Genomic DNA, 60,991 nt, shown 5'->3' on the forward strand with positions numbered 1-60,991 from the left:
GTGAAGACTGAACATCCCCTCGTATAATGAGCTATAGTGCACAGAATTGAAGAATAATTTGAGTTTTCTATATCTCAAATAATTGAAACGTGACAAGAACGAATTAGATGTACATTCGATAGGATGGAAATAATGAATCCCTCATATAGTACACTGTATAGTGTTACCAGATTCTGTTTGATACATAGCTCAGGCAATTATCATATGCTATTTTAATAATGTTTGGAACATGTCCAGTTAACTTCTTTTTTTAAATAAATGTTTTATTGTAACATAGGAACTTTAAAACAATACAAACAGAATTACTATTTACAAAAGGGTTTTGCTCTCAGTAACAAAGTTTACATAGCATATACTGTATATACAGCATCAGTTTTAGGCAATCAAACAGTTAGTGTTTTTTTCAGTGTTAGCTTAGAGTTAACCTAGTCCAAAATAAATATTTGGTGTGGAAAATAATATTTCATTATTCCCTTTGCTGCCAATAGACTATATAATATATCCTGCAGTGTCTACAATATGTCAAAATATGCAGAAGTATGTTTTGGTTTTTTTTGATAAACACAATTCTCCAACATTCTTTGTAGCATTGTCAGTTTTTTCAGGTGTAAAACTATTTCTTGTTCAATAGATTTCACTTTAAAGAATTTTACTGCAGATATCCTGCCTTATTTATTCACAGAGAATATACTGCACGTGCACAACGAAAAAGTAAAAATATCACATTTTAGACGCTCTGTGATTCTTAGACTACGCTTATAGTGTCGGTGACGTCAGGCTGCGGTCGCTGGAAAAAATCTTCCAGCGATCGCGACCAAGGTGTCACTCCGTCGCGTCGCGCTTACTATAAGCGCACGCGACAGCGGCAATGCATTTGTTTTGACACAATGTCGCTGTTGCCATCGCTGGCCCTATAAGCGCAGCCTAAGGCTGCGTTCAGACAGGCTGCGATGCGTCGTGCACATGCACATTCGCCACTCTTTCGCTTTGGTGTGTGGGATTTTCAAACTGAAAACAACCCCCGGCGGCGAAGTACAGCGTTGTCACCGCTGCACTTGAAAGAGACAACTGAAGTTGTGATTTCAAGCGGCAGCCGCGTCACGTGTACTGCGCCAGCCAATCACACACACACACTTTGTTTCTTTTTTTAAAATGAAATGGCTGACGTGGTCCCACCTCCAATCGCGTCATTCTGCCTGCTGGGGATGAGCACACATCGCCCAGCAGACAGAGGCTCGCGGATGCGCTGACGCGCAGTAGTGTAGCAGCCTGTCTGAACTTAGCCTTAGTATATGAAGTAAATGCTGCACACCTTAAAAAATAGTTAGAATGATACAATTACCGGTGCTCCCGTGCTTGAACGAAAGCCTGTTTCCAGTCCTAGATCAGTAGAAGAAGGAACACAGGGCCCAACGGATTTCTGCAAATCTAAACTCATTTATTGAGCCAACACAACGTTTCGACCTCAAAGGTCTTTATCAAGTGACATAGTGGCATGCCACTATGTCACTTGATAAAGACCTTTGAGGTCGAAACGTTGTGTTGGCTCAATAAATGAGTTTAGATTTGCAGAAATCCGTTGGGCCCTGTGTTCCTTCTACTACTGAACTCAGCCTTAGCCAGTGAAAAAAATGTAGGTTTTAATGGCAAATTGTGCACACCAGGGGTCGCCAACACCAGTCCTCAAGGGCCACCAGCAGGTTAGGTATTCAGGATATCCCTGCTTCAGGTGTTCAGGGTTATCCTGAACACTAGACCTTTTGGTGGACCTTGAGGACTGGAGTTGGTCACCCCCGATCTACACTGTTACACTGTTACATTTTCATGCTGGCCACGTTATATGTGCAGCATTGAACTCCTCCCTCATGGCTCCTATGGACACTTCCCAAACCCCAAATTGATTCATTCGGAGAAAAACAGGGGAAAAGTAGCACGATACTTTAATGATGCTAAGGGCCATCTGTGACCCTTAACCAACACACTGTGAAGTTGCTTCACTGTGCTGCAGAAGATTTCAGACCTAACAATTTGAATGATCTTTTCCCCAGCACTGGGAAGGGTCTTCACTGTATATTGAACCGGGACCATATCCTCCATGGTTAGTGGCATAGTAGAATTTGTTATGAGGATATATATCTGTAACGGTTGCAGGCCCCCACCCAATCTCATATTGGCCCAAGTGGGTGTAATCTGCTCCCAATTACATGTATGTGTGTTGTGGTGCACCTGCTGGTAACAGGACTCCTGAGTCTCCCGCTGGTTGGTAATGGGGAATATCACCATGGCAGGCGTCTGAGGTAGTGTTGTGAGTCCTACTCACATTCGGTACAGCGCCTCCACCCCATCAGGATCCCTACGGCAGCAGGGGAAGTATCTGATGGGGAACTCCTTCTTGGTGCATCCTTTTGCTGAATAACTCCACACTCACACAGAAGGGATCTTTTGAACCAGGGCATCTTTAATGTCATCTCCTCTGGCAGACTGCCCCTCATCGCGGCCGACACTTAGCCGCTCATTTCGTTGAGGTACTCCATGCAGAAGGTTCCTCCTCTCTTAATTGAGTTGTTCTCCACCTCTCCCCTAAGGGAGACCACCACCTGTGCCAGGTCCCTGGACACAGTGTGTAATCAGCTTGCACGTGACTCTGACAGACAGACTTGAACTGCTGCAGACACTCTTGTAGACTAATTCAGAACCTTGGACTACTTAGACTCACTAACTTTAGGCAGTTCTATGTCTTATATAGACTCCAGAAAGAGACCCACCTCTGTGTCACTAACAGTGGGCACAAAGCATGTTGTCACTTCCTCTGCTACATATGACACCACCAGGGTTTGAGGGCAAACCTCCATGATGGTTACTGGCAACCCTGCCTACTTACCAGGATTACTGCCAGCATGAGAGAGATATGTACACCAATTTTAAACATGGCTACAATCTCCCCCTGGTGGAACCCAACGCCCCCGGCTGGGATCTAAATTTGCGGAACCTTCCTTCAGGTAGCACTGCAACACATAACAACATAACAATATATTAGCATAGAAATACATTATTACAACACACACATTGTTTATCAGAAACATAATCACATATCAGCTACATTCTGACCTGCAAGACTGCACTGCTCCTAAGGAGAATCTAGTTTAATAGTAGTGCCTAGGGTCTGGTTTCTGCACCTCCCTCCCATTGGCATCCTTCACTGTAATGCTGTAAGATCTGGGCGGCCCATTCTCTGGCCTATACTCCATCTTATGCATGAAGATGTTGCGCCCAACACTCCATACCCTCATGAGATAAGATATCCTCTCCTCAGTCTTGTATGGTGCGTGACCACCTGATTTGGACATAATATAATCTTCCACAGTCTCCCTCAACCACGTATCCCTGCTATCTTCAATCTTTTGCATGAGAGGCTCAGGCACATACGGATATTCCAGACCATGAGTTCTTTTATACCTAGCAACTATTGCTCTCAGTCCTACTAACATGGATGAATTTCTTATTGCCTGCCCTGCCTGGCAGCACCCACGATAATGGTTCCTCAGAAGCTTTTCCTTAGCTCTTCTAGGTGCTCCTCATCTGAGTACTCACCCTCATCCCACCAGTGGTCCACTATGTCACTCCTTATCAATATGAATCGCGTACGATCCAACCAGGCCTCGTACCCCTCAAACGTAGGAGCCCACCATCTGGTCTCTTTCTCCACTGCCTGCTCTTTTACTGCCACTGTTAACTCACATTCCTCCTGTTCTCCCCCAGAAGACACTCCTGATGTCCCTGTGGACCTAGAATTGGACCCAAGGCGTTTAGGCCTACATTTTACATTAGCATTGCAATCCATCGAATTCGTTTTGGACAACACCCCGGAGGCAATCATCTCCCTCCCCAATCCCTCATCAGAAGTGAAAAAATCCCCCCAGTCCAGATTTGACCCAGTCTATTCCTCGGAGGTATCCCGGGACTCCCCAGACAACCCTTGGCTCGATAGGGACCCAGATGACGAGGTGACAGGGGCAGGGCTTTGGGCCATGGGCGAGGGCAGAATAAAAGGGGCCTTGTGCTGGCGATGCGGCATCACAATCCGCAACTTAACAATACCTCGACCGGTACCAGCGGGTTGCAGTTCCGGCTCTCCCGTCTCCTGGTTCCCAGGCTTCCGCAGGGCCTGCCAGCTCTTGCTCTTCTCTCCTCGAGATGATCTTGTACAGCACGGCGGTCGCGAGGGCACGGCCATCTTCCAACCGGTTTTGCTGTGTCCGCCGAAAGTGACATCATCGATCTCGTGGGACTCGGTGCCGCCATCTTGGGTTGGGTTCCCCACCGGAACCTCTTCCTCCCGAACGACATCCGCCGCCGGAAGTGATGGTTCTTCTCGCTGCTCCGCTTGGGCCTTGGCTAGGGCTTCCTTCGCCATTATCGCCATCAGAGCCTGTGAAGGATAAGGGGATGTCTCACCGCTCCTTCAGCTTGTGATGGTGTCTTCTCCGCCTTCCACGCTGGGAGTCGCCACAGCCGTGGGACTCATCCGCTCCGGTCGCACCAGCGCAGGTGACCGTGGACTCACCAGTGATGTAGCGGAGCAGAGTCTGGAAAGTGCCAACTCTTTTCCAGCACCGCTGTAGTGGTCCGCCGGTAGGCGCATCACCACCGATGTCGTGCTTGCTTGCTCCTCATCCGATGAAGCAGACTCCGACGCTGGTAGTCGTACTTCCACAGGGGACCGCCAGCGAGGTTCCGGGTTCACGCTGTGGTTGCAGGACCCAGTTTCTTGATGCTCCGTAGCGATCATCAGCAACGATCCCCATTCTCCGGGATCAGCCTTCTCCGTTTTTACCTTGGGCGAGGCTCCAGCCGTCAGCTTGGCTGTCTCTCCTCCCGCCTCCGCGGCATACCCAGGCACAAAGGGTTGCACGGCCCACAGATAAGATATGCCACATTGGGGTCATCTTGCTGTGGTACTGGCTTCTCCGCCTGGCAACGTCACTGCATGCACAGGCATCGCAAAGTTTCTGTGTCACCTGCTTTTATTACCAGAAAGCCTCCTGGCAATGAATAGGGGTGTGCTGAAATGTCCATCTCGTTCTTTATTGTACTGGTTACAGGGGACACTTTGCACAGTGGTCTCGCCTGTTCACCAGCTCCTCGTAACTGAAGGGCAGGAAGCGCACATCCAGCTCCTCCCTCAGCCAACTCGGTTTGTAATTGACAGATACAGGGACCCCTCCCCCTGGTGGATATTAAGGGGGGGTCCCACAGGTTCACTTGATGACCCATGATTGGCGCTGAGCCTGTCACTGTCAAGGAGGTTGCAGCCACAGCTCTCGCGCCACTTTCCCCAGCAGGGTGGGGTTCTTTATTTGGCGCCAATCCCGGCCAACTCCTTGCAATCTTAGCATTTGCAGAATTTTCTTCAATCTGCCCACGCGGTCTCCCAGGGAAGCGGGAACCGCCATCTTGGTTTGCACGGCCATTCACTATAGCAACTCAGGTAGATACTTGTCTGTTGATCACCGTCTGGCAATCAGGTTCTCCATCCACTCCGCACATAACAACAATGTCCTCAACACTGTCCTCCAGGGTAGCACAAAAACGGCGCAGCCACTGCTTTAGCGCCACTCCATAACAAACTGGCCAAAGTCACTTCGGTAGTCTGTTCTTCTGTGGTATACACACCACGTGCGCCCTCTCCATCCGGCTCTGGCCGCCATCTTAGATTCTCCGCACCGTGCGGAACTTCACCTCTTGCGTCGCCATTTTTACTTGACACTTGCGATCGCACATGGTGCTTCGCTCTGCGGGGTGTGACGGGAGCTTTGTGACAGGCTATGAATAATACACCACCAAGAATATAACTGGGTTGAACTGGACGAGACTTAGATATGATAAAATATAATGTATTCCTTGAAAAAGGTGAACACACGAGATATACAAATAACAGACAAAATATGGACACTTACTTAAAGGTTAGGACAAGAAAAGCCATCAGGATACAGAATAGGCCATTTATTCCATAATTCAGTTTCAAATGAAGACATCACAGCAATACATGAAGATCATGAAGACACATGAAGACACATGAAGACATTTGAGTAAGGGCTGACACTGGGTTAAATACCATTTCAAACCCATCTCTTAACCCTAGATGACGAGGTGGCTAGAAAAAATCTCTTTGAAGCAGATTTTGTCTTCCATTGTAAGTGTGAAGTATTACACTTAAAAACACTCAGTTCCTTGGTTCCTGCCCCCAGTATAAAGAATTAGGGCAGTTACTTTTTGATCACTGGCCTATGCTAATTCTTGCAGGATGCTCTCCCTGCCCTATTAGCATAGCAGATGGGGGTCTGCAATGTCAGAGCAGATCCAAAATCCCATATACACTGTAAATAACTTCATAACTTCAGTTCAGTGATACTTACTGGCACGCGAGACATATGAATACATTCCGTCACGCATGACGCTCCCAATGAGACTAAATATTACCGTGTAGTACTAAAAATAAGAGAGATATTAATATCTGGCTCTGAGTACCGGCTAAACATCATGTGTCTGTAATCCTTATGTGCGAATCAGTCCCACGAATACACATATGTAGCTTTTAGCACGTTCAGCCGAGGACATCTCATAATATTCTTATATTTAATAAGGTCACTCATTCTGTAGCCCCACTCCTAAATCAGGGGCGTTTGGCCAGTCTACCAAATGGGGTGTCTGGCAGGATACTATGGTTTGTAAGTGTGAGTTATAACACTCCCAAACCACTCCAGCTTCCTGCAAACATTTGGTCGCATTCCTTAGTAGGCAGGCATCTTTGAGGGTAACTTAAACAAAGGGCTATAATCACTATTCAACTATTAACCATTGCCCTCCCGGATGGATCCCAATGTTTGTGTGGTGCAGTCACTGGAACAGAAACAATACATTTTTACAGGGGAATAAACAGTTGGATGGCTGAAGCAAGGCAAAACCACATTACTGGACCCCAGTCCAGTTAACCCCTTGCTTCCCAGGTGAGAGTAGAGGGTGGCCAAATGGGGTGTAACCCCTTTAATCCCGGGCCAAATCCCCTCTCTCTTCACACCTCCCCTGCTCAATGGATGCCTGGTGCCCCAGCTGCCTTCCCTGGGACTGGGACACCACTGGCGTCCTTGAAACACTCAATAAGTCCTGAGGGATTGGCCTGGCAAAATTGTCCTCCGGCATTGTCCAGTACATTGTCCTGGCCACAGTGGATAGTAAAGTCCAGATCCTGCTGAGCAGGGCTCCACCGTGGCCGCCGGGCATTCTCCTTTGCCTCCCTCTGCCCCCCACCCAGTGCCTTGTGAACCAAGTCCATGGTGAAGGGGCCCCTTTGCAGACCAGGCTGCACACTGCCCAGAGACTGGCATGTCTCTGCACCAGCAAGAGACCAGCTATCAAGCACAGACCGTCGCTTTCCTGTCAACCAAGTCTGGGAAAGAGCTATGTCACTATCCTGTAGGGACCCTACCTGCCCTGGCCCTGTGCCCCCCTGTAGCTGCTCCGCTATACCCTTGACTCTCCTCCCTGGCTGCTTATCTACCCACAGCCCCTCCTCTGGGAACCCTGGGGAATATGTCAGGGGGGTTCACTCCTGGCCGGTCAGAACAAGGGACCTCCTGCCTACCTAGCCCATCCCTAGCTTCTGCCAGCTGCCTGACACCCCACTGACCTCCTATATCCCCCTGCTCCACAGTGTCTCCCTGCCTAGCTTCCCCTAGACCCAGCACCTCAGCCCCTGCTGATGACTCCTGCTGCTTACCTCCCTTCAGCCCACCTGCACTCCTCTCCCCCCTGGGCAATCCTAACCCAGACCCCGGAACTACCTGAGTGCACCTACCTCCCTGACCTTGTCTACCCCTTACCAGGGATGAGCTCAGAAGCACCTCTCCAGATGCAACCGCCTTAGCTCTTGGCTGGCAGGTATCCCTGGGGTGGCACAAGCTGGCCACTGCCCATGATACCCCTAGCCCATAGCTAGGCTGCAACAGGGGTTTGCTGATCTGAGAAACCCCCTGAGGCTCTGCCAGGGTAATGGGGAACTCTAGCTGCCATACCTGCTGCTTTCCCTCCCCGGCTACCACTAGCCTGTCTTTTCCCACTCAGATCTGATGCTGGCTACCTACCTGCAGCCTCCCCTCACTCCGCTTCTCCCTAGCTAATCCTAACCTGGATCCTAGGGACACCTGAGTGAGGCCATCTCCCTGACACTGCCTCCCCATTACCGGGGATGAGCTCAGGGTTGCTGGTGCAGATGCACCCACCTTAGCTCCTGGCTGGCAGGTAATCTGGGGGTGGTCTAACTTTGCCACAACTCCTGATACCTCCAGCCCATAGCAAGGCTGCAACAGTGGGGCTCTTAACTGAGCGTCCCCTTGCTGCTCCGCCAGGGTAATGGGGAAGCCTGGCTGCCCTACAAGCTGCCCTTCCTTCCCCTCCCCTGGTACCTCTATCTCCTGCCACCCCCCGGTCACCCCTATAGTGAAACAACAGGGTACAGTCATAGGAAAAAAAAAAATCAGGGTCAGTCTGCGACTTGGTCTGGCTTACCTCGCTGGTCCCAGCAGAGACCGCCGCCTTCATTGGTCCTGATTGCAGGGGGACTGGAGTGGCCGCCGCCGGCATCATCTGGGCCGGGCAGCAACGGGCCGCTGCCACAACAGCGCCCGGGCTAGGTACAGGTAAAACAGTGCAGGACAAGGGTCCCAGGTCTTTGTGGAGTAACACGGCTCTCGCCAAACCAGGTAAAATAACCCCCTCCCGCAATCCCTGTCCCTCCCCCCACTCAGAAAGGGCTCCAGCACTTTGCCGAATCGCAGCTCTTCCGCCGCCGTCGCCGCCATGGGCGAGCCCCGGGTAGCTGCCGCAGCAGTACAAGGCTTTGGTGCAGGGTCGCCGGCGTGGATTGTGGGGCTCCTGTCATCGCTGGGAATCGCTGACTCCACCAAACAATGTGAAACACTCACCACCCACACACCCCAACCCTCCCCCCAAATAAAATTGCCGCCGGCAGGATGCCGGAGGGGCGGCTTCTTCTCCGCCGCCGCCGGTTCTCCGCCGGGATCAGGTAGATGGCCGCCGCTGTTGCCGATGCAGCCCGGCCAGGTTCTCCAGGGGATGTCCCGCGAAGGGTTGTTGCCCTGGCTGGGCGGGAGCCATCAGAGGATGCCGCTAACTGGGTCATCTTTTCCGCAGCTCGTGAGCGCTGGCCCTGAGGGGCTTCTTTGCCAGGTGGATGGCCGCCGCTCTACGCCGCTGTTGCCAATGCAGCCGGGTCAGGTTCTCCAGGGGACGTCCCGCAAAGGGTTGTCACCCTGGCTGGGCGGGAGCCATCAGAGGATGCCGCTAACTGGGTCATATTTTCCGCAGCTCATGAGCACTGGCCCTGAGGGGCTTCTTCGCCCGACCGCGCATGGTCCGGGCACCGGGCATTATTGGGGCCCGTTTGTTGGCAGTGCCGCAGCGCCTGCCGGAGCTTCTCCGCCCCCGGTGGACTAACCCCAGCAAGGGGCAACGGAGTCCAGAGCGGAGTTGCTCGAGTGCCGGGCTCATTCCGGAGCTTCTCCGCCGCCGGTGGACTAACCCCAGCAAGGGGCAACGGAGTCCAGAGCGCAGTTGATCGAGCGCCGGGCTCTTTCCGGAGCTTCTCTGCCGCTGTTGGACTACCCCTCGCAAGGGGCAATGGAGTACAGAGCGGAGTTGCTGGGGTGCCGGGTTCTGGGAGGGGGTAAGCGGGTCGGTGCGGCACCAACGCCGTGAACTGGGTCCACTTCGCCGGGAACCACGTCTTGCCCAACGCACACACCAGTGCTAGCTCTTTCAGGGAAAATGAACGGGCCACCGCAACAGCCGTTACCTCTCCTGGTGCAAGACTTCCGTGGTCTCCGAGACCACCCGCTCCCTCCACAAGTCTCTGCCGTCCCAGAGCTGGGTCCATTCCCTCCTCTTCGGGCGGTTTGATGGTTACAGCGGCTGCAGCTGTGGATCTTTGCTCAGCCTGCCGGGTTCCATGCTCACCGATCGCTGTCTCTCTCTCAGCCTTGCCGGCTGCTGGTCCCTGCGCCGACTTGATGCACTCCTCCGGTCTTGGTGCCTGGCGCACTTTGGTTCTGGAGGCAATGCTTCTCACAAGTAGGGGAACAGTGAGGAGGTGCCATATCTTGTGTTATATGTTGTACACTGTGTGTTCAATATCTTTAGTCCCAGGAACTCGCAATTACTCTTGAGTTCCCACTATATCACAGAATCCCGCAGTACTCTGTAATACAGGTCCAGTTCAATCCCGCCGCTGCCACCAGTTTTATTAATAGCCTGTGACGGGAGCTTTGTGACAGGCTATGAATAATACACCACCAAGAATATAACTGGGTTGAACTGGACGAGACTTAGATATGATAAAATATAATTTATTCCTTGAAAAAGGTGAACACACGAGATATACAAATAACAGACAAAATATGGACACTTACTTAAAGGTTAGGACAAGAAAAGCCATCAGGATACAGGATGGGCCATTTCTTCCATAATTCAGTTTCAGATGAAGACATCACAGCAATACATGAAGATCATGAAGACATTTGAGTAAGGGCTGACACTGGGTTAAATACCATTTCAACCCATCTCTTAACCCTAGATACCGAGGTGGCTAGAAAAAATCTCTTTGAAGCAGATTTTGGCTTCCATTGTATGTGTGAAGTATCACACTTAAAAACACTCAGTTCCTTGGTTCCTGCCCCCAGTATAAACAATTAGGGCAGTTACCTTTTGATCACTGGCCTATGCTAATTCTTGCAGGATGCTCTCCCTGCCCTATTAGCATAGCAGATGGGGGTCTGCATTTTCAGAGCAGATCCAAAATCCCATATACACTGTAAATAACTTCATAACTTCAGTTCAGTGATACTTACTGGCACGTGAGACATACACTGGCGACACACTTTATTCGAGCTCGGCTAGTCCCACGAATTCGGGTATACCCGGGTGTATTGAGGTTTGTGACTGTTTTCTGCCCGAGTGCATTGAGGTATTTTCCAAGCAGGGATTGAAGCATTTTATTCCCGCTGGCTGCAATACTGCACAGTATATATATATATACTGCATTACAATTCATGAATTTATGCCATCTGGTAGACACGCGAAGCATTGCAGCCTATTAAATCCTAATCATTATCATTTAACAGATCAGCCGCCCGTCAGCCAGGCATGAACCCAGGCTGGGAAGGCAAACGCAACGGGGCTTGTCAGAGGTGAGGAGCGGCGCATTCCAGGTATCTGCCAGGTACATACTGGGTATTTGCTCGAATAAAGTGTGTCGGTGCAGTATGAATACATTCCGTCACGCATGACGCTCCCAATGAGACTAAATATTACCGTGTAGTACTAAAATTAAGAGAGATATTAATATCTGGCTCTGAGTACCGGCTAAACATCATGTGTCTGTAATCCTTATGTGCGAATCAGTCCCACGAATACACATATGTAGCTTTTAGCACGTTCAGCCGAGGACATCTCATAATATTCTTATATTTAATAAGGTCACTCATTCTGTAGCCCCACTCCTAAATCAGGGGCGTTTGGCCAGTCTACCAAATGGGGTGTCTGGCAGGATACTATGGTTTGTAAGTGTGAGTTATAACACTCCCAAACCACTCCAGCTTCCTGCAAACATTTGGTCGCATTCCTTAGTAGGCAGGCATCTTTGAGGGTAACTTAAACAAAGCGCTATAATCACTATTCACTATTAACCCTTGCCCTCCCGGATGGATCCCAGTGTTTGTGTGGTGCAGTAACTGGAACAGAAACAATACATTTTTACAGGGGAATAAACAGTTGGATGGCTGAAGCAAGGCAAAACCACATTACTGGACCCCAGTCCAGTTAACCCCTTGCTTCCCAGGTGAGAGTAGAGGGTGGCCAAATGGGGTGTAACCCCTTTAATCCCGGGCCAAATCCCCTCTCTTGACATGGGGCAGCTGCCATTTCGATGCAATAAAGAATGCCAGTGCACCACCTACATGTATCTAATATATGTTTGACTCATGTGTACTACCTCAGGCTAGGCTCACTCTCTCTGTGTATGCTGTGTCCACCTTCCTCCAGTATGTGCTCTGTGGCAAGTGTTCTGGCTCCTGGCTACATTACTCTGGCTTCTCCCATGCAGTACAAGGGCGTCAACCTCTCTTGGCTACCTCTAGCGCAGATCCTCTCCAGAATTCCTGACCCGAGTTATCCAGGCTATCCCTTCAGGCATCCTACGACTAGCCGCCTCAAACTGACTAGGACAACTATAGCCCTGTCTCCAGACCCACTTTACTCCTTAGGGCCCTAAGGTGTGCTTTGCAAGTCGCCACGACCTTCCTGACTACCCCTAGGCTCCCGTCCCATCCACAGCACTGATTGGCAGCATACACTCTCCCTGTTTCCTAGTGTGCCCAGCAAAAGCCTGCCCTGTTGATAGGTCTCTCAGCAGCGCCTCCAAAAATGTAATGGTTGCAGGCCCCCACCCAATCTCATATTAGCCCCTGTGGGTGTAATCTGCTCCCAATTACATGTGTGTGTGTTGTGGTGCACCTGCTGGTAACAGGACTCCTGAGTCTCCCGCTGGTTGGTAATGGGGAATATCACCCTGACAGGCGTCTTAGGTAGTGTTGTGAGTCCTACTCACATTCGGTACAGCGCCTCCACCCCATCAGGATCCCTACGGCAGCAGGGGGAAGTATCTGATGGGGAACTTCATCTTGGTGCATCCTTTTGCTGAATAACTCCACACTCACACAGAGGGGATCTTTTGAACCAGGGCATCTTTAATGTCATCTCCTCTGGCAGACTGCCCCTCATCGCGGCCGACACTTAGCCGCTCATTTCGTTGAGGTACTCCATGCAGAAGGTTCCTCCTCTCTTAATTGAGTTGTTCTTCACCTCTCCCCTAAAGGAGACCACCACCTCTGCCAGGTCCCTGGACACAGTGTGTAATCAGCTTGCACGTGACTCTGACAGACATACTTGAACTGCTGCAGACACTCTTGTAGACTAATTCAGAATCTTGGACTACTTAGACTCACTAACTTTAGTCAGTTCTGTGTCTTATATAGACTCCAGAAAGAGACCTACCTCTGTGTCACTAACAGTGGACACAAAGCATGTTGTCACTTCCTCTGCTACATATGACACTTCACCAGGGTTTGAGGGCAAACCTCCATGATAGTTACTGACAACCCTGCCTACTTACCAGGATTACTGCCAGCATGAGAGAGATATGTACACCAATTTTACACATGGCTACATATCCATATTTACTTACCAATTTATGGCACTCTACGTAGCACCATTTAGTAAAACTAAACTAAAATCTGAATGTTCATTTAATAATGTTCCTGTGCTTTCACTGATCCCCATTACTATGCAAATGTGTCATCATTTATATAGCAAACACTTCTCTTTTGTTGTGAGCTAGGCTTCTGTGAACCAGAGTATGAACAGTATTATGTAAATTTTGATTCCATGAAGGACATTCTGTTCCCTGTGCTAGGCAAACTACCTTATCTTCTTCCTTGTTTCTTTCAAACAATAATCAGAGGTTTGGGTTTTACTCATGTTTCCTGCAGTGACTTGCAACTCTGTGCCCAGTCTGGCGATTCTTAATCTTTCTATTGCCAGAGGGGACTTTAGCACATTCCAAAGCGATGCTTGTAAAAGCAAAAATTTTATTATTCCACGAAAAGCCAAGAATATACATACAGCCTTTATGCAACATTACAAACTACGGCTGTTGAGTGTTTCACTCCAGTGATGATCATTTTCCTTGCCTCTATTTCTAAGGCTGGGGCCATGGTACAGCAGACCGTGCGGACGCTAAGCAAACAGACTGCCTTAAGGCAGTGTTCGCGTCCATGTGGCATGCGGGCGCGCGCGCGCGGGAGGGGGTGCACGTTGCACAAGAATTCAGTTCAAACTAATTTCTTGGCACGACGGGCCGGTCACGTGAGCGGTTTGCCCAATGAGGGCGAACCAGTTCTGTGACGCCTCTCAGCATGCCCCCAGGCACACACCCCCACAGCCCGTCCACCATGGCCAGGTAAGCGCCCGCTCACTGACCAGCCCCCCACGGGCGAAGGCACCTTGGCCCCAGCCTAACCCTGTGCCTGACTTCTTGCTGACGAATACTACACAAGCCTCCGGATACTATACCATACTCCTCCCTCTTTTTTTATGCTACGCATCTAGTACCTCACCAACTCCTGCCGCTTTCATCTTCAGAACATTGCAAAAACACCCTTCTTCCTCACCATGCTATGTGCTAAAATTCTACTTCATGCACTTTTAATATCCTGCTGGACTTTTGTAACCAGCTCCTAGCCGGTCTCCATCTCTTCTGACTGTCTCACCTCCAGTCCATCCTATATGCTTCCGCTAGTGAAATGACAAAAGAAAAAAAGTGCGCAGCTAATGACTGATAATTAGGTATAAATATACTATAGTGAATATATTGTGCAATAAACCAATAAAATAACCATATAGGACACTGATGGTACGTCTGCAGCCTTTCTTCTCTGCGGAGTCATTGATCAAGACTGCCTTACACCACTCTGAGACTCTGTATCTCCGTTGTCCCCTGTGCCAGCCAATTCCCGCTCTGTCAGCCTGTGTCCCCCTGCGAGCCGAGCGGTGCTGCATGCTGTGATAGCTGTGAGTCCTGTACTGGTAGTGGAACCAGTGACGTCATCAGCAGGCATCCCCACGCGACACATCGGCGTGCTGTCGGCATGATACAGGGAAGTTACTGACCGGGACTGCAGTTTACTATTCTGGGACTGGTGTGTATTGATTTACACTGTGGACTAATCAATTTACAGCTACAAGACGGAGAGAGTGCGATCTATTGATCCAGAGGGCTCCCCTGCCACGCTTGATGACTGCGGGTCTGCTGTTCTTCCCTTCACGTCGGGTGATGAGCGACGACTTCAGCTGTCTTGCTGTGTGGTAACCCCACTAACCCCTTGTCTGATTTTATCAATTTTGATGTACGCAGAACTTATTTTTCCTTAATAAAGCACTTTATTATACTGTATTTCACTATGTGCGTTGTGCGCCCTGTTCTTGTTTTGTTTCTCTATGCTTCCGCTAGGTTCATCTACAGTACCTCACCTACCGTTTTATGTCTACTGCGTCGCTGTGTAAATCCCTACACAGGCTTCCCATACCCAGCAGAATCAAATGTAAGGTTTTTGTTCTCCCCTACAAAGCTCGCCATGACACAGCACCTCTCTTTCCAATCTAATCCTCAAGAACTCTCCCACATGCAGTCTCAGTTTGGTTCATTACAGTACCTACGGCTCTCCTCCTTCCCCATTACTTCCTCTCACTCCAAGACTTCTCCAGGGCTGCACCCCAATTGTGCAACTCCCCCCTAATCATCAGAGTCTTCCCCACTATTCACACTTTCAGAAGTTCCCTCAAAACCCACCTACCCAACACCCTCCTGACAAGTCTACAGGAAATACCATGCTTAGTGGCCTTATAATCCCACCAAGCACCCTTCTGACAAGTCTACGGGTAAAAGCTTCTCGGAGCGGGGTCCTAATGACCTATTGTTTCATTATGTTTAAGTTGTATGGACATTATGTTTTGTTCTTGTCCTTACCTTCTCATTGCACTGCGCTGCGTCATATGTTAGCGCCTTATAAATAAAAGGTAATAATAGTCACCTTTTCCAGATTCAAATTAGCAGTTTGCATGAAATTCACTCAAAATTCTCTCACTTTGTAGATGCTATAAGGAAAACGTAATGTGGGAGTCAATGCAACTTTTTGCAAAAATAATTAAATGTGCAGTTCAAAAACATTTTCAATCTTTGCTAAGTTTTTGGCCAAATTGTTTTTTAAAAAAAAAACAGAAAAGTATGTTTTTTGTTGTTGTTTTTTTTTTTTTAAAGGATTTTGATAATTTTTTGCAAACATTTTTTTGGGAGGGGGTTTTCACAAAACTATGATAAGGGGAATGGGTGCTTTATGAGCGTTAACTACCTTTCGAGTCGACGGCAGTTACACGCCGTATTGAGCTCCCTTTGCCAGGAATTTTTTTTACACATCTTTAGTCGGGATGACATCACCAATACACAAAGTGAACAGCCACTCTGACCTAGCTTTCAAGGGATCAGTAAACAAGGGCAGATGTATTAATGTGACATCATATGCAAAGTAAGAATTTCCTTTTGCCTTTACCGTGCCCAATAGTCAAGCGAATAAAACTTGTGATTGTGGTGGCAAAAAATCCCCAATGCTTATTCCCTTTTTGTGACTCCCCCCCCCCTTTTTTTCCCCCGTTCTGCTGTTATTAAAAACTCTGCCGGCAAAAGGGTTTACATCCTCCTGCCTGATTTTTAATCGCCACGCTATGTGAAAACGTGTGTACTGTGGCCTCTGTCCCACACTTAGAATGAATTATTTATTGAAGATTTACATTTTCATGATATATATATATATATATATACTGTATATATTTTTCCTGGTGCAAATATTTTCTGACGTGCCGAATATCGCATGTGTTTTGCATGCTTCCCCTCCCTCCCCTGGAGCTCTTGAGCGTAAATGTCTACAGCATCTTTTATCCCCAGCGATTTTAACGTGCGAGCGTTAAACAGCGTAAGTTTCTCGGAAGGATAAACGTAACCCTTTCGCTGCTGAGACGCCTGCAACGCATTGCTCTGGGGGTTAAACCTGTCTGCTATGCAAAAGGTGCCCAGTGGATTAGCTAGCAAATAAAAGTTATGGTAAATGCTGCTAGTACTGTCAGTGACTAATATATGACATTTTCTGCAGTGGATTATGAAAGGGGTCCAGTAGTTAGTGCACACCTGGGTGTTCCAGGAAGTTTTAATGTTTAATGTGTTTCATGTGCCTCTAATTGATTAGGAAAGATTACAATGCAATTTCTCCAGCAAGGGAAAATTATTTGGGGGTAAAAAACAGGGGCCGCACAGTCTTGTGGTTATATCAACAGCGTTATATCAATCAAGCCCCCAATCGCCGCAATCGATCTCCTGCAGCTAGCGCACACATTGCTGGGGCTGCAGACGCGCGCGCCCGCGCCACAACCGTGAGCTCGGCCTTATAGGGAACAATGAAATGTAAAATGCCTGTAGTTCTGGTCTTCAATCAGTCCAGGGCTGCTATGTACAATTAAAACAATTCTAGAAAAAAATATATATATCATCATCATCACCTACAGCCCTTGCCGTTCCACTGCTCGATGAAGGCCTCCCCAATGATCTTCCAGGCACTGAGGTTGCAAGCCACTCTTCTCCATGTTGCTCCAACACATTTTCTAATTTCATCTCCCATCTTATTTTTGGTCGTAGTCTTAATCTTTTAATTCCCAGACGAGTACCATCTTTGTCCAACAATATGTCCGACCCACTGGCATTTTCATTTCTTCACCCTTGTTGTTATGTCACAGACATTTTTTTTGTCTGGTTTCGAACCCCTGATTTCATTTTCCTGTCTCTTCGGATAATACACAGCATACATCTCTCCATGCCTTGAGTTGTCTGAATCTTCTGAATTATATTCACATTTAGGGTCCAAATTTCACATCCATACATGATCACAGCCAGAATACACTGGCGGAAAACATTCCTCTTGGGGTGCGGTGGAAGGTTCCCTGGAAATATTGTGTTATTTCATCCAAATGCGCTCCATCCCATCTTCATTGTCCCGTTGATTTCATTCAAAAGGTTCCCATCCATTGTTACTTGCTGGCTAAGGTAGAGTGTCTGCAACTTCTAGTTCTATTTAATTTATTTTGATCTGTGCAGTTGACACATTTGTTGAACATCACTTTGGTCTTGCTGAGATTCATATGTAGCTATATATATATATATATATATATATATATTTGTACAAGTATGGAGCAACAGGAAGAGCTAGAAGAAGACTTACTGGAAGCGGTTGTATGGAGCAATAACCGGTTGAATGGAGCAATAAGAGGAATTATAGAGAGCGGTTATTTGGAGCAATGTGAGGAGTTTTGGGGAGAGGTTGTATGAAGCAATAGGAAGAGTTAGGAGGATGAAAATGGAGCATTTGACACTGAGAGTCCAAAGGAGCAGGAGGGCGGCAGCAAGGAGAAGGCCAACACATTTAAGTGTCTTCCCATTAGGTCCGTGAGCTCGGCAAAAGCATATGGGGGCGGAAATTTTTGCCCGGGTTTAACGGGAAATCTGCCACTCGTTATAGGTAGTGGTTATATGGAGCAATAGGAGGTGTTATAGGGAGCGGTTATATCGAGTGATAGCAGGAGTTATAGGGAGCAGTTACAGGTAGTCTTCACTATCCATCGGTTCACTTTACAACGAATGGCATATCCAACGCTTTACAATGCAACCCTAAGGCCCGTTTTTCGATGCTGGAAACGCCACTGATTAACATGGGACTCACATACAACGGTTTCACTATCCAACGCTACTTCCAGAACGGTTTTTGCTGGCTGAGGACTGCCTGTATATGGAGCAATAGGAGGTGTTATTGTTAGTGCTTATATGGAGCAATAAGACGAGTTATAGGGAGCGGTTATAAGAAGCAATAGGTGGAGTTATAGGGAGCGTTTATATGGAGCAAAAGGAGGAGTTATAGGGAGCAGTTATATGGAGCAATAGGAGATATAGGGAGGGGTTATATGGGGCAATAGGAGGAGTTATAGGGAGAGGTTATATGGAGCAATAGGAGGAGTTATAGGGAGCGGGTATATGGAGCAATAAGATGAGTTATATGGTGCGTTTATATGGAGCAATAGGAGTTATAGGGAGCGGTTATATGGAGCAATAGGTGGAGTTATAGGGAGCAGTTATATGGAGCAATAGGAGGAGTTATAGGGAGGGGTTATATGGAGCAATAGGAGGAGTTATAGGGAGCAATAGGAGGAATTATAGGGAGGGGTTATATGGAGCAATAGGAGTTATAGGGAGAGGTTATATGGAGCAATAGGAGTTATATGGTGCGTTTATATGGAGCAATAGGAGGAGTTATAGGGAGCGGTTATATGGAGCAATAGGAGGAGTTATAAGGAGCGGTTATATGGAGCAATAGGAGTTATAGGGAGCGGTTATTTGGAGCAATAGGAGGAGTTATAGGGAGCAGTTATATGGAGCAATAAGAGGATTGATTTAAAAAAAAAAGGTTGATTTCTAATTTTCTATCTTATATTTCCCCATGTTTTCCCCATCAGAATGAAAGCACCACTTCCTGTACTCCCTCTTGCCTGAGGGAGGTGATCCTCCCAGCAAAATTCTCAGATACTGTCGGTTATGGGTTAAAAGCACCACCAGGTGATGTCAAACAGGTGCTGCGTGTGCTACTGTAACCCAACACTGGGTACTTATTTTTTTTAAATATTTTTCTTTCCTCCTCTGTCTGGCTCTAAAGTTCAACCTCCACTTCCGTGTGGGGCAGAGCACAGAGGGAGTGAGGAAGGGGGAGGGAGTGAGGAAGGGGGAGGGAGTGAGGAAGGGGGAGGGAGCCAGCTACGTCGGAAAAACCTGTAACCAGGTGACACCGGGGCAGCAGCGACGCCTTCGTGTACTATGTATATAAAAGAAGTCAGGAATACATTGCCAGCCTCCACTTTCCAACCCTGCTGAGAGCAATGCCTACAGTCCCTCCCATACCGTTCAGGCTCAACAATGGAACAGCTTCAGCGGCTGTGAGTAAAATCCGCTTTACAAAATAGGGGTTTTCTTTGTAACCCTATAACTGTGACATAATGAAGATTTGGGAACCCTGGTCAAAACAAACAGGGGAAAAAAATGATATATATATTTAATAGGACTCTGAAACCCTTTGCAACATTTCTCTGGCTGCAAAGTAGGTTGGAGGGCTATATGACAGTTTAACCTCTCGCCCTCGGTTTGAGAGCTACTGTATGGGATAATCCTCCATTAATGTCTGCCAAGTAAAGGAGAGCACTGGGAACATGGCACTTTAACCGTTTGAATGCCTGCACCGCAATGCGTTGCTTGGCAAAGAAAGAGGCAGGGTTAACAGGTGGCCAGTGCAGCAGAGTTCACCGTTGCAGCCTCTCAATGTGTGACATCCCTGGGACACTCATCTCAAAAGCAGCTTGGAGGGTGGCAGAATGAAGGCAGGGAATGGGGAGGAGGGGGGGGGGGCAGGACATTAACAATCCTTCAACAGATTTGGTTAACACCACAAGGGACATGATTTCACCCTGCAATATGCGAGCCCCATTCAGTTCCCTAGTGGATCAGTAAACTTCTGTAGTCTCTGTTGCTGGAGGGGTTAATTATAACACTGCATATGCATGCAATCTGCCACTCTTCCCAACCTCTTTCCCCTATGTCCTTACTGTCACCTATACTTATGTTTCTCTGTCCCTTATGCTGTGACTGGTCTATTTCTTCTGTCTTCTATACTACTTCCCTGTGACTCGCTTTTTTTTTTGTGTCTGTCACTTCCTCTGACCCTTTTAATGCTGCTTACGGGGGTAAAACCCAGGGACGCTGAAAATAATGGCTATAAGGATTTTGTAGGATTTTGTTTGTTGTGTGGTGGAGTTTTCTCCTACCGTGCACCCCAAAACTGGAACAACCTACCAGAGACTCTCACATCCTCCACCAGTTTAAGTTCTTTCAAATCTAAGGCTGTCTCACACTTTAATCTGGTCTGTAACTGTTTCATACGCCCATAATATATATTTTCTTTAACTGTGCACGCAGGGTCTTGTATACCCTGCTCATTATGTAACTGTATTTGTAACCATGTATTATTTGTTTTACTTTGTGCCCAGGACATACTTGAAAACGAGAGGTAACTCTCAATGTATTACTTCCTGGTAAAATATTTTATAAATAAATAAATGGGCTTATTTCTCCACGTCATGAGGTTCTGACACACAGCCAAGCCTCAACTGCTGATCTTTCCCATGTCCCACCACTAAGCAAATGTTCAGCAAGGTTTTACCATTCCAGTGCTGAAAGGATTAACATTTGAGCAGAGGGATTTATGGGAGAGGTTTGGGGCTGTTTCTTCGTTTAACACCAACATGGAATGTTCAGGATATTTATAAGTGAAACAGATGTGCACTGTAACATTCAAGAAGGAAGGGTTATTAACGCCATGCTATGTTCATGTAACCATGTATTTTTTTATAACTCAGTGCCCAGGAGAGAATTGAAAACGAGCGGTAACTCTCAATGTATTACTTCCTGGTAAAACATTTTTTATAAATAAATAAAAATGAATTCTTAAGGCCGTGTTCAAGGTGGCTGCTACGCGACGCGCGCACACGTCCGTCGCAATTTCAGGTTGTTCGGTGGCAGTGTTCAAACTGAAAACCACCAGCGGCAAAGTGCAGCGTTGACGCTGCTACATTTTGCCGCTGCAACCAAAAATGATATTTGGGGCTGCAGTCGCGTCACGCAAGCTGGCTCAGCGAACCAGCTCTGTGAAACGTTCGCCCCGCCCCCCACTGCGACCCGACTCATGCAGTCTGAACACAGATCGCTGGGCTGCAGGAGCACGTGTGGGAGGGGCACACGGACGCAAGCGTCCTCCGGCTCACGCCATGCGCGGGCACACACGCTCGGCGCTTTTGTAAATACATTTTTTATACTTTCCCGCTTGCTCAAATAGCCCGGAATTGCGCCTCCTCCCCCCCCGTGCGTGCGCGTCCGCAAGTTGCAGGACACCCGACGCTCATGCTCTAAGCATGAGCGCGCTCAGCGCCTACAGGGACTCAGCCAAAGACTAAACTAACAGTGATCTGTCTCAAAGCGTTAAATCTAGGTTATTGGTGCCTGTGTTTATTTAACCTACTAAAAAAAAAAAAACAGACCAGTATACACATTTGTATATCATGATTTCAATTTTTCCCCAGCAAATCTTTTGTACAGCGCTGTCATTTTAGTTTCAGTTGGCTTCACTGCCCTTGTTTCTGCTCTTATCTTTTCCTCATCCTGCCACCTTTCCTGGTTGGTACTCTTGACAGTAAAACATGTTGAGTACGTAATCGCTGGAGTGCAACAAACAAGTTTAACTATCACCCTTCCCTTCTCACAGTCCTCCCCACCTCTGCAAATCATTGAGAAGTATGTAAATAAAATGTCTTTAAAAAAAAATGAGATGACATTTCCTCATTGCTCATAGCTGTCAGTAGCTGACTTTAGTGAGACTGTTTCTTTAACGTGTCCAGCCTGCATTTGTCACCCCCACTCCTTCCCCAAACCCTCCTCTGTACACACACACATGCCTGGCTGATTGTGCTGCAGCTTCCTGTTACATAGAGACACACAGCAGAGATGTCAGAGGGGAGGCGGCACTGTGCGCCTCAGCCGCTGAACTTAAGGAAAAGCTTTCTCTTATGTGCCTGCAACCTACTCATCCACAAGGAACTGGTAAGGCCAGGCAGGTAGTGTTGCCTTTCTGTGGGAAATCAGAGCTATCTGTCAGGTCCCGGTCCCTCTCCCCGTCCTGCCCGCGCGCCCCGCTGTGAGAACTTGCACGAGTTTCCTTCTCTAGGGGAGATGCGCAGGCGCGCGCGCTGCAGATGTCACCGGACCCGCGCATGCCACGCGTTGCGCCCACTGCTGCGATATGATGTTTGATGGCCCCCCCCAATATGAACACACCTCCGGCGGGACACATGGTCACGCATTACGTCACTTTCGCACTGTGAGGCGTTGTCTTTCTCTGGGGTCAGCTTTGTTATTGTCAAGAACCCCCCCAAACAAACCAAGCTGATGAAGCCCTGATCTCTGTAGCGCTGGAATCGTCTCTGCGTCATCTTCACCAGCGCTTAACATAAACAGCGCGTTATGCATCTCCTCTGATATTTATTGCTCTGATAATTAACTTTATTACACTACCATTGACACGGCAGTGACAGGGTTTTGTTGCTGTAGGTTTTCTGTTGCTTGATATTTCGGTGAATGTTTATGTGGCCCATTAATATTAACACCCTTTCTACCAGAGGAACCAGCAAGCACATAGCTGCATAAAGGCTCATAATGCAGGGAAAATAAGTATCTCGTGTTTGTAATGTATTTCAAAACTCAGAGTATTGCTCTTCTTTTTATTTTTATTTATTTACCAAGGCATAGTTATATTTACCCTGCTATAAAAACTGTCAGTGTCAGAGAGGTTTGCTACGCATTATCAGTGAAGTAGTTCTGACCAATTGTGGTAACCTAACCGCTGCTGAGCGTTTGTGATGTATCACGTGTTTGCATGTGCAGCAAGAGCTGGAGTTAAATATCAGTTCTTGTCAGATGATCTTCTGTTCCTGTTAACTTCCGTTTAACCTTCTATATTGAGACTAAATAATGTTTGTGACAAGCAGAAGGAAACCCACATTTATATGAACTAGAAGCCATAAATCTAACGGGGACTAATGTTTCACAGTGAAAAAGCAATGTCGTCACTACATGTTGCCTAATTCTAAGTAGCTATGATCTTCCTGTGCATCATTGTAGAATTACTGAGCACTATTTTTAATTTTTAGTTTCCCTTTCACTAAAATTGTGTGTGTGTATATCTATATCTATCAATATCTATATCATTCACGTTTCAACAACCATCACCCATATAGAAGTCTACAAATTATATTCCAATATAGTATACAAAATAGCATGTGTGCGGTGTAAGACGTTGTATGAAGAAGTAATAACACTTGACAATCCCATTGAAGAACAGACCCAAATCCTGTTTTTAAAGGCTTTGAATTTGAGACATAAGAATTGCCAGGGAGATGGTTATTTTTAAAATCGGTTTCCAACCCTTTAAAAAACAGGTGGAAATGTAGATTTTCCACTGAAGTATGTCTGGTATAATTTACCATTACTGTATGTATCAGGGAACATATCAAAATGAATGTCTTAAAAGTTGGCAACTCTTGGTTAAATTGCTGGGAATACACTCCTGAATCTGTATTTTTGTTGTAAAGTGCAACTATTGAACAGGTACAATGATGTGGAGAGCCAAACTGTTTGACCCAGAAGAAATAAAGATTGGCAACAGAACATTGTTTGCTGTAGTTAATATTATTGGTAAAAGTTTGATGGAGTTAATCATTAATTCTGTGTCCACAGGATCTGGAGATCAGCACAGCAGGGAACTGAAGAGAGAAGTATGGAGGGCCTTCCTTATGAGTCAAACTGCACTTTAGATCTTCCAGGATGGAGAGAGTTTCCAGTCAGCAAGATCAAAGTGAATGAAGTCCCACAGAGTGACTGGACAATGAGGAATGGAGATGCATTAGATATAGGCTACCACAGTCTAAGCTATGGACCTGCCAGAGTCAGGACTCAGAAAGGCACAAGAGGGGACCGCTCACCTGAAAAAAACAGCTTGCCCGATCCTGCTGACCAGGGCGAGATGCAGCTGAAAGTGGACTTTTTCCGTAAGCTAGGTTACTCTTCAGAAGAAATCCATGGGGTCCTGCAGAGTCTTGGGGTCGATGCGGATACCAACACTGTACTTGGAGAGCTGGTAAAACATGGGGCGAACCCGGAAAAGGAGGCTCTCCCCGAAGATACATCAGAATCCCTATTAGTTCCCCGAGGGGGTTTGACAACCAGGGCTGCGCCATCTATAACGCCAACCGATGAGAATGATGGCAGTAACTTGAGGCCAATTGTCATTGATGGCAGCAATGTGGCAATGAGGTGCGTTGGATTTAATTATTTGTGTGTTTTATGAATAATCCCTTTTAGTGAAATGAAATGCAGGCTGATTTGTGCCGTGGGAGCTGGAAATAGTGTATTCATAAAAACACTTATAGGTACAAGGATATTATAATCATTATTTCCAAATGTTTCAACCACATTCAGTGCCAAAGAGCAACAATGTATCAGAATCAAAGGAACTGAACATGTGAATTAAAATCAGCAATATATAATATTACATATATTCTCTGTCACTGCCCTTTTCATTGTCCTTTCATTATCCCACTTTCTAAAAGTCATCATCCCCATCTCTATCCCCAATGTTCCTCCTCACTGTGACTGCCCTGGTCTCCTGTCACTGGCTCTTTGTCTCCTATGTTACTTCTCGCTGGTTATCCAAAAGCTCTATGCCTCCATGTAATAAAGTGAATAGGAACCCCAATTGACATGGCTACTGGGTGCTTGTTTCCATATTTTTCCTCCGCATCCTTATCTCCAGCTTTGCCACTGTATGAATTGGGACAATGGGGCGAGTGAAGCAGGTTTAGAGATGTGTAGAAGACTTGCCCACAAACTCTTGGGTTCTATGTATCTTTGCTGCACTCCTTCTCAAAGTGTCACTCTCTGTATTTAAATCCTTATACTACTGTCTCCTATTCTCCTTCTCAATGACTGTCCCTTCTCTCTGTCAGTGTTTGTGTCCCCTTGGTCTCTTCCCAGTTACGCACAGGATAAAGAAGAAAAGTTAAAACCATAGAAATTAGTCAGGCACCTTCCAGAAGCTTAGAGAGAGAGATGGATACTAGTTGTTCCCTTTAATACAATATGTAAATGTTGTGTTAATCCACAACTTCCTTTCTTAAGCAACATGGGTGAAAATGTGCAGCTTGTTCTAAGTGGGCAGGATGGGTGTGTATGTGCTCCTTAAATTTCCCAGATTTTTCTCACGTGTGAGATATAATGGACTTCCATCTAGGACATACTGTGTATGAATCAGAACTTCACCTTTTATGACCAACCACACCCATGTAATGCTTTTATTATATTGGTTACTTTTTCATGCTAAGGGGTATTAAAGAGGCACCTAACAACCCCTTCCCCCCCCCCGACAAGGCACAACGTATCAACGTCATTGGGTTTTCTAACAAATATTTTATTGACCTTCAAATTAAACCATTTTTCTTTCCAACTGTTATGCTCTTGTAGAAATATTGCAGTCTTCAAGCCAGCAGTGAAAATAGCAATATATTTATTTCTCAAGGGGAATAAAGGAGGAAAAAAATGAACAACTGTTCCACAAACAGTACAAAGATCCTATAATCCTTCCAAAGAATTTAATTACACGGGGATCAATCATATATCACCTGAATTTAACCTACTGAACTTATGACTCTGGGTCACTTTGATATTGGCTTCTACGCTGTTACACAGGTCATCATGCTATAGAAACCTACCCTATTTCTATTGCTCATACAAGGACCAGTACAGCATGGAACTTCATGCTCATTAAAAAAGTAGATAGATCCCTTCACTGCCAAGGGTGCTGGAAATCCAAAGGAGGCAATGTTAAAATATTTGCCAAGAACAACATTTCCATCTTTTGACTTTTAACATCAAAGTATCATGGTACTTTCTGTTCCGTGTGTGTCAGCTTGTGATTTCAAAAGTGTTTGTTAAATCTTAGCCGGCCCTTAGGATGTGACCTGTATGTCATGAGGACTAACACTCTAGGGGCTACATCATAGCAATAATGCCTGTTTTTCTAGGGTTGATCATGTTTAGCGGTGAACTAAACGGGAGTGGAGCACCCTCCACTTCTAATAACGTAATCAGGGGCCTCTCAGTGACCATGTGATCAATAACCCAAGCGATTACGTAGTCGCGAGCCCCGGAAGAACCGGGGCACTGTAGAGGTGTTATATTATGCTCTTATCTTGAAGGGTATATATAATGTTTGTGTATCTCTGACTCATTTAAAAACCTTTTTTGTTAATCTGTATGTAAGAAAGTTTGCTAATAAGTTTGCTCATACATTTTCATCTGATGCAACCACCAGCAGAAAATGGTGCAGTGCATTTAAGCAAACACTCCTCCTGTGCTTTGATATACACTCGCCATGAGTGATCTGTAGGATATGTTGCTTAATGCATTCTTGGAGGTGTAGTGGATGCAAAACATACAGACTCTGAAGCCACGACTGAATCATTTCCTGCTGCGTAGCTAGAAGTCTTTCAAAACAGTTTTATTTCGCTTGGGCATATCTCAGAAATTAATTCTGAATTTAACAACTTCCTGGTTCAAAGTGCTGTGAAGTCATTTTAAACTGGAGTGAACCATCCAAAGAATTTATTTTTTAGCTGGAAGTGTCTTCCCACATCAGTGGTTTGGTTAATTAGTCTGTGAAATGTAGGTGGAGCAACTTGTGTTTTTAATGGCACTAGATGTAGGTAGGCGCTGTCAGGCACACAGCTCTCCAACACATTCATTCCTGACTATTCCTAACCAATACAGCCGTTTCCATCTTGTTTGGCTCATAATGGGACGCTGGCTAAAACAAAAATGGATGTTATTTTCCCATCGTTAACGTGGTATGCTAAATATATGCGAAAACAACATCTGAACTACATCTCATCAGCATGGGCTTAAGGCAGGGGTGAGTAACTCCAGTCCTCAAGGACCACCAACAGGTGTTAAGGATATCCCTGCTTCAGCACAGGTGACTCAGTCTTTGACTTACCCACCTGTGCTGAAACGGATATCCTGACCACCTAACCTCTTGAGAACTGGAGTTGCCCACCCCTGGGATAACATCATGTTATTGTAGCATAATGTTGTGTTCCAATAATAAGATAAGGATCTCTTAGCGTTACTCCAAAACAGACCCTTACAAAGGTATTTAGTTGAGAAAGAAGAGAGGGAAATAATGCCGTGAAATAATGCTATATTATCTATATCATGCCTAACTGTGGTGTTATACTCACTCCAGACTCTAGAGTGAGTATATCTTAAATAACATAACGTTGAGTCCCAGCGTTACCCGTAACAAACTTTAGTGTATATTCAATGTCCTCATTTACATATCATTTACATACTTTTCACTAACGTCTATGGCAGTTAACGCTCTGCTGTTTGCGAGAGAGAACATGGATTAATGTTATGTTATTGTTCTCTAAAGATACACCGTTGGTGTTAATGTGACAATAAGTTAGGTTACCGCAACATTAAGTGACTTTACAAAGCGTTGTGGATCTGAGCCAAAGAGAGAGATTCCTTGTTAGGGGCCTATGCAGAGAGCAGCGCTTTTTAAAATTGGAGAGGGGAATAAAAAGTAGGTTTAATGCAGAGTTTTATTCTCCATATACAGAAATGGCGAAATCCGCTATTTTTAGCATTACTGCATGTGGAGAATTGTAAATAAGGAGATGTGCGCAGCTGAAAGGTGAAAAAAAAAATCGCGCATTTTTTTTTTCCCCTATAGCCGGCTTTTTGCCAACTTTAGTTGGCGGAGAAAATTGACGAAAATCGCGCCCAAAACAGCCGCTAGATGGCGAGCGCGCCTTTCTGAATTAGGATACTTTTCAGACTGGCGAGATGTAGTTTCTCGCCAGCCGCACGGCGAGATTTTGAAATAGAAAAAACAAATGGCGCGTTTTCCCTAGCTCGCCATTTTCAGCTGTTTTTAGCGTGATTTTCTCTGGAAAATGGCGCGATTTCAAATAGCGCTGCTCTCTGCATGAGGCCCTTAAGTCTGTTGGCAGCTAATATGTGTCCATGAAGATCATATTAATGTCTCTTTATGTTCCTGTGATCCAAGTGCCTACATATTTGGTTGTAAAACTTGACAGGACTTGGGGTTTAAGTACCGTACTGCAGTTTGATGTGTGGTTTACTGTACCTTCTTTCTTTAGGAAGGTCCCAAGGGGCATGGGGCATTAGCAATAAGCATTGTTCTAGTTTATTGGAGTGTGTCTCTGCTACATTAATTATACTGTAACTCTCTGAATGTGCTTTTCCCATTTGGTTTAAATGAACCTCCTTATTTGTGCTATAAATGAATGACTGTTTTACTTCATATATGGTAGTAACATAGGAACATATTACTATTGATGTGGAAGGGACAGGAAAAATGGACACACTGCTCTCATCACCGATCATTACACTTGGTGAGCTTGCATATAACATTGTGTGTCAGTGAGGCTGCACAACAAGGTACAAAGTTTAATCGGTGTCAGGTGGCCAGAAGGGGAAATTCCACTCTGCAATTTCCTGTATGTTTAATCTGCGGCATTGTTCCTAACTGATTCATTTACCTGGGGTCCTGCCTGCCCCAACAGCTTTCTGTCAACTTTATGCAAATGTTTTTTTTCTTTTTTATGTAAATAGGCCTGCTCTTCCTCCTACTGGGAATTTTCTCAGAGGTTCGACTCAGTTTAGCAACTTTTAGCACCGCTGGCCTTTGGCAAAACATTGGACGTTTCAGAATTAACCAGGAAGTGTTCTGTATTAAAAGAAAGGTATCTTTTGTAAAGGGCGGAAAAAAAACTGCTTCAGCTACAATGATGGATTATTGACATGTTAGAAGCAGCCCGAGAGATGCAGTTTCATAACCTTTGCTGCTAAAGAGGCCTGAAAAGCAAATGCAAAGTGTTACATGGTAGATTGGGTTCACTCTGCTTCCCATATAATATATGTTGCTAAATTAGACTGGATTCCTAAAAAGTGGAATTCCTTCTAGAACGTATTGTTTCAGATTAGTTACCGTTGTCTTTTTCTTAAATTATTACTATTAAGACTAGTATTTTTACTTGTATCACACTGCCAGGGTGCTCAGAATGCTGTACATAGTGTGCAGGCACCTGCCCTGAAGAGCTTACAATCTAATGTTGGTACCTGAGGCACAGGGAGGTAAAGTGACTTATTTAAGGTCCCACGAAGATCTGACAATGGGATTCAAACCCTGTCTCCCCATTTAAAAGGCAGCAACATTACCACTAAGCTACTGCTTCTGCCATTCTTGGTGCCTCAATTAAGAGGCAGATTCTGGATCAAGAGAACCCTATACAACATTTATTTATTTATAAAAATGTTTTACCAGGAAGTAATACATTGAGAGTTACCTCTCGTTTTCAAGTATGTCCTTGGCATAGAGTTACTGTATGACCAATACATAGTTACAATGAGTGAACAGGGTTATAAATTATATACAAGACATTGTATGCACAGTTAACGATAATATATATGATACTAATATGTAACAGTTACAGATCAGATGAACATGTGAGACCGCTTTAGTTTTGTAAGAACTTAGACTGCTAGCGTCTGTGAGAGTCTCCGGTAGACTGTTCCAGTTGTGGGGTGCACGGTAAGAGAAGGAGCGGCCGGATACTTTGTTGAACCTGGTGTTAAGCAACGTCTCCATGCTAGGGCAGCCTTTCAACTCCAATGAAATTCAGAGGCTTCTCATTGAGAAGCAGATCCACTGCATATTGAGATGGTATTTTTAAAGCCTGAATATGCTGACGCTGTCCGTGGAGCTGACTGAGCAATTCACATGAATCACCTTTATTTCACAACCTTTATGTGGATTGACAGCCTCAGATGATCAGAAGAAAGGTGTCACCCTTCCTGCTTGTGAATTCCACTTCAGCCTTTTTTTTTTTTTTAAATTAAAAGATTGGCTAAAGTGGAAATATAAGGAGGAGCAATACCCAGTGCGTCTGGATCCCATATAAGGAGTGTAGGTACCAAGTATATAAGGTTATGCAAGAGGGCTGACGAACGTTGCTGACCTAAAAATTATCTTCGTTTCCTGTCTTACCCAAGAGCATAACACCCATTTCAAAATCCTCCTGTGCCATTTGTGAGACACTCCACTAGTTTTCTATATCGGCGTAAAAAGTATTCTTGTGGAATTCATAAAAATGTCCACAGTTGTTATTTTTTTTTAAATTGTTTTTTAAACACCTGTTTATTAATCAATCCTGATAACGAACTTTGGGGGGGGGGAGCATTCTTTCCACCACTTGGGTATCAATATTGCCCTAGAACATACATTATCAGTGGAGTATGTGATCATAGTGATAGGTTCTCTGTGGTTGCTATTTCCTCTCCCAAAACCCCCTGCTTATCTTCCATTAGGGTAGCACTCTGCTGTGTACAGATGTGATGGCTGGTGGTTTATCTTCTGATTAATTTGTCAGTAAGATTTTCTTATGTTGGCAACTAATGTGTGTTGGATGATGACACTTCTGACCTTTAAGACCTTGACATCATGAAAGTGACAAGTGATGAGTGTAAAAGCCTGACTTTAAAAGGGTGACCCCGCCAGAGTTTATCCGAACAACTAATTAGAGGGCGAGTCCAATTTTTTAATCACGTCCGTACCAGAGAGACTTGTCGCACAAGGTAATGCACCTTTCTGGCACTGACCGGGTTAAGAGGATGATCCTATTAAAGTATTGTGTGAGAGCGTGATATTATATAGGGAGGTATGCGGTTAAACAGACTACTTGGTAATTATGAAAAGTTACCGTGTTCAGCACGCAACCAGGAAACTGCCTTCCAAAAATAAACTTGAAATATAAAATAACAAGTTGAAGGTCAAATGCAACATGAGATGGGTATATTTTATTTTCCCTGTTCAGTGTGACCTCTGATCAGTCATTCGGCTTCCCCTTTTATTATACCCAGAGGAGGAACTAGTTATTTTTGCGGCCGTGGCAACCCCCCAACTCCCCTATTTTTGTTATAGAACCAAGGCAAAACAATACAGTTTTTAACTGTATTTGTGAACATTTTGTATGCATCTCCTCCCCCTCACCAATCTGTCTCTCCTCCAACCATTCTGTCACTAACCCCCTCCTCCCCCCCATTCTCTTACTCTCACCTCCTCCCCCTGTTCTATATCACTCCCCCCCCTTTTCCTCCCCATTTTCTCTCTGCCCCTACCCCATGCCCCCATTCTCTCTCTGCCCCATTCTCCTTCAGCCCCACACCTCCCAGTCTCTCTCAGCCCTCCTACCATGCCCTCTGCCCCCTCTCACTCCCCATCATGCCCCTATTCTCTCAAGCACCCCCAACCCACAACTCAGATAAAAGTCCCTACCTGGGGGGGGGGGGGTCCGTCCTGGTGGCAAACACCAGAAGTTCTAACATACTTCAGGTCAGACCGCTGGGGCGCCCTCTCCTACTCCCTGCTCCGCCATCGTTGCCACCATCTTGCTCCCCCCTCCGCTCTCCTCATCTGCCCGCCTTGGGCAGCTGCCTCGCTCGCCCCCCCTAGTTCCGCCTCTCGCTTTACCTATCCGCAAAAGGACACATTGAGGTATACAGTATGTGTCCATACATATTGGGCCATAATGGATTGGGCACCCCTGTCTTTGGTCCATACAAATTGGGCCATTAAGACCCCGCAGAGGTTGGCGATAAAGACGACTGAAACTTGTATGCAGGATGTTCCACACAAAAATTAACAATGCGCTGCATGATTTTAAAAATGGCTCGTATGAGACATAAGATTTGGTTTTCAGGAGAACTTAATTCTGCGATTTTATGAATTTATTAGGAATGGGGCTGTCATATAATAACTAGGAGAGAGGGAGAAATGCTTCAGCTGCAGTATGGTCCTCTTGTCCACCGTGTGTGTGTGTGTGTGTGTCAGGGGGTATCCAGAGCTGGGTCGCGCGGTTTCAGCCGCAGAGACCCTCTGGCTCTCGACATACTTACCGCGAAAGGTGCTGCCTGTTACTTCCTGGTATTTAAATCTCTTGGGCCAATGGGAAGCTGTGATGGATAAACACCATTTTTTTTTCACCTGTATGGGATGCTACTGACGGCACCTTCCCCAGTAATTAGCTCATGAATGGGGGTACCCTGGTTCCGAAATTAACAGGGTTTAGCTTCAGACCCCCCTTGCTGGTGGAACTGCTCCTTTTTAAACTGAATAATTTATTGTAGATATAAATAAAATTTCCTTTGCTTGGGTTTCTGGCACCTTTTCCCTACTAAAATGTGTGTGTGTGTGTGTGTGTGTGTGTGTATACGTCTACACACAGAACCCTACGCAAATGTGGGTGAAAAAGGCAACAAAAAACCTCTACCGTTGGCATATAGCCAATAAAGAATATCACTTGTGAGCACATTCACATGTCTTAGACAGGTCTGCAACCCTGCCTTTCACCGTTATATAACCTAGCATACAGTGCTTCCACTGCAGCAAGGGATTCTGGGAAAGGACATGCAAATGAGCACACAATGACATGCAAATGAGTACACAACGCAACATATATATGAGATATAATGCACACATTCAATTTAGATAACAGTTTATCTTACTGTGTTGTATAAAATCCTATGTGAGTCATTCCCAAAATAATGGCTAAGGAGTGGCTTACAGTTCAGGAAACTGAGCTCTTTAATCCTTTTTACTGATACTAGCAACGCTGCGCAGGGATTACCCAACTACCCTGCAGCAAACATCTGTCCTGGGTCATACTCCTTTCATCTTCCTGCTCTCCCCCCCCCCCCCCCCCCATCCCTGATTTTAACATCTTTCTATGACACACTAAATACATTATGAAGATTGTGCAGGTTTATCATAGCAGAATTCTTTTATCTATTTTGTAAAATTGTGTGTGTGTGTGTCAATTTTTCTACATATCACACAGACAGATTTACGCTGCAGCGTTTTTATTTTAGCTAAGGAGACAAAATAATGGTGACGTAGATCTGGTAATATAGCGATGGTATTAATTGTATAATTGGCCTATGTGCGTCTATACTGTATGTAACTCATTGTACTGATTCTCACGAGCAGACGCATTTAGGGAAAATAGCAAAGTACCTGGATACGCTGACGCAGAGACACGCAAGATAAAAACTATTCTAGCTTGAATTTAAAGCAGCAATACCACTTTCCAACTTTTTTGTTTATTATTTGTATTTTTAAAGCATGTGACAATGTATAATTCTACATTCTTACCTAAGCTGGCAATTGTTTGGTGCTCCTGTTATAAATCTGTAAAAATACTGACTGTGTGCCTAAAGTAATGGGCGCTTCAGTCAGTGTAACTGAGCAGCTACAATGTATCCTTGTATTACTACGGTAACATTATCTATTACAGTTTGCAGCTCAAACTGCTGGCAACATTTGCAACAAATGATCCCAAACAGGAAAGTGCTATACAAATCAAAGGATGCTTTAAAACTAATTAAAAATGGCATTAAGAATCGAATAATAATAAAAAAAATAATAGTCACTATTATCTGATACTATAGAACTGATTTATTTAAAAAAAAAACCCCATAAGATTTCACGTTTTGCTGCTTTAACACAAGAATTGCCTTGATACACAGACCCTTCAGTAAAAAGTAGTTACAGTATCCTTAATAGCTTTGTATAACTTCAACACATGTTAACCACTCTCTATTCCGCACGGTGGCCTTAATATAATCCCAATTGCAGCGCTGCATATTCTGTCGGTCAGATCCTTCTTGCAATAACTGTCCCTTATCTTTGTCATGGTCTCTGTTACTTCCCAGAATAAAGAGAAAGGGAGCCCCGGGGACCTGAATACATTTCAGGAGACTCCCAGAAAACGGAAAGTCGGCAACTATAACGTCCCAGTGCCGACTAGGATGTAGCTTTTATGACTTCTGCCAAATGTCATTCATACTGTAGGACAAATGTTACACAGTTCTTCATATGTTCAAAATGCTAAGCGCATATTAACAGGGCTAACTATAGCTGCCAGTGTAAGTAAAACATAACTTTTAATATCACATGATAAAACTGAGAATAAAAAAAGGGAACGTCTGTGCTTCTGAACACGTTTCATAGCTACATAATCTTCAGAGGAGGTTTGCTGTTTGTATATAGTTATTCTGATTATTTTTTGTTGTGATATTAAAAGTTACATTTTACCTACACTGATTGATTGCTATCAGTTCTGTTCGTATGTGCAGAATGTATGTTGGTTAGAGACTCTCTAATAGCTCACCTGGATTGAGCTTCTATTACCTAAACCGTATATCGTTGTTGGAGAGGTAAAACTCATTACTCCTAACTAAATACACTTCCTGACTTGGAATGTCTTTATTTCTATTGAAAAATGTATTAACTACACCTAATCTTCAGAACTTGTCATATCAAATTACCTTCCTTTTTAAATACAGAATTTTTCCTGTAAAAAAAAAAGAACATGTATTCGCCTTTTTCATCAGTACTCAAAGAATGTAGTTCATGATTTATCTCTACAACGACGATATATACTTTATACATTGCTCTACCCTGTACAACATGTACAAGACATTGACGACCAATGTGCCCTGTTCTTTTGCAGTCACGGAAATAAAGAAGTGTTCTCTTGCCGTGGGATTCTGCTGGCCATCAACTGTTTCCTGGAAAGAGGGCACACGGACATCACCGTTTTTGTACCTTCCTGGAGAAAAGAGCAGCACAGGCCTGAGGTGCCCATTACAGGTACAACCAAACAGTCAACTTCACAGAAGTCTACTGTGAAGACAAAAGAAGTAGTTGAGCCATGTTGGACAGAAAGGAGGCAGCCCTGAGCAGATAGAACCACTTTCAGAGAGACCTGCAACACGTTTCAAAGCAAGCAAAGGTCCTCTAGAAGCAGTTAATAATCCCCAAACGGCAGGACATTTTACCTGCCAAGTAATGCCTCATTTACATATTTTCAACTTATATTTTGACCAGTCATAAAATCTCTAATTGTTCCAAAGTTTTAGCCGCTGAAGCACATTTAGGGGGTAATTCTACATACGCTGAAGAAGCCATTTGGGTTGTTTTTGGATGAAAAGCTCCATTTAAAGTCAATGGGGAATTTTGGGCTTGAAACAACAACCTGGCGCCCACTTTGGCAGATATAGAATAAGCCCGTAGTCAAACTTTAGAACCAATGAGAGAACAGCAGGTAATCTTTACACAAAAAAAATATCTGGACTACAATGAAACAGGAAATAAATTAAATCATATCTGAGACAATCTCATTACATAATTAACCATTGTTATCTTTAGTTGCACAGGGCTTTGCACTAACTTGTACTAACATCTTCCAAGACACTGAATATGGTCAGACTTGCCCTGCATGTTGTAAATGATGAGGTGCCACAGATAAGGGCTTCTGCGTGAATATCTTCCATGCATCTTAACCTCCAATGTGTTAGTGAAACCATGTTTTTGTCCCAGTGACCTCATCTGCAAGTATTGCACACAAAAACAAAGCTTATGAAGTCCTTTAAGAGCCTGCTCCCACATCCCTACAGTACTTCTCCCAGCGAGGAGCTTAATAGGGCAGTTCTACTGGCATGTGCATTTTTTCAAACTTTCTTTGCAATACTGTAAATTGGGTTGCCTTTTTTGCCCCTGCTCAGGGATTGTGTACTTTATTCCTTAAAAAAATAAGCCCAAAAGCTACATTAATTATGACTGCTGAGCCCCTCATTTAGTGACATTAATAGACCTCAAATAACTTTTTTTTTTGAGAAGATTAAGATAACACATTTGAAAAATTGCATTGGGAAAACAGCTCATTCTGGTGGGGGGGAGAATGTGATGTGGAGGGGGGGGAGAATGTGATGTGGAGGGGGGGGGAGAATGTGATGTACAGGGGGAGGAGGGGGGTAAATGTGATGTGCAGGGAGAGAGGGGGGGAGAATGATGTGCGGGGAGAGAGAGGGGGGGGGGAAATGTGATGTGTCATATGAACACCCTTCTGCAGGCTTTGGGCCTTTTTGTAAAATACCTTAAAATAAGATTTTAAAAAAAGCTATGAAAATAAAATAAGGTTGGCAATCTGCTTTAATGGGCATCACAGAGCTCACTTTCAAAATAATTCATAATGGGGAAGCGGCAACTTACGTAGTTACATAATAGAATGAGAAAAAAAAAAATCCCCACATGTAGCCCTCTTTCCCCCTTACTAAAGAGACTACCGGTACTGCCGTTACCTGTTGGCTCAAAGAAGGCCGGAGTCTCCACCACTGGGAGCCTGGGGTGATTAGATATCCACCTCGGTGCAGCGCCTCCACCTGAAAGGGATCCTGACGCAGTAGGATAAGCCCCGCCCAGGAACAATACCAATAATACATACACACGTCTGTAAATATAATAACAACCTTTACTATACACCATCAACAGTACCCTGTATAACAACCCCCAACTCCGTACCACCAATGAGTGTCCCCAAAGTACATTAGGTGCGACCCACCCAAAAGTATAGGGAGTAGCGCTACCCCGTGAGTTGTTGGTGCACTTTGGGAGGTACCTGCCGAGTACTCCAGTACTCGTTGCGACCGACTTAACGATAGAGATCCGCTAATCCAGCAACGTCACCGTCCGCCTCTGCGTTGGGTGGTCTCCAGTAGGTGGGTCCCACCTTTAAGAGTCTCTGTACGTAGTTGCACAGGCCGCAATCCCCACACAGTGTCTTCCTCTGTGTCCCTGATGCCACTCAGTAAATGGGGAAGCATCCCTATCTAGGGCCTTCCCTGAAGAAACCACAAGCTCACTTGAGTGGGTCCTATCTGGACCTAAGGGGGTACTCTGGCCTAGTCTAAATGCCACTGACACTCAGACCCTACCTTCCCCTTCTCTATCCTGGCTCCGACTGCCGTGGTCCCTCTGAGCGCGCCAAATGTATCAATCTGATCGCAGGGGATTCCGGCCGTGCGATTGGCTGCTGCAGCCCATGTGTCTAGTAGCCCCAGGGGCTGTTGGGGATGGTAGTTCCCCTGCGGAGTACTTCTGAAATGGCCGCCGCTGTGGAACTGCTCTGCGCATGCGCGAGGTGTGCCAAGATGGCCACGGCAACCCACGCATGCACTGCGCATGGAGTCGCAAGATTGCCACCGCCTGTGCCGAGGAGCTCCGGCGATGCACTCGCCTCCCTTACAGCCCGCAGCTACCGGAGGTAAGGCGGAGCCGAGGGAAGCCCAGCGGGGGACCTGGCTTCAGATGTCCAAGTTCAAAACTATGCTAAATTTAGACAGATACTTTATCCTATATTTGTAATTGCAGTATATTGAACAAGTTTCTTACATGATCAGAAAATAAATCAATCACATTTTTCTTTCTCCAGACCAGCACATTCTCATAGAGCTGGAAAAGAAGAAAATCCTCGTTTTCACCCCATCCCGCCGAGTCGGAGGAAAGCGTTTGGTGTGCTACGACGACAGGTTCATTGTGAAGTTGGCCTGTGCCTGTGACGGAGTCATAGTGTCAAATGACACCTACCGAGACCTACAGAGCGAGCGTCTGGAGTGGAAGAAGTTCATAGAGGAACGACTACTTATGTATTCATTTGCTAATGATATGTACGTATTTTGGGTTAGATGGGTGGATCGTGTCCCAATGAGAACCCGTTTGTTACAAATCTCGCCTTCTTAAATGCTTCTCTTGGTATCATATTAAATTCTGTGTCAAGCACAAAATACTCCGCTGCCCTTCATTGTATCTCTGTGCTCTGCTCAAGGCTGTCTCCTTTCCAACCCACATTGTCTCTCATGCCTAAATTCTCCTTCATTTAGCAACCTCTGGGTCTACCTTCCACTCAATATCTGCCAAGCACCTTGTCTCCCCAGCTTTAGTTCTAATCTGGAAACCCACCTACTAAATGAATCATTATAGATCGTGGGTTTAGGATTACAATCTTCCTCACACCAACCTTGGCACTTACCAACCATTTTTGACAGACACCTATGCACTGCACTTACTCCCACTCCTGCTGTCTTTGTTATTGTGCCAACATGCCTCTTAGATCTTTAGGTAGCAAGTTCCTTTCTAATGTTATGCTGTAATTTTTTGTGCACGTGTTGCATTATAAGTCTCCATATTCTGTGTCCCATACGGGAAGCACAGCACACATGGTTGGTGGTATGTATGTTTGTTGACATCTCTACAGCATTCCTCTTCTTTTACATTATGATATCATTAAACACATATGACTGCACAGGAAGTGAGCAGTCATCGAGTTAGCTCAGACAATGCATGGTGTGGGCCAGTTTAGGTCAAGCAAATGGGCAGCTAAGTGTCAAGCATGGTTTTAATAACGTTGTTTATTTCTTTTTAGATTCATGCTTCCAGATGATCCATTGGGTCGACATGGGCCAAGCTTGGAAAACTTTCTGAGAAAGAAAGCCTCCTTACCCGAAAACAAGAAAATACAGTGTCCTTATGGTAAGAAAAAAATAGAAGTGATCATTTAACTCCAGGTATCTCCCCAACCCCTCACACATACAGTATTAACGGAAAATGTAATAGCATGAAGGTGCCAGTTTGGAACAGTTCTTTATAAAGCCAAGATACTGTAGCTATTATCATGTGAGATGGCCATTGAGGGATAATGGCTATCCCTTCCACAGGCCCATCCCTAGGTTATATGCCACCCTTAGGCAAGCACTACTGAGGGTGACCACCCAAAAAAACAAAACAATTCCCCCCAAAATTCTCACTTGGTAGGAAGCAGGGGGTGTCTGAAGCTGAACCACATTCATTTCGGCTCCGGGGACCCCTGCTTCTGTGACGTCATAGGCGGCTTCCTATTGCCCCACATGACCGGGGGCTTTAAACCTGAGCAACAGATACCTCCAACCCCTAAAGAGGTAAGTATCTCTGGAAGCAGGGGGCCTGCTGGAACCAAAATTAATGCTATTCAGCTCCGGAGACCCCTGCTTCAAAACTACATGTAAATGCTGCTACACTTTCCCTCTCGCTGACCCCCGAGACCTGCCGTCACTTGTCGGCGTCTTACCTGCTTACTGCCTGCCTACTGACTTGCCTGCCCTTACAGATGGATATCAGTATATCAAGGAAACTTGCACCATTAGCTTGTGATGTGGGAAGTCAGGCGTTTGGGAGTTAGTGCATCGTTTAGCAGCGCACATAGTATGATGATATGCATCCGATTTTGCATCTGAAACAGTTATTCCCCTATCATTGATTCCAAGGTCTGCAGTGGATTGCAAAACTGGAAAATTGCAATATACAGCGCACACTACAAATAACAAATGGATGCATCAATAAGCTTCTTCCCATAGTGTTCAAAGTGTTAGAATATTCATATAAATAAACCATAAATTGTGCCAGCTGCCATTTATTGACTGACTATTTATGAACAATACTGTACATGATATTTATATTGTGCAAACAAATGCTGGGCTGTACCTGTGCTGAAACAGTTTGCATAATCTAAAATTGAGCACTGGATATAAAAAAAAAAATTTATATACCAAGTTTGAATTGACTTTCCATAAGAGACTGTTGTTCCATCTCTCGTGTTTACACTTTCCCTGCAGGAAAGAAGTGTACCTATGGAATGAAGTGCAAATTTTATCATCCGGAGAGGATAAACCAACCTCAGCGCTCTGTAGCCGATGAACTTCGTGCAAATGCCAGGCTCTCACCCACCAAGGGCACAATAACTTTACAAATGGAAGACAAGAAAACGAGGAAGTTGTCACTGGCAGAGATTCCCTCTGTAGACTCGGATAACTCCTCCATGCAGAAGCTGCCAGTGGAGAGAACAAATTCCCTGCAGAAGGGAAAAGCAATGGACAATAGGATGGCATTAAATGCACATTACAATAGTAATAATGGAGCTTCTGAGTGGTACTCCTCTTCCTCCACTCATATGGACTCTCTTCCCTTCATCTCTCAGGACTGCTTGGACTCTGGTTTAGGGTCTCTTGATAATCAGCTAGCTGAGATGTGGCCAGGTCGAATGAACAGCTCCTGCAATCCTTCCCACCATGACCAGATGGGCCCCGGCAGCTTTTGCAGCTGTAGCCACCAGAGACATTTCTGCCAGCACTCAAATAGCTTAGAAAAGGATGCTCGCCAACACTATAATTCCCAAAAACCTGTCTCTCAGGGTCACTCTGCTCCACCCTTCTTCCCATATAACCAAGATGTCCACTCACACTCTAGGTCATGCCAAAGCACCCCCCACAATCCTACAATGTATAGAAGGGAATCTGCCAACACAGCTTCAACTGGCAATCATAGCCTTCCAGATGACTATAACCCTGCCTCTACCCACTCACCTAAATACTGGTCAGAGCCATACCAAATCCCGCACCCAAGCAGGTCTCAAAATAGCTACCCTGTCTACAGACCAATGGCACCATCATGTACTGACTTCCACCAGTGGCCAACCCCTGACCAGTACACAGCTGAGCGATTAAGCGTGCGCACCAAGCTGTGTATGATTTTCCAGCCCCAGTTAGTAGACGCGGTAATGAACATGTTCCCACAGCTCCTGGACCCGCAGAGGTTAGCGGCTGAGATATTCAGTTACAAATCCCAAAACAGGATGTGAATCTAGCAAGATATTCTAAGATAGACCTCATGCTCAGGGTGGGGTGTGATGGGAATGGAGCCTAAATGTCCATGATAAGGTCCAGGAACCAACATACCCAGTTACAGATACCTGCCTACCCGGATGGGTTTTTCAGAATAAACTGGCCTAATGAGGTTTTGAGGGCGGTTTATTGCCCTTATCTTGGCCTTTCTTTTACCTGTGCCTGCAAACAGTGGAACATTTCCAGACAATGATTTAAAAGTACTTCTCTGATTTGTTTTTAAAAAAAAACATTATCCAGTTAATTTTAACTTCTTAAACATATCACTGTCAATAGTCCTATGTGGCAGGTCATCTCTAACCAATTCTGGGGGCAGCAATGCATTGCAGGTGCTTTTAGGGAAAAAATGTGAGAAAAGATACTATAGTTTCGGTTATTGTAGGTCATCCGCCTAAATTCAACAGTGAATTATTTTTTCCCTACACCTATGAACCTGAAAAAGCATACCCCTGTCATACATAATGTAAAAAAATGTACGGTGGCTATGTTGTATCTGCTTGGATGGACAGATTTTGGGGGCAAATGAAAGGTGCTACAGGTTTATCTAACACAAAAGGTATTCTGACTGTTTGCCTTGTATTAAGTCACCATTACCTCAAAGCATGGAGTGAAAATGTGTGTCTACAATATGCTTTTATATACTTGAGGAAACCGCGAATGTAAACGAAATATTTTCAGTGGAGAAAAATAACCAGAAACGATTGCCTGGGGCAGTCGACGAGTTGATACATATTGTATCTTAGTGAGATATTCAGTGGTTAAACAATGGTCATTCAGTGAAGGGAAACCCAGAAAATAACTACAGAAAAAAAGGAATTGAAAGTGACAGATTCCAACACATTTGCAAGCAGACAGCGTGCAAATGAAAAGAGAGAATAACTGCAGAAGTCTTAAACCCATGTAGAAATGCTACGGTACATCAACAAAACCTATATGTGTAGGAAACCTTGAGTAGACGTGACCATGGCCCATATTTACGAAGTGGTTCTGTGCCATGGGACAACACCTTTAACGCTGGAAGATAGCTTGTGGCCCAATCGTGTGACTAGGCTGTAAAATGTCTTCAAGCTGGAAGGTGTCTTTTATGGTATAGGGCCATATTTACTAAGTGGTGCTATTCCATAAAAGTATTGCAGACTCGCTAGCTCTGTCAACCCTGTTACTGAATGACCATTCTGATTAGTTGAATTGACACTATGTGCCACTAAACCACCAAGGAATGCAAACCTTGTGTAATATGTTGATTATACACATTACAGAACTTGTAATGTTTTAAAATAGTAAGCAAAACTGCTTCTTAATAATTATCTTTGTAATCTAACACTTGTCTGTATTTATGTAATGTTGTTGGAATGGGTAAAAGACAGAAATGGCAGATGTAATAATTCTGATGAAGAAGTGGTATATTTAACAGGTGGCACGGCCGTGCCATGGAAACAACAGAGGCATGTGCAAAGCTCTCAAGCGATTGCATCATTTTTTAAGAAAACTTCTGAATGCATCATTTATTAATAAAACTTCTGAATGTATGTGTATCAGGGCACTTGGTGTTTTTAAAGAGAGATATGGTGCATAAGATGGGCATCCCTTTATAGTGTATGTTGTGTAATAGCGTGATCCTATTGATGTGTATAGTGTGTTAGAGGGGAATCTCATCTTGGCGTGTCAGTAGGTGATCCCATTAAAGTGTATAGTGAGTGTAAGAGTGCAATAAAATTGCATTGTATGGTGTGCAAAAGGGGAATCCCTTTGAAATATGTGGTGTGAGTGGGTGATTGCATTAAAGTATGTTTATTGTAAGAGGGGGATTTCATTAAAGTGTATGCTATGTAAAAGGGGAATCCCATTCAAATCTATGGCATGTTTAAGTATTGGGTGTGTGTATAAGTGCAATATCTTAACGTGTGTGTGTAAGAGGGGGATTCCACTGAGGTGTATCGTGTGTGTGTGTGTAAGAGGGTGGTCCCATGGAGACGTGTGTGTACACAGACTCCTTTTGTCAGTGGAGAGGTTTTGCATCTATTCTCTGTACAATATACATTCTTTAATGAATGAAAAACTGTCCTTGGATTCTAAATGTTTTTAATTTGACCATATTGTATCCAACCTTGTACATAAAGACTGGGGTGGGAAATGCAAATAAGTGTAAATAATATGCATTGTATGAGAAATAAAATATTGAACATATCTTGAAAAGTCCCTTCTGTTACAAACACTTTAACATTATAGGTATCAAGAGAAGAAATGATTTTTGGACACCTGGACAAGCAACCTTCTAGAGGAAGGTCACACAGAAGTTTAGAGGAGCACAGGATTCTCTAGGGGAGAAATACTGGATTGTTGGTGTATGTGAGACGTGGGTGCCACTGAAGTATATTGTGCGTTTTAAGAGGGAGGATCCCATTGAAATATAAGGAATAGGTGAGAGTGGTGTTCCATTGAAGTGGTTGGTGTGTACAAGAGGGGTATCCCAATTGAGTTTCAGTAAAAAACAAAACACAAACTTCTTTTCTTAAAATCAGAACCAAAACACCAGTGAAAGGGCACACCCTTACTAGACAAACTGCTAATCAAAGTTGCGTGATGACAGTTTGAATGAGCAGCAAGAAGGAAATAATTTGAAGAACGTGTTTTTTTTCTCCTCTTCCTGCTATAAATATAGACTCCTTATGATACCACTACCGTCCTTCCTGTTGAAAGAATGCATTTGAACAGCTCAGAGGAAATGCAATAGGTTCCAGTATGGAACTAACGTAACATTAATGGCAACTGTGTATCTTCAAAAGGACAATGTAACATTAAGCTATGTTTTGTCACGTAAATAGCAGAGCGTTAACTATGCATGAGAACATTATGCTAACGGCTGATTTGCATCTCGTTATCAGTAACATTGCATATCACCAAAGTCAGTTAAAGTTAACGCGGGGACTTAACATTACGTTATTTAAGTTATAGCTAAACTTGGCCAGACACTAAAATAGGTATTTTGTCTGGAACGGTGTAACGGGGTAAGTTAGGCATAGTTTTAAATAGCAGAGCATTATTTCCCAGCATTATCGCCTCTCCACTTCAGAAAAAGTCTTCTAATGTCAAACAATGCAGAAGTAGGTCTCATCACAAGACATCATTAGAATATTTGCTCTGCAGCACAGAGACGCTCCTGCCTAATAGCACCAATCAGTGACAAGACATTTGAACATGCGCACCAGTCCCCCTTCAGGCAACTGCTTTGGGCTCCAATCGGCAGACACCAGACGCTGTGGGAGGTTGAAAGGCAAAGAAACAGGAGTGACAGCGCTAGCCACTTGTGCAAGCTCAGTGAAAACTACGTTATGACCGACCGTAAACCCCTGCTCATGAGGGCATTTGCAGCACACCTGTGCACATCTGGACAGGGCTGAGAGACTGGAACTGACTCATGATTGAGTTATTTGATTGCTGGGTTTTTTTTGTTTTGTTTTTTTTGAGGTGGAGAGGTATTTATTGTACATGTATTGCCATTCTCACATTGCATCTCCCTGGGGAAGGTCCTGTTTTCTGGGACCGAAACGTTGGAATTTCTGTGCCTTGTTTCTAATACATTATTATTACAGTAAGATTGAGTGCTGTCTCCTGATTTCGTGGGATCTACATGGTATCGTGTGTGTGTGATGGGTTTACTGGCTATGCATCTTAACCCAGGCTATGCTCACACGCTGTGAAATGCAGCAAGCATAAGCTTATAGGGGACCATGTTATATGGTTTTGAAGCAAAAGGTGGCAGTGTGTGCTTATTTGCATGTCATTTCCCAGAATCCCTTGCTGCAGTGGAAGCACTGTGCTGGGTGATAATGGTGAAAGGCAGGGTTGCAGACCTGTCTAAGACATGCAAATGAGCATACAATAATATTTCCATTTGCGCTATATATATATATATATATATATATATATATACACACACACACACACACACACACACACACACACACACACACTGTAGTGCCGCTTCTGTCATCCGTCCAAAAGTTCACATATTCAAGAGGAACAACGTTGTCTCCTAAGTAACATTATGTGGATCATTTTGTATCCAATGTACAGTATCTGTACGTAAAAACCTCTTCATTTTAAGGTTGCATTTTAAAAAGCATGTAGCGTGCCTCTCTGAATGAAGATCAAAGTGGCTAATCACCCCATGAAGATGGTGTGCATTACACCTTGAGCAAGCTTTTCAGTAGCAAGGGCATTTAACCTAATTGTTCTGTTTGGGATGATCAAAGATGTTCACCTCTGAAAGAAATGTCAAACTTTATTGTACCTTGGCAGAGCATGACAGGAACGTAAAATAAACGCCTACTGTATTGTATGTATGTATGTATATCTTTATTTATATAGTGTCATTAATGTAATACACGTGACATAATCATATAAATAACAAATAATATAAATAACACATAATGGGAAGTGCTTCGGACATAAAAGTAAAATTTAGGAAAAAGAGCCCCCGCCCCGAAGAGCTTACAATCTAATTAGTAAGTAGGAAGAACGTACAGAGACAGTAGGAAGGTATTCTGGTATGTGTGTCTGCAAGGGGCCAAGGTCGATGTATGGGGTGTATAGTATCAGCCACGGAGCTATTCATATGCTTTGTTAAGGAGGTGGGTTTTAAGGTGGGTCTTAAACCTGCATGGAGAGGGAGCTAGTCGGATATTGAGGGGAAGGGCCAGAGATGTGGGGCAGTCAGTGAGAAAGGGTTAAGGCAGGAAAGGGCTTTAGACACAAAAGGGGTAGAGAGAAGACATCCATGCGCAGAACGAAAGAGTCGGGATGGTGTATAGCGTGAAATTAGGGCTGAGATTTAGAGAGGGGAAGAAGAGTGTAGAGCCTTAAAAGTGAAGAGGAGAATTGTGTGTGTGATACAGGATTTGATAGGAAGTCAGGAGGGAGATTTCAGCAGGGGAGATGCTGAGACAGATTTAGGAAAAAGTAAAGTGATTCTGGCAGCAGCGTTTAGGATAGATTGTACGGGAAAGAAATGTAAAAAACAGCAGCGCCCTGCAAAGGGAGCCAGGTTGAGGTTGTAATAAAAAAATATTTATTAATAAACATCACCCAAAGGAGGTGTAGGAACCCTCCTACATGTTTTGCGTTTCGCATCACTCCTTGATAAAGCACTGTTAATGTGCGAAACGCATATCATTGTTCCTACACCTCCTTTTGGTAATGTTTATTAATAATTTTTTTTATTACAACCTCAACCTGGCTCCCTTGGCAGTGCGCTGCTGTTTTTTATTTTTTTTATTTCGTGGCCTGGATTCTTCACCCTGCAGCTGATCACGCCATACAAAGACATCAAGAAGTTCTAGGAGTGGGTAAGGATTCTAATTTCATGCTAAAAGAAAAAAAAAAACAAGAAGAAATGTGAGTACTATTGTCTTATTCAAAATTGCAGTGAATATGCACCTCCAATGAGGCTGCAGCAGTGTGGGACACCATCATTGACTGTTTTCTTCTGGAGGCTTTGTTACTTAAAAATATAAGACATCTCACTTATCTCACCATATTACTACATTACCCACTCCATGCAAGAGTTTTTTTCTTTTCTGTCTGTTTATTCTTGGACATTATTAATGAATTATCACATTCCGGAACTACTAGAGCACCCATTATCCTCCCTTTAGATTGTAGGGGAGACAGGTGAGAGGCAGGAAGGCCGGACAGCAGGAGGTTACAGGAATCGAGATGGGAGAGAATGAGGGCCTGAGTCAGAGTTTTAGCAGTAGACCAACAGAAGAAAGGATGTATCTTTGTAACATTACGGAGGAAAAAAATACATTTTTTTGCAACATTTTGAATGTGAGAGAGTAGTCGAGTGTTACCCCTAGGCAGCGTGCATGTGATACTGGGTGTATGATAGTACTGTCAACAGTAATGTAGAAGGAGGTAGTAGGGCCAGGCTTGGGAGGAAATATAAAGAGCTCTGATTTTGACATGTTAAGTTTGAGTCGGTGGAGGGCTTCCCGGATGATATCCCGGAGAGGCATTCAGAAACTTTGGTCTGTACAGCAGGTGTAAGGTCAGGTTTTGAAAAGTAAATTTGTGTGTCATTAGCATAGAGGTGATATTTGAACACAAGAGATGTGATAAGGTCACCTAGAGAGAGTGTGTAAAGAGAAAAAGAGAAGAGGGCCCAGGACAGAGCCCTGTGGTACCCCCAGAAAGAGATCGATAGAGGAGGAGGTGTAGGCAAAAGAGACACTGGAAGTATGATGGGAGAGGCAAGAGGAGATCCAGGATACAGCTTTGTTATGGATACCAAGAGTATGGAGAATGTGAAGGAGTGGTCCACAGTATCTAATGCTGCAGAGAGGTCAAATAATACGAGCAGAGTGTAATGACCTTTGTCTTTGGAAGCATGGAGGTCATTGGTTATTTTAGTGGGGCTGTTTTAGTGGAGTGAGCAGTGCGGAAGCCAGATTGTAGAGGGTCTAGGAGAGAATAGGTGGTAAGAAAATGGAGCCAGTGAGAGAATATAAGGCGTTCAAAGAGTTTAGAGACAAAAGGCAGGAGGGAGACAGGAAGATAGTTAGAAAGACAGGTAGTGTCAAGCTTGCTGTTTTTGAGTAATGGTATAACTGTTGCATGTTTGAAGGAGAAGGGAAAGGTACCAGAGTAGAAGGAGGAGTTAAAAATGTGTGTGAGCTTAGGGATTAGTGTAGGAGCAAGAGGTTTAAGGAGATGGGAGGGAATGGGGTCAAGAGGGCAAGTTGTAGAGGGAAAAGAGAAGATCAGCAATGATACATCCTCCTCTGTGACAGCGGAAAGAGAGTCGAGGAAGGCAAGAGGAACGTTAGGAAGTGGTGTAGGATGAGAGGATACAGATGGGATGTCCTGACATATGGATTCCACCTTTTCCTTGAAATAGTCAGCAAAATCCTGAGGTGAGATGAAGGAAGAAAAACAGGCAGCAATGGATGGTCTGAAAAGGGAGTCAAAGACAGAGGAGTCGGCATAGGTTAGATTTGTGTATGATTAGTGAAGAAAAGTAGGTTTCTTTAGCCTGGGAGAGGGCAGAGTTGAAACAAGATAATATAAATGTGTAGTGTAGGAAGTCTGCAAGAGTGTGAGATTTCCTCCAGAGGCGTTCAGAATTGCGAGTGCAGGAACACAGCATGCGTGTGTTGCAATTTAGCCAGGGTCTGGAGTTAGAATGCCGAGAACGGCAGAGAGAAAGAGGGGCATGTAGATCAAGAGAGGAGGATAAGGCGAAGTTGTAGTTCCTGACCAGATTACCAGGGGCTGGAGCAGAGCTGAGAGAGGAGACGGATGAGTGCAAAGTGGAATCAAACGCTGATAGGTTAATAGAGCGCAGGTCTCTGCAGAAACGAAGGGGAGAAGCGAGAAAATGAGACGAGATGATGGTCAAAGAGAGGAAAGGGGGAAATGGAGAATCAGAGAGAGAGAAAAGTGTTTTTTGTGAAAACCAGGTCTAGGTAGTAGCCATCCCTGTGGGTGCTGGCTGCAGTCCACTGTTGAAGGCTAATAGAAGAGGTTAGAGAGAGAAAGTGGGAAGCCCAAGGGAGAGAGGGGTCATCAATATGGCAGTTGAAGTCCACAAGGAGAAGAACAGGAGAGTCCAAGGAGAGAAAGGAGAGCCTGGATTCAAAGTGAGAGAGAAAGACAGAAGGGGGATGAGTAGAGGTAGGTGGGCGATAAATTACCGCCACGTGGACAGGGAGAGGAGAAAAAAGCTGGACAGTGTGAGCCTCAAAGGAGGGAAAAGCAAGAGAGGGAGGAATAGGAAGGTTTCAGTAATGGCAGATAGGGGAGAGGAGCCCCACACCTCCACCCCTGCCATCAGGGAGCAGAGTGTGGGAGAAAGAAAGGCCACCATAAGAGAGGGCAGCTTCGAGAGCAGAGTCAGACTGAGTGAGCCAAGTCTCAGTTATAGCAAAGAGGAGCAGAGGGTGAGAGAAAAAGAAATAATGTACAGAGAGGAAAGGAAGAGAGCATTCCAAGGGACACAGGAGAAAGCGAGAGAAGAGGTAGGTTGATAGGGGATGGGTATGAAGTTAGAGGGGTTAACACCAGAAGGAGTAGAAGTTTCACATGGGAGGTGAGGACAAGAGCATGTAGAAATAAGGCAGGGTCCTGGATTGGGAGAGATATCCCCATAAGCATGGCAAGAAAGAGAATGTGTGAGGATGATTTGTAGGGGTGTGTTTTAGTGCAGGGGTATAGCTGTGTAGTGTCAGAGGCCACAGGTAGGAAAGGAGTTCATGTGAACAAACAAGTGGCGAAGAAAGGAGAAATGGAGATATATGAATAGAGTTCGAGACATAACGAGGCTGGTAGAAAGAAACGTGTATTTTGAAAAGAAGTTATGTCACAGCAAATGTAAATAGTAGAGGTGGCATGGCTGCAATAGTTTAGTGTTGAGATGTGCAGTCTGGAATAGAACATTTCAGGGTCAGTAGGTGTCAGTGTCAGTTCTGTTGTCCACTTGTTCCACTTCTGTTGAACTCCCTGTTAAACTTCACACTCCTTTCCACTTAAAAAAGTGCCACTTTAAAGATGGGATGCTGCTGCCCTTGCAGATGCTGCTTACCTAGTCTGTCCCTAGCTATATAAGTCTAACAAGTCACCTGACTGAATTAAGTAAAGCCCAGACAGCTCAATTGGCACATGGGAGACACATAAAAAACAAATGGTTTTTCTAATGAGACGGTTGTCCTACCCAGGTGGAAGCAGAAATTGGTAAAATATTTACAGCAGAAGGTGTTGCGTTGGAGACAGGATTAAAGTTGTTTTTACCTGATATGTATGTTTTTGGATAGGCTACTCAATACTCATTCAGGGAGACTTTCCAGTCCCAGGAAATCCTGGTTAATTCAGTAGGAAATAATGAGCAAATGAATGCCAAGGTCGTCTGCCAAGTAGATGGTTTTGGACAAGAGAACAAACACAGAGACCAAGTACACATTGAATGTTCATGTTGCCTTTGATTGCCTGCCAGCCTAACCATGTGTAGCATGTGTATACCTCGAACATTGGGAGCAATGGCATTTAGAACATCCGTCTCCATAAAGAGTTTAACCCCCAGCCAAAAAAAAACAACCAAACGGCCGTCCCACACTGGACCAAAGCCTTTAAAAGTCATTTTTAAATTAGCCGTAACAGAGAGCACCTGGCACATATTTAATACAATTCTAAACAAGGTTCAACAAATGGGAAGATTAACATTTTATTTCTGGTAAAAAAATAAATACCGGTGTGTAAATGGTTTGAGATAAACAATCTCATTTCAGAAAAAATCAGTTTACCAACGTGTTCGGTGGTTTTCCCTCTGACCTGATTTTATTTTTAACACACTAAACAGTTACTCCCGCTATGGCCAGAAGTATATCAGGTGATGGTGCTTAGAGGGGCTAATTATATATGAGACCAGAGATGAAAAAGAACCCCTATATAGCACTCTGCACTTTGTGAGATGATGATAATATTAAAACATGATTTTATTAAGAACTCATTAAAACAATGGGGTTTAAAACAAGAATTAAATAAATTACAAGCGCTGTATTGATTCAATGGGTATAATGAGCCCTAAAGAGAATTGTAGGTACCTCTTTATGGCTCATTATACCATTAGAGTCAATACAGCGCTTGCAATTTATTTATTTTTTGTTTTAAACCCCATTGCTTTAATGAGTTCTTAATAAAATCATGTCTGAAAAAAAATTTTGTAGCAAGTTTGCAACAATTAATACTGTTTTGCAAAAAAAAAGCTGATTATGTAGACAATGTTTACCTATCTCTTATGTAAATATGAATAAGGAGGGTAAAATACATCTGTGTGCATCTGAATTTTAGGAATTCTGGAACACATGTACAGTATACTGTATATGTATATATTTTTGTATTTGTATACCACCATCCAGGTATATAGTGCTTTACAGCAGTAATACACATGATGACATAATAATAGGAGACATAATACGAATAAGAGCTTAATAAGACAAGACAGAATAAGACATAAAAGTAAAGATTATGAAAACTAGTCCCTGTCCCGAAGAGCTTACAATCTAAGAGTTAAGTAGGGAGAATTTACAGAGCTATTAAGAGGGTGTTATGGTACAGTAAGTGCCTCTGCAAGGGGTCACGGTAATGCATATGAAATGTTGTAAAAAAGGTCTTAAAGGTGGAGAGAGAGGGTGCCAGTCGGATAGAAGGGAAGTGCATTCCAGCGTGGGGCAGCGATTGAGATATGTTTTAGTTGTAGGCTTTAGATACAAAAGGGATAGACAGAAGACATCCTTGAGCCGAACTTCAAGAAGCAGGCAGGTGTATAGCGAGAAATTAGGGCTGAGATGTAAGGAGGGGCAGAGGAGTGTATAGTCTCATATTTTCTGAAGTAATAAAGGATTTAATAGGAAGCCAGGAGAGTGATTTCAGCAGGAAAGATGCTGACACGGATTTAGGAGAGAGTGACATGATTCTAGCAGTAGGGTTTAGAATAGATTGTAGGGGAGACAGGTGAGAGGCAGGAAGGCCGGACAGTAGAAGGTTACAATAGTGGAGATGGGAGAGAATAAGGCTCTATGTTAGAGCTTTAGCAGTAGAGCGTTAGAGGAAAGGGCGTATCTTTGCAATGTTATGGAGGAAAAATCTACAGGTTTTAGCAACATTTGAGGAGATTGTGAGGGAGTTGTCAAATGTGACACATAGGCAGCGTGCTTGTGATACTGGGTGTGTGATTGTGCTGCCAACAGTAATGGAGTAGGGGGCCGTAGGGCCAGAGGCTTGGGAGGAAGAATGAGGAGCTCCGACATGCACCTTATTTCTGAAGTTTTTATTTCATTGATTAGATTGATGGGCATTTTAATTATTACATTGCCTTTCATTAACAAAGTGCTTTACAGCTACATGTTAAAGGAATTTGTGCAGCCACCCCTGAGGTGGAACCCTGACAATACATGATTGACATTGAACATTGAACCATGGATGAAGGGAGACAGGCACAATGAAATTATTATTATGCAACAAGAGGTGTATACCAAAGCAAATCCTGCGCAGAAAAAAGACGACACCAGATTTATCGGATTACTTTCAATAGGATTCCCTTTCTTGGATAAAATATAGTGCTGTTTCTTGAAAAACTATGTACACTTCCATCTTTTTCCAGCTCCTTGTTCCTAAGGGGAAACAAACATCTTTTGTAGGCAAAAATTCTCAATGTTTAAAATATGATTTTGTGTGGCGGAGAGGCTGTTAAATAACAGTACAGGCATACCCCGCATTAACGTACGCAATGAGTCCAGAGCATGTATGTAAAGGGAAAATGTACTTAAAGTGAAGCACTACCTTTTCCCCACTTATTGATGCATGTACTGTTATGCAATTGTTATATACGTGCATAACTGATGTAAATAACGCATTTGTAACAGGCTCTATAGTCTCCCCGCTTGCGCACAGCTTCTGTACAGGTAGGGAGCCGGTATAGCTGTTCAGGACGTGCTGACAGGCGCGAGCCTATTGGGTGATATGTCCTTACTCGCGAGTGTACTTAAAGTGAGTGTCCTTAAACTGGGGTATGCCTGTAATAGCTAACAGGAACATCCTGTAGAGATTTTCCAAGTGTGTAGCCGTGGTGGAGGATCTTTATGAGATCGCAGAGGGGTGAGAAAATATAACGATATCATTTATTTTTTTCTCTAATGCTAATTACTTGGATGTAGCTAGTTTATATTGCAGCACTTAACTTTTCAAGGGGTGCCTCAAAACATGCCTTGGAAGTTGAAATGAAGAGATCTAAGGGGCACACATGCAATGCAGTATGTTACATATTATTGCTCATCTTAGGAAATCATTGTCATCTGCATATTATTTAGCACATCAAGGTACACCAACCAAAAATGTTTTAAGTCCCTAAGGCTAAATAAAGGAAGTATTTCCCAACAGCCCAGTCTGTGTTCATATGCCCTACTGTCAGAGCTGCCAAGAACTGTAGTTATGACTCTTGTACTGTATGTTGAAGACACTCCTTCCCTACAGTACATAAGCTCATTGAAGTATTTCTAACTGGAAAGTTGCTGAGAGTTGCAATGACTCACACTTGAAGACAAAGCCTCTTCAGAATTCATGGAACTCACCCACACAATGACACAGCAGTCCATATTTACTAAGCAGTCTTCTACCAAAATACTTTTTTGATGTTGGAAGACACCTTGTAGCCCATTGACTTGAATGGACTGTAAGGTGTCTTCTGTCAGAAGACTTCTTAGTAAACATGCTCCAGAGAGTCTAAGGATACAAAGGTTATCTTCTACAGTAGTTTTTACAAGTGAAAGATTCCCTCGCTCTAGTGACAAAACGATTGCTGTGTGTCTAGACATTATAACCCAGCCTGACATTCCTCCCCTACAGGATTGCTCAGAAGCCAGTTGAGGTAGAGCAGGTGAAGCGAAATAAAGATAGTTTTTACAGTACTTGGACTGATACATGTACTACTGTATATGATACACACTATTTAGAAAGGGCACTTCAGTGTAATGGCTAGAAACATCTGAACTTTACCGTAACTTCTGGTTTGAACCTCTCGTTTGGAAAGTCAGAATTTTTCATACAATCTTGGAATCTGAAAATAAATAAAATACTTTAGTGGCAGAAAGCAAAGAAAGACAAAAGAACAAAGTGTATATTTGTCAGTGTCGTGTGGATTCTACAATGAACGTGCATTAAACATGTGCACATGTAGTATGCATTGCTCCGAGATTTGTAGCTTTTTTTTTTACAATTTAGTTATCTTGTGAACCGTTTCGCCAAGCCTCAAAGGGCCAATAATGTAATAAAAATTAGTTTCAGATTTTGCAAATTCTCAAGCTTTCAGCAAAATATCGCTAGACAGTGGGTGAAACGTGGCGTATGGGCTTTATTTTTCATCCCTGCATTCACAAAAACTTGGCGAATCACTTGAAAACTTTGAGTAGGTTGTGATTTTTTTTTGTGACTAAAAAAGTGAACATTTTATCTGGTTCCCGACTTTGGGAGAAACTTTCCCACATCTCTGCTGAACAGAACCGTGAAATCCCCCAACCGGAATCGGACATTTGGTCGCGGCAAAACTTGGTGCCACGTTAGCTAACCATAGATGTAGTTGTTAATGAACTTTCAAAGTTACCCAGAATGTTAGATCTCATTTTGCTGCCAGCCCTGTTGATTTTTTCTGGTTGTCTATTTTGGCTTACTCCATTTATAGTAAACCACAAAACAGAACACACCGCTCACTGAGAACAAAATACTGAGATTAATACTTAGGGCCTCATGCAGTAAAGTCCGATATAAATGATCACGTGATGCAGGACATTAACATGCATAGGAGATACCGGCACCCCATAACGGGGCCTGTTTTTCGGGAAGCAGGGGGTCCCCAGACCTCAAACCAAAGCGGTTCTGCTCCGGGGACCCCCTGCTCATCTACACTAGTCATAAATTGTACATTTGAAAAATATATAGTAAGAACCAATACACAACCCACCCCCTGTGCCCCCCCATAAAACCATGATTTATTTATTTTACACACACAATTAATACCCCAGGCCGGCGGGGTTCCCCTGTGGTCCCGACGGGTGTCCGCAGGTCCCACAGTGCACAAAAGACACAATAATAAAACATTCCAAAACACCTAAACACCCCAATTCACTAAATAAAAAAAACACTAGCCAACAAATGCAATTAATACAAGCACTAACCAACACAACCATTAACCAACAAAGCAATTAATTGATAAAACAACTCGGCACCACAACCATTAAAAGCATTACCCAACACAAGACATTTAAAAAAAAGAAAATTAATCGCCAAGATTTTTAAATTAATGCTGCAACATAACAAATAATTACATCCACATAATAAACCCACATAGAAAAAATCACACGCAATACAAAGCAAGCAATTAAAAACAAATTATTGACCTAATAATGTACTGATCTGTACCCTAAAGTGGTACAGATTCATACATTATCAGTTAATGTGCAATGAAAAAATTACCAAAAAAAAATTTCATTGAAAAACCTGCAAAAATACATTGACATACATTCAATATTTTACTTACCTTTAGAAGCGTTGGCCCTCCGACTCCCGGGGAATCAGGAAGCTCACGTACCGTGAAGGCCTGAAACTGCATCCGATGCCACCCGCCATGAAGATCCGGATCAGGTACCCCAATTCTCCCTTCTTTTCTCTTTAATCCGCTTTTTCTATCTTCTTCTGTAATTATTTTTTAATTTTCTACAGTATATCTTCTTTCTTCATCTGTCAATCCAAAAACCCAATGGTAGATCCACAACACGATGTTGTCTCATCGGCTTCTTGGGCTCAAATGAGGTGCAGATACACAGTCGCAATATGATGGTGAGAAGAGATGGGTCCCCCAGCCAAAACTCCCGCTCCAAGTGGGACAGTGTATTTGCATCAACTGACGGTCTTTGGTGATGTATCACAGACTACGTTCTATGACAGACCATGCTCTATTTCTGGACTGATCTTTTTTGTGCAATCTTTGACACACGGCTAAAGGATTCTCTGGACTATTTAGCTAGCTATTTTTTGTACTATTAGCCTTTATCTTCAGCTTTTAGTATTTTCAGTATACTGTGTTTCCTGTGTGTGTGCAGCTGTATGCAATTCTATGTAGTACCATGCCCTTGTGCTTACCATACTTCTGGTTGCTACACTCCTGATCTTAAGGGAGGTTACCTTATATTATTCTAACTGTTTGCATATTTGGTCACTTATTTGTGCTCAATTCTGGTCAAATTAACCTATATGGTATGTCCAGTGGTCACCTGGTTGTCCCCATGCTGATTAGAGGAGTTTGTTTGGAGTCGCCCTCCGTTTTAATCGTACTCCCCTGTTTTTATATAATCTAATAAATTGTTTATTCTTTTTTGGTACACCTCTGTGCTCCTATTTTGGATATCTTTTCTTGTTGTCTTATATATATACTAGCTGATATACCCGGCACTGCCCGGGATTTAATGTTGTGGCTCCCCCCCTCTCTCTCTCTCCCTTCTACTGTCTCCCCCCTCTCTTTCACCCCCGTTCACAGCAATACGCCCCCCCCCTTCAAAGCTCCGTTAACCCCCCTGTTCACAGCTCTGGTCCCCCCCCCCCAGTTCACATCTCGGATCCCCCCCCCTGTTGAGGGGGGAAGTGTGTGAGTCAGGACTTTGACTGAGTGGGTGACTTTGACTGAGTGGGTGACTTTGACTGAGTGGGTGACTTTGACTGAGTGGGTGACTTTGAGTGGGTGGGTGAGTGAGTGGGTGGGTGGGTGACTGAGTGGTGGGTGACTGACTGGGTGACTGACTGGGTGGGAGACTTACCTTGACCGGGTGGGTGGTGGTTCCTGTCGGCAGACGGTTCCCCTCCTGGCCCTGATATCTCCGTGGCATCTGCCAGGGGCAGGAGTTGGGGTCGGGAAGTTGGCGGGGGGGGCAAGAGTGGCAGGCTGGGGCGGGAGGGCCGCGCCACGCTTCCCCTCTGTTCCTCTTTGGGAGTGAGGGGGGAGGAGCGTGGAGTTGGCTGGTTTAGGAGGGCCGCGCGTCCCCTCCATTCCTTGTTGGGAGCGAGGGGGGAGGAGCCTGGAGTTGGCGGCTGGTTTAGGAGGGCCGCGCCGTGCTTCCCATCTATTCCTCGTTGGGAGCGAGGGTGGAGGAGCCTGAAGTTGGCGGCTGGGGCAGGAGGGCCGCGCCGCGCTTCCCCTCCGTCCCAGAGCTGGTTGGGAGCGAGGGGGGAGGAGCCTGAAGTTGGCGGCTGGGGCAGGAGGGCTACGCTGTGCTTCCCCTCCGTCCGGGAGCCGGTGCAGGGCGGCGCACGTGAGGGTGAGTGTGATGGGTGGGGGGAGCCGGCGGGGAGGTGAGCTGGGTGAAGAAGAGAGAGAGAGAGAAGAGAGAGAGTGTGTGTGTGTCAGTTGGGTGAGGCCGAGGGGGAAGAGAGTGGCAGTTGAGTGACGTCATAGAGCCACCAATCTGATTGGCCAGAGGCTGAGGACCAATCAGATTCACAGCATATAGCACCAACCATACAAATTTCAAATTTATATATTAATATATATATATATATATATATATATATATATATATATATATATATATATATATATATATATATATGTGTGTGTGTGTGTGTGTGTGTATGTGTGTATATACTGTATAGGTGTGTGTGTGTGTGTGTGTGTGTGTGTGTGTGTGTGTGTGTGTGTGTGTGTGTGTGTGTGTGTGTGTGTGTGTGTGTATATATACAGTGGTCGACAAATCACCAAAAAATCTACTCGCCGAACACAAAAATCTACTCGCCACCTAGTACCAAACTTGTGCTGCTTGGGCCAATAGGAGCTCGCCACGATGTTAAATCCACTCACCCGGGGCGTGCAAATGTATAGGTTTGTCGAACACTGTATATATATATATATATATATATATATATATATATATATATATATATATATATATATATATATATATACACATACATACATACATGCATGCATACATACATACATGCATACCTACTGTGTGTTTTTTCATTGGACTGCAAGTGTGTACTGTATGTGAAGTTTAACTATTAAATTAAGCATTTGTTACCAACAATAACCACATATGAAGTTGTTACAGTGGTTTATAACTTCTATATTTCCACATATTGTTATTACATTTGTTCTGTAACACTCTCCCTCATGTCTCCTTAAGCTGTATAGTCAGTTTTGTTGACAAATATACGTATACGATCTGTAGGTAGCATTAATGATCAGAATACACAATATTTGTAGCTAGTATTTGTACATACTTGTGACCTCCATCCTTTTATGTGCTATCCCCTTTACATACACTGTATGGAATATAAAGTTACTGTATTGTTTAAGTAACAGATGTATGAAACACACTTAGGGAACGTTTTGACATACATTACTGAACTTGTTTGTCCATTGAAAATTGGGTTCACATGTACTCCCTTTTACTATATGTATGAAAGGACATAGTTTGCAGACATAATTTAGAAGTGTAAAATAAATATATATTTTCTAATCAAACTAGATGTGTATGTTTTACCCAATAAGAACCACAAACCAAATAACTGAAACAATTTTTTTCATTGATTTTCTTGCAGCAACCTTTGCGAGCTAGTGAATGGGCGTGTGATTCTTGGGGTGTCTTGGGGACATCTTCGAGCTCTGACACGAATATAGGCAATTATTGGCCTTACTATTGCAGTTTCTGGTGCAGTGGGCCCTGGTATTGTTCCTGGAGGTACAGGAACTCAATCAAAGAAAAACGGAGCATGGCAGCAAAAGGATGAGGGGGCTACAATGTAAAGACTAAATAAAATCCATTTATTATAAAGGTGACCACATGGTACAAGCGAGATAGGTACTCTAACGCGTTTCACACTTATTGCAGCGCTTCGTCAGACGCTGTAAAGAAAAGCCTATCACCTCACTATGATGACACTCTATGGGTAGGGGGAAAATGGTCATAACTAAAGTGTTTACATAAAGCGATAACATTAATAATGGTGTGTACATATGCGATAATAAAAATATGACAAGTTCAATCTCTATATCTAATCATTAGTTAAAAACAATAATAACAATAGAATTTACTTATGGAACAAAACCCATTATCTGGATGCAAGCTCATCTATATATATATATATATATATATATATATATATATATATATATATATATATATATATATATAGCTAATGGCAATACTAATGGCAATTCTATAACCATATTGTATGCTAGCAGCATAGTCAAACATAAGGTACATCATAATGTATATTAAGTACATAACAATTACACTCAGTAGCTATGTAATGCTATATACAGTTCCTAGTCATATATCAACACATACACTGAGTTATTAATTCTTAACAACACAGTGGATAGTCTGATCCTATGCTGATGCTATACAGATATGATAAATGTAGCTGAAGATAACAAATTTATAAAGAGTAGCATATTTTCCTCATGAGGAATAGTAAGTATACAATACTATATATCAGGGACAAATAGTGCATATAAGTATACATAATAGAAATAATCTAACTATGCAGCGATATATCAGGTAAAAGCCTACTTTATAGTTAGATAATATATATTCTGGACCCAGGGTCATGTCTAGGGTATGAATGAACCCAGATACAGTAGCTTCAACTCAGCCCCTTGTTCCATGACAATATATCTCACTGGAGTAACAATCATCACATGTTATAAAGATCCCTTAATATATGTACAATCTTCTATATATCCATACAGGAGACCTGAAAGAAAAACAGATTGTCTGTTCTGTATGTATGGATGAATGTATGGCAGCACAGCCTAATAATCTTACAAGAACTAAATGAGTAAATACTTTAGTTCTCAGTCTGTATTCATACCCCCGGGTGTTAGTGACCCGAGGGTATAAATCCAGTAAATTTCTCTACGATTAAGGACTGCTTCTCTATTGCCACCACTGGTGAGTGTCTGAATGTGTTCCAAAGCACTAAAGGTGAAGGTGCTTATGGAACCAGAGGGCAGATAGAGAAGTGTCTGGATACAGGATACCTGTTGTCCTTATTTCTAATGGATTTGAGGTGTTCTGTGATTCTATGTTTTAATGGTCTGATAGTTCTGCCGATATAAAGGCTGCCACATGCACATCTCAATATAAATAGCATAGTTTGTGTTGCAGGTCATAAAGGTTTGTAGTTTATGGACATGATTTGTAAATTTACATTTAATAGATCTAAGCAGGGTGGCATATTTGCAATTGCCACACTTATAGAAGTTTTTTGGTATATTCGTACATAAATGAGTCCCTACAGATGACTGAAAAGATTGGGGGAGAGATGAGAGTTGATGGTTTTGGCTTTTTTGAAAACAAATTTAGGATTAGAATTAACATATCTCCCCAAGTCTTTATCCAGTCTCAACACCTTCCAATGATTTTCCACAATTGCCCTTATCTGAATCGCTTGTTTGCTGTAAGCAGTAATGAACAGTGGAATGTCATCGTTAGAGGTTTTATGGTTATAATTTTTACCTCTTTGACCCTGTCTATCTGTTTTGTACACTTTTTCCTAACAAATCTGACCTATTCGCCTCTAGAGCTTTCGCAAAGGCTAAATTAATGCTCGGTCATTGTAACCTCTATCTCTAAATCTCTTATTCAGTACCTCAGATTGTTTCAGGAACGTCTCATCACTGGAGCACATCCGTCGCAATCTGAGGTATTGACCTGTCGGGATACCCCACAGTAGTGACTTTGGATGGCTACTGTTAGCCCGTAGCAGGGAATTGGGTTTTCGGAAATGTCTGTCTGTATAGTGAGGTTCACATCAATATACAAATTTAGGTCTAAATAACTAATATGATTAGTGTGATAAAGAGATGTACATTTTAGGTTATAAGAATTCTGATTCAAGTAGTCAAAGAAAAGTAATAATGTTTCAGTGTCTCCCTGCCAAATTAGGAGTAAGTCGTCGATGTAGCGGCGATAAAATATTATGTGTTTACGAAAAAGGATTGGTGTCACCGAAGATGTGAATAGATTCCCAGTAACCCATGAAGAGGTTAGAGCATAGGATGGTGCAAAGGACGTGCCCATAGCAGTGCCTTGTTTCTGTAAATAAAAATGTGTATCGAATAAAAAGTAATTGTGTTGTAATAAAAATATAATGGAATCTAATATGAAAGTGCTTTGTGAAGTGTGAAGATTGTACATATTAAGAAAGGAAATAATGGCTTGAATGCCTAATTAAAGTGACCCATGTGTACGTGCAAGACCAGGAAATATCTTTAATAAGGGGTAACAATTGTGAAGAGTCTCTTAAGTAGGAAGGGAGAGCTTTAACCAGAGGTTGTAAATAAAAATCCACGAACCTAGATACACCATCTCCCAA

The 60,991-nt window shown here is 43.9% G+C and overlaps 1 protein-coding gene across 2 annotated transcripts; it reads left to right on the plus strand.

Moving 5' to 3' along the window:
• Positions 1-19,542: 19,542 nt before the first annotated feature.
• Positions 19,543-43,264, plus strand: ZC3H12A (zinc finger CCCH-type containing 12A). Of its 2 annotated transcripts, none has more exons than XM_075604733.1 (6): positions 19,543-19,710; positions 24,113-24,688; positions 35,029-35,168; positions 37,789-38,023; positions 38,779-38,885; positions 40,004-43,264. In XM_075604733.1, the coding sequence occupies exons 1-6, from the start codon at positions 19,691-19,693 to the stop codon at positions 41,023-41,025; spliced, it is 2,100 nt and encodes a 699-aa protein (XP_075460848.1). In that variant the 5' UTR covers positions 19,543-19,690; the 3' UTR covers positions 41,026-43,264. The 2 variants fall into 2 exon arrangements, with proteins under 2 accessions (XP_075460848.1, XP_075460849.1); XM_075604734.1 differs by lacking the exon at positions 19,543-19,710 and adding an exon at positions 22,275-22,420.
• The last annotated feature ends 17,727 nt before the right edge of the window (positions 43,265-60,991 follow it).

This window comes from Ascaphus truei, chromosome 6 (assembly GCF_040206685.1).
Source record: "Ascaphus truei isolate aAscTru1 chromosome 6, aAscTru1.hap1, whole genome shotgun sequence".
Taxonomy (NCBI): Eukaryota; Metazoa; Chordata; class Amphibia; order Anura; family Ascaphidae; genus Ascaphus; species Ascaphus truei.

Excerpts from the sequence above, each read along its gene's own strand:
- ZC3H12A (XM_075604733.1), top strand. The coding sequence starts at position 19,691 with ATGGAACAGCTTCAGCGGCT. Across the intron at positions 35,169-37,788 it reads GCCTGAGGTGCCCATTACAG|ACCAGCACATTCTCATAGAG; the intron begins GTACAACCAAAC and ends TTCTTTCTCCAG. Across the intron at positions 38,024-38,778 it reads TATTCATTTGCTAATGATAT|ATTCATGCTTCCAGATGATC; the intron begins GTACGTATTTTG and ends ATTTCTTTTTAG.